Source organism: Cucumis melo, chromosome 6 (genome assembly GCF_025177605.1).
Source record: "Cucumis melo cultivar AY chromosome 6, USDA_Cmelo_AY_1.0, whole genome shotgun sequence".
Taxonomy (NCBI): domain Eukaryota; kingdom Viridiplantae; phylum Streptophyta; class Magnoliopsida; order Cucurbitales; family Cucurbitaceae; genus Cucumis; species Cucumis melo.
The window spans coordinates 31747394-31817489 of record NC_066862.1 but is presented as its reverse complement, the minus strand read 5'-3'; the positions used below and the strand labels follow the sequence as shown (position 1 = coordinate 31817489).

At 35.0% G+C, this 70096-nt stretch overlaps 7 protein-coding genes across 19 annotated transcripts; 2 read left to right on the top strand and 5 right to left on the bottom strand.

The window, feature by feature from the left end:
* The first annotated feature begins 11303 nt into the window (after nt 1–11303).
* On the top strand, nt 11304–23796 carry LOC103491052 (probable WRKY transcription factor 20). Of its 2 annotated transcripts, none has more exons than XM_051086221.1 (6): nt 11304–11861; nt 13404–13571; nt 16089–16638; nt 16730–16895; nt 22395–22553; nt 22980–23796. In XM_051086221.1, exons 1-6 carry the CDS (start codon nt 11688–11690, stop codon nt 23362–23364), a joined length of 1602 nt encoding a protein of 533 aa, XP_050942178.1. In that variant the 5' UTR covers nt 11304–11687; the 3' UTR covers nt 23365–23796. The 2 variants fall into 2 exon arrangements, with proteins under 2 accessions (XP_050942178.1, XP_050942179.1); XM_051086222.1 differs by lacking the exon at nt 11304–11861 and adding an exon at nt 12661–12683.
* LOC103491053 (scarecrow-like transcription factor PAT1) lies at nt 23786–27022 on the bottom strand. 7 transcript variants are annotated; one of them, XM_008450855.3, is made up of 2 exons: nt 26872–27022; nt 23786–25743 (listed from the first exon to the last, which is right to left on the bottom strand). In XM_008450855.3, exon 2 carries the CDS (start codon nt 25600–25602, stop codon nt 23965–23967), a length of 1638 nt encoding a protein of 545 aa, XP_008449077.1. In that variant the 5' UTR covers nt 25603–25743; nt 26872–27022; the 3' UTR covers nt 23786–23964. The 7 variants fall into 7 exon arrangements, with proteins under 7 accessions (XP_008449077.1, XP_008449075.1, XP_050942174.1 ...); XM_008450853.2 differs by having other exon boundaries at nt 26807–26948; XM_051086217.1 differs by having other exon boundaries at nt 23786–25671; nt 26872–26930.
* Nucleotides 27023–44963: 17941 nt separating this feature from the next.
* Nucleotides 44964–47526, bottom strand: LOC103491051 (uncharacterized). 3 transcript variants are annotated; one of them, XM_051086226.1, is made up of 6 exons: nt 47510–47526; nt 46497–46954; nt 46334–46383; nt 46154–46235; nt 45866–45924; nt 44964–45571 (listed from the first exon to the last, which is right to left on the bottom strand). In XM_051086226.1, exons 2-6 carry the CDS (start codon nt 46678–46680, stop codon nt 45512–45514), a joined length of 435 nt encoding a protein of 144 aa, XP_050942183.1. In that variant the 5' UTR covers nt 46681–46954; nt 47510–47526; the 3' UTR covers nt 44964–45511. The 3 variants fall into 3 exon arrangements, with proteins under 3 accessions (XP_050942183.1, XP_050942182.1, XP_008449071.1); XM_051086225.1 differs by lacking the exon at nt 47510–47526 and having other exon boundaries at nt 46497–47048; XM_008450849.3 differs by lacking the exons at nt 45866–45924; nt 47510–47526 and having other exon boundaries at nt 46497–47105.
* Nucleotides 47527–48920: 1394 nt separating this feature from the next.
* Nucleotides 48921–51980, bottom strand: LOC103491050 (zinc finger CCCH domain-containing protein 18-like). 2 transcript variants are annotated; one of them, XM_051086220.1, is made up of 7 exons: nt 51864–51980; nt 50294–51147; nt 50053–50220; nt 49783–49965; nt 49623–49702; nt 49374–49553; nt 48921–49202 (listed from the first exon to the last, which is right to left on the bottom strand). In XM_051086220.1, exons 2-7 carry the CDS (start codon nt 51139–51141, stop codon nt 49054–49056), a joined length of 1608 nt encoding a protein of 535 aa, XP_050942177.1. In that variant the 5' UTR covers nt 51142–51147; nt 51864–51980; the 3' UTR covers nt 48921–49053. The 2 variants fall into 2 exon arrangements, with proteins under 2 accessions (XP_050942177.1, XP_008449070.1); XM_008450848.3 differs by lacking the exon at nt 51864–51980 and adding an exon at nt 51684–51807.
* Nucleotides 51981–56906: 4926 nt separating this feature from the next.
* Nucleotides 56907–58406, top strand: LOC103491049 (uncharacterized). Of its 2 annotated transcripts, none has more exons than XM_008450847.3 (2): nt 56907–57637; nt 57897–58387. In XM_008450847.3, exon 1 carries the CDS (start codon nt 56970–56972, stop codon nt 57621–57623), a length of 654 nt encoding a protein of 217 aa, XP_008449069.1. In that variant the 5' UTR covers nt 56907–56969; the 3' UTR covers nt 57624–57637; nt 57897–58387. The 2 variants fall into 2 exon arrangements, with proteins under 2 accessions (XP_008449069.1, XP_008449068.1); XM_008450846.3 differs by having other exon boundaries at nt 56908–57637; nt 57900–58406.
* Nucleotides 58407–59203: 797 nt separating this feature from the next.
* On the bottom strand, nt 59204–62351 carry LOC103491048 (THO complex subunit 3). The gene is made up of 11 exons (XM_008450845.3): nt 62152–62351; nt 61953–62048; nt 61324–61453; nt 61145–61236; nt 60932–61000; nt 60430–60487; nt 60229–60328; nt 59950–60036; nt 59730–59808; nt 59460–59592; nt 59204–59372 (listed from the first exon to the last, which is right to left on the bottom strand). Exons 1-11 carry the CDS (start codon nt 62215–62217, stop codon nt 59338–59340), a joined length of 945 nt encoding a protein of 314 aa, XP_008449067.1. The 5' UTR covers nt 62218–62351; the 3' UTR covers nt 59204–59337.
* A 2270-nt stretch (nt 62352–64621) lies between these two features.
* LOC103491047 (probable calcium-binding protein CML21) lies at nt 64622–67098 on the bottom strand. Of its 2 annotated transcripts, none has more exons than XM_008450844.3 (5): nt 66571–67098; nt 65869–66087; nt 65490–65692; nt 65223–65397; nt 64622–65125 (listed from the first exon to the last, which is right to left on the bottom strand). In XM_008450844.3, exons 2-5 carry the CDS (start codon nt 66062–66064, stop codon nt 65025–65027), a joined length of 675 nt encoding a protein of 224 aa, XP_008449066.1. In that variant the 5' UTR covers nt 66065–66087; nt 66571–67098; the 3' UTR covers nt 64622–65024. The 2 variants fall into 2 exon arrangements, with proteins under 2 accessions (XP_008449066.1, XP_050942181.1); XM_051086224.1 differs by having other exon boundaries at nt 65544–65692; nt 66571–66937.
* Nucleotides 67099–70096: the final 2998 nt, after the last annotated feature.

The following is a 70096-nucleotide window of genomic DNA, read 5'->3' as shown; positions in this document are numbered from 1 at the left end:
ATGACTTGACTTCTTATTTGTCTGACAAGGATGTAGTAGATAAAGAGGAATTTGATATTATGTATTGGTGGAAAATGAATGAGTACAAATATCTCATTCTATCAACAATTGTTCATGATGTTTTGGCAGTTCCAATATCTACGGTGGCTTCTGAATCTGCATTTAGTACAAGTGGGAGAATTCTTGATTCCTTTTGTAGTTCTTTGACTCCTAAAACAGTTGAAACCTTGATATGTACGCAAAATTGGATCGAGGCGGCTCGGTGTTATTAGATCTTCATCCACAACTTGAAGAGTTAGACTTATGAGAATATTGAGATTGCTTTCTTTGTTTTCGACTAACATCTATTATGCTAAGTATATTTTTAATTTACTTTTGCATGATTTATTTTGTAGGGAACCCGTCATCCTCTATTATTTTGGACTAATGAATAGGATTTGGAAAAAGAGCATATTGATAATTAGTGTAAGTTTTTATAGCATTATATGTTTTACTTACATTATATGCAATTCTTATGTGTTTGTATTTTTTTTTTCCAGAAGAACCATCACCCAAAATCATCATCGTCGTGGCACATTGTGGAGGCCAAATTGGAATGTTTTTTTATTGAACCTCGAACATATTAATGTATTTTTAGTAGACATTATTTAATTTTGAACTTTTGAATCATTTTTCAATTTGAATGGACATTATTAGACATTATTGATATTCCTATTTTATGTGATTATTAATTTTTGTATGACTTTGAATTTTTGAATGTATTTTTAAATTTTAATGGACATTGCTATTTTGTATGATTAATTTTTTTAATGATTTTGAACTTTTGAATGAATATTATTGTAGACTTCAAATTTGAAAAGAATATGAAAATTTGGGTTGAAAGACTATGAAGATGGTGAAAATTAAATTCTTACCAATATAAAATTTTAAAATACAATATAATTGAAAAAACCAACCCGGCCCAACCCGAATTTTTAGGGTTGGGTTGGGTTGGGTTGACCCTTGAATATTGAATCGATAGGGTTCAAATTTTGCCAACCCGGTCACTTTGGGTTGGTCCACATTTTTTCTCCAACCCAGCCCAACTCGGCTTATGTACACCCCTACTAAGGCTTGTCCAATTAATTTTTTTTACCTTATATTCGTTGTCCTACATTTATTCAAACTTTTCTTACTCTTCTATTTTTCTTAACCTTATACGAGTGTACGTCGGGTTAACCAATAGTGGTATGTCATCCTTCCTTCTACTTTTGGAATATCATTAATGCGTATTGCAATTTGTTTAATGAATTTTGTCGCTAACATTTGTCTATGTGACGTTTTTTCAGGTTAGTGAAGAGCAAGAGTCCATTAGTCGAGGTTCATACACCAATATTTTAGATAGTTGGAATAGTTTTTCACCATTATTGGTTTGTAAATAGCATCTTATAATAGTAATTTTTGAGATGGCTCAATCTTGTTGGAAGACATGTAATTACAGCATAACATATTCATTATGACTGCTACTTTTCAACTTTATATTCATTTTATCTTGATATTTATTGACTTTAATTATTGAACTTATTCATTATGCATTGTAGCAATTAAATAAAATTGTATATGCACGAATGTATTAATTATTGCCCATGTTTTGCAAACATCTTAGTAAATTTTATGTAACTTTACCATGTCTCAAATATGTTTTGCAAATTTAACTATATAGAAAAGTATAATGGTAATCCAAAAAAGTGGAAGGGTCTAAAAAGGGAGGGTGATAGGAATATGATTTTTATGGTTTTTCTATGGTTTAATTTTATCCAATAATAAGGTTGAAATTAGATTTGGCATTGGTGTGTCATCTATTTTTCAGTCCCATTATTATTCCTAATTCAATGTTCATCTTTTTTAATAATTTCATAAGGTTAGCCGTTCATAAGTTTATTGACTGTTTTAGATGGGATCAAATTTTACTGTGATCCATTATTAAAAGTTGTTTCGTTTAAGAACTATGATTACACGTTTATGTGAGTTATGCATTTGACATAAAATTTTCAAATGTTGCAAAGAAAGTAAAAAAGGGAACGGATGTTATTTCTCTTTAATTACATCACTATATATATTGATGGATTTAGCCCAAAGCTAAATTTCAAATAATTTAAAATTTAAAATTAAAACACAAACTTTGTTGGTTTGTATTTTGTATTGATTTTAAAATGATTTAAATTATTTGTGTTGAATTTAAAACCATCCCTAAAATTAAACCATAGAAAAATCACTTTTTTAAAACAATTTTTTCTTTAATAATTTAATCACATTATGAATCAGTTGGAAAATTTATCCCATTTTAAATTTAACTTTATTTTCGTTATCTATTGCTTCATGTTTTGTTATTTATTTGGTTGGTAATAAATTTTTTCTCCAAATTTTAACTAAAACCTACCGTGTTTTAACTCTAAACAAACGTTGGAAATTGTTCAAGTCATCAATTGTCATCACATAATGGATCCACAAGAACTAGTTACGATACTTACAATATTTACAACTTCCCAATGTCAATTACTTCTGACACTAGAATTATTACTGAATGATCGTAAGAGGATATAACATACATCATTTGATAGTAGACATCGTATTAGAAAATTAGCATATTTTCGACTAATCCATGAGTTAGATCTTTGTTGTCGTTAAAGTACGGTAATGGATAGAAGGTGTTTTGCCATTTTATGCCATTTACTAAGAACGACTGCTAGATTAGTCGAAACAGAAGTTATAGATGTAGAGGAGATAGTTGTCATGTTTCTGCATATAGTAGTCATGAGGTGAAGAATCGAATGATACAAAGGGAATTTCTACGGTCTGGTGAGACTGTTTCTAGACATTTCAACCTCGTCTTGTTAGTCGTTTTACCATTACATGATGAGTTGTTGAAAAAACCTCAGTCAGTAACAAACTCGTGCACGGACCCGAGATGGAAATGGTTTGAGGTAAATACCAATTGTCATGATGTTAGTTGGACATGCCAAACAATATGCGTATGACTAAATGTAATTTTATTATACCGTAGAATTGTCTTGGCACGTTAGATGACACATACATTAAGGTGAATGTTAGTGCAACTGATCGTCCAAGGTATAGGACACGAAAGGGTGAAGTTGCGACAAATGTACTTGGTGTTTACGATACAAATGATGATTTCGTGTTTGTTTTATCTGGGTGGGAAGGATCAATCGCTGATTCCAGAATTCTTAGAGATGAAATATTAAGACATAACGAACTGAAGGTTCTAAAGGATAAGTAGCTAGATGTTTTATCTCTTCATACTATTTATATTCATAGGATGAGAATTCAAATAGTCGAATTATGAACAAGGTATTATTATCTCTATGATGTTGGGTGCCCAAATGCAGAGAGTTTCTTAGCCCCATATAGGGGAGAAAGATATCATCTTTCAGAGTGGTGTGGAGAAGGTAATGCACCAACAACATCTCGAGAGTTCTTCAACATGAAACATTCGTCGGTACAAAATATCATCAAAAGAGCATTTGGGTTGTTGAAGGGTCGCTGGGCAATTTTAAGAAGAAAGTCATACTACCCAGTCGATGTACAATGTTGAACAATCATGGCGTGTTGTCTGCTACACAATCTTATCAATAGAGAGGACTAACAGTAAAATAATCGACGATTTGAATGAGGGTGATTCAATGTATGCTACAACTGGAGGTGACGAGATTAATTACATTGAGGCTTCAAACGAATGGAAGGAATGGAGAGATCAATTGGCTCACACGAAGTTCAATTGGGAGTTATGTGACCAGTAGTGCCTTAATACTCTTTTAATTACTATCATCGCTTGAAATTATTTTGTTATTTGTTCTAAACTGCTAATATGTTGTGAAATGTATGCATTAGGAACACTTTTAGTTTATGTCATTCTTGTGATGTTTACTAAATATGTAATTTCGATTGTCTACGATTAATTATGTTGAACACTAACACCTCTTCTTTCACTTTATTAAATGCTACTAATATATACGATAGAATGGCAAGTTCGTCACGAGGACCGAAACACACATGGATTAAAGAGAAAGAAGCAAAACTGGTTAAGTGTTTGGTCGAATTGGTTTCAACTGGTGGATGAAGGTTCGATAATGGGACATTTCGACCTGGGTACTTGGCCCAAAATAATGAATGATGGCAGAGAAGTTGCCCGACACTAATATCCAAGGATCGCCCATGATAAATTGTCATGTGAAATCTCTTAAAGAAAACCTATCAAGCAATTGCAGAAATGAGGGGACCATCATGTAGTGGCTTTGGATGGAATGAAGAATTCCAATGCATCGTCGCATACGAGAGTTGTTTGGTAGTTGGGTAAAGGTAAATTTCACAATACAATTGTACATACTTTTTATTATCACAATCGTGAACTCATCTGCCTAAATTAAATTTCTACAGAGTCATCCTGCAACCAAAGGCCTTCTACATAAATCATTTCCATATTATGATGATCTATCTTATGTCTTTGACAAAGATCAAACAACAGGAGCACGTTCAGAGACCTTCGTTGATGCAGGATCTAATGTGCCGAACATGTTTAATGATGGTGTTCCCCTCAGTAATTCACATCATGAAGATATCCCGACGATATACAGCCAAGGAGTGCATATGTCACTAGATAAGATGTTCGGAACACGTGCAGGTCAAGTAAGTGAGAGAAAAAATTGTTCAAGTGGAAGTAAGAGGAAACGAGGTGGCCAACATTATGAAATGGTAGAGGTGATCAGGAGTGCAATGGAATTTGAAAATGATCAATTAAAGGCAATTGCAGATTGGCCAAAAGAGAAAACGTGCAACGGAGGTCGAATTGCATGCTGAAGTTGTGAAACAGCTACAAATATCCCTAAACTACGAAGCCGAGATAAGGCAAAGCTTATGCAAATCCTATTCCGTAGTGTGGAGGGCATTGATGGATTCTTGTCGATTCCAACAAAACTTAAATTAGAGTATTGCAATGTTCTCTTGGAAAATAATGTTTGACCAATTAACAATTTTATGACTGTGTACTTTTATTTTGTGAACTCATAATCTTGGTTTGTATTGATCTAAGTTTTAATTACAAATGTTATGAAACTTTATATATTTATATTTCACTAAGAACATATTGTGGAGGAATTTAATTTTGTGGGATTAATCTCTTTTGAAATTTATCGACGATTTGTAGGGATGTATCTATAACATAATTTCAAACACGATCACCTAAATAAATGAGAAAATTACATTATTGAGATTATAGTTAAATTTATTATACGAACTACATAATTAACGAGATTGAATAAAATAATTTTGAAAAAAAAAAGTATATTGCAAAAAAAGAATAGTGAAAAAAAAACACTTTCGATATTCCCCAAATTATAATAATCTATACCCCAAACACAGATTATAATAACAGAGACTATAATAATATGCACCCCAAACACAGATTATAATAACCCACAAACTATAATAACCACAAATTATAATAACCCACTCCACGCCCCATAAGAGAAGAATGGTTTTAATATGGAAAGAATAAATAGAGAACCTAGTTTCGAGTGAGCTGATCGTGCGATGAAGGTTGTAAAAATCTCTAGTTTTTCTTGTGTGGCTTTTTCTTTGTGTTGGTGTCCTCCCATGGGTGAAGAAGACGAGATTATTTATAGAAAAAAAAAAGCTTCTTCAAATAGCTAAAACATTCAAATTGCTAATTTTTTTAAGTTGAAATAGTCTAACTTTATCCTACACCTCAAAACGAATGAAGTCTTTGACAACCAAAATCAATTTTTAAAAGTTGTCACATTTATGGTGTGTTTGGATTATATTTTCAAGTGTTTGATTTTAAAAATAAGTTATTTTGAAAAATAAAATTAGAGTGTTTGGAAGCTACTCAAAACTATTTTTTTAGTGTATTTTAAACAATTTTCACAAAAATAAGTTTCTTGAAAAACATTTATTTTCTTAAGTTAGTCCAAACGGAGCTGCTGAATAAGAAATTTTGGAACCAATCATAAATTGCTACGTCATTTACTAAAATAATTGCATTTGGGATTAACAAAAAATTGATATGTGTCCAAAATTAAAATTAAAGACATATATTGGCCAATTTTGATGATGTCACATGTCTTTATTATACAATTGGATCAAATTAATTGTTTTTGTTCAATTAAATATTATTTAGTTTGGTTAAAATTCAATTGAGTACAAGCTTAATTTAGCCCAAAGATTAAATATAATTCAAACCCATATGGTTGAGTCTATGAGTTTGGTCAATTGATCAACTAGGCCTAACTCCATAAAGGCTCGAGGAGTTCTTTTCATTTGTAAGGGTTGAAATTTTTTAGTCCAGAAGGTCTAGAGAATTCTCCAAAGAGCCAAAAAGACTCCTTAACTCCAAGCTTTCAAGAACATCGCATAAACATCTGGCCGAAAGAGAATCAGATGATCAAATTCTAGAGATCGAACCACATCGTATCAAATCAACATAAATACAACATCAACATAAGTTCAACTCTACGAACCAAATTTCTCTGTTAATCTCATGTGAGTAGAACCCTTAGTATTTTTACACCTACCTTAGTTACTCTAACTAATTGGTTTTGTTCCTTTCACCAAACTACCCACAAAACTTTAAAAGAAGTTAAATAACATTTTGTTTAAGAAAAAGATGTTGATCACAAAAAAAAAAAAAAAAATTGTGTAAAAATTAATCTAGCAATTAAATTGATTTTAAATAAGATCAGACAAAATTGATAGATAAACTTGTCCAAAAAAGGTTTTATGAGATTGTGGTCTTTTAATATATTATATAACAACAATGATATTTTTTAACTTTTCTTTTTTAAGTTCAAAAATATTTTTTTAATCTTTCGATTGTTTAGGATATTTCAAAAGTTCAATGTGTTAATAATCAAATACATTTTTGTTATTTGACTTGTTATTGTTTTAGTATGTTTTACACAGAAATTTTTATTTTAGAATTTTGTGAGATTTTGTGAAACTTTATGTTTTAACTTAAAATTTTAGTTTTTTATTTTGGTCGGTAAAGAAATTGGTGTAAAGTTTAGATCAACAAGAGTATATATATTTTTTTTTCAAATTTAAGGATATTTGTGAAACTTTTCGACAGTTTTAGGTATTTTTTTAAATTGTAAAACTAAAAGAATTTTTTAAACCTTTTTTAAAGTTTAAAGAAAATCTTGAAACTTTTAAAAGCTTTATGTGTTTGTTGTGTTGCATAGAGTACAAAGTTGACAAGCCACTTTTATAATTTATATATACTTTGGTTTGTTTTTATATATAGACACTTCTTTAGATTTAAATTTATATCGACCCTACCTTTAATTATAGACGATGATTTTTTTCAAAATAATAATAATAGGCAATGATTGTATCTCAATTACTTTATGAGTGAGAGACTTGTCCTTATCAACAAGATCAAGCAAACAAGCATTTTGAATATTTTCTAATTTTAATCTTTCAATGAATATAATATGGAGTGGAGATTTAAACATTATCAAACATCATGTAAAAGTAAAGCTAATATAAGTTATAGCTTCAGGTTGCTTGCATGTGTTGAGCAAAATTGATATATAATAACTCAACATACTAGCAAATTCATTGTACTTCAACTAGAAACAAAATGTATAAGCTTCTAATTTAAACATAAGCTTGATGATGTAAGAAATAACCAAAGAAAAAAAAAACGTCAAAATCTTTGGAGATTCAAAACGTAGTTGAGACACTCTTTTGATAAATGTGCTATTTCTAAAGACAAGCATAGAGCTGCAAACCGACTATACAGATAGTCTCAGCAAAATCAATGAGTTTAATTTTGGTAGGACTGCAACTTCAAACTAGTCAAGTATTTTGCTCTCAAATTAACAAATCAAGAAGAAATAAATGAAAAAAAATTGAGAGAATTCTTCCATTTTGAATGAATACCACAAATGAAAAACCAAGTTGTTATTTATAGGTTACAATGTAGTAACTCTCCAAATTACAAAAAGAAATCAAACAAATATAAAAATTAAAACATTTATCAAATTTAACATAATTTAGTTGTTACTTGACCAAAATCAAATATGACTCATTCATACTAAATAACTACAAATTAAACTTTCATAGATGTTAAATTTGTATATGAAACATTATCGTAATTCGATGGTTTCAAATCTAGATAAAGTTTCTAACAATTATATATATATATTTCAATATTTGATTGTTTCACTTTATTTCACTATATATATTAACCATTTGGATTGTCTAAAGAGTTAGCTTTTCAAAAAAAAAAAAAAAACTCATATTTAAACATTTTTTATAAAACCAATTTTAAACAAAAATACTCATACGTCAGGTCAGTTTTTCAAAAGTATAATTATATACGAGTTTGTTTGGTTTTTCCTACGTACTCGAAGTCTCAACGTGTATCTAAAAACACTTTTATTGGTAGAATTTTTTCTTTAGCAGTATATATTGTCCGTAGATTATTCGAATTGGTCGTTATTGGAGATAATCAAAGCTATTGGTTGACGAAGTTAGTCATTGGAGGTAATCATCGTTGGACTTCACAATTGAAATTGACTTTTGGAGGTGGTCGTTGGAGTAGTTTATCAATGGTGATCATCAAAGATGGTCATTGAGGTTTATCAATGGTAAGAGAAAATCACGAAACATGAAATAAAACGAAATCATATTGATATAAGATAAATAAGATTTAAAATAGTTTATCTTATTCCATATTTTAGAAAAGAGTTTTTGTCTTGATTTTTGTATTATAACAAAATTATGATTTGACATGTTGTGAGATAGTAAATTATTTTAGGTCAGGAGAGTTCAAGTTCCATTAAAATTCCAACTATTTATGCGGAAAAACAAAAAAAAACGTTTTCATTTCCTGACTTTTGTTTTTTGTTTTCTTTTTTTTTAGTATCAAGAAAGAGAACTATAATTCATAACCATTCTCTTTATTGTTTCTTGAAAAAAAATATAGAAATTTGATTAATAATCTTTTCTTGTTTCTCGTTTCTTTTCTAACATTTTTGCTTATTTTTTAGTTTAAATATAATTTAATTATGAAAAAATAAAAATATATATAGACTTATTAAAATATATATATATATATATATAAAATAATTATCAAATATTAATATTATCAAATACATATAAATCCCAATAATTTAATCATATAGTTTTAAATTTTGATTTGAAATATTATTTCTCATTCACTTTATTTCTCTTAAATTCAACTCAATTATATTATTATACAAATGTAGCGGTCCTAAAATATTAAAGATAACCTAAATGATTATCTTACTAAAAAATTAGGGGTGTTTTTAAAAATATAAAAAAGCGGCAAAATATTTACATTTTATAGAACAATTTCGAAAATGAAAAAAGTCCAGAGGCCCACAATGTAAAATACCAAAAATGTTTGTCAACCACGTCGTGAACAACGTGCGCCTAATATATTTGTGATCGTTTAGATTTGGTTATTGTTTGATACGCAATCGTTTAGATATGACTACAACGCGATCGTTTAGATATGACTACAATTTATCTTTTCAATTTCATCGTTTAATTTAGTTACACGATCATTTAGATTTGGGGACCCAAATCTAAATAATTTTTTTTTTTAAAATTTGGTACACAATTTTTTTAATTCTTTTGGTACACGATCGTTAGATTTATTTACACAATCGTTTACTTTTTTTACACGATCGTTTACTTTTTTACACGATCGTTTACATTTGGCTACTCCAATCCAAATGAATTTTTTTCAAGGTTCTTTATACACGATCTTTTATTTTTTTTACACGGTTGTTTACTTTTTTTAAATGATAGTTTATATTTGGCAACTCCAATCTAAATGATTTTTTTTCAAGATTCTTTATACACAATTTTTAAGATTTTGCTATTTTTTTTATACATAGTCGTTCAGATTTGGTTACCCAAATGTAAACGACGTAAAAAAAAGGAAAAGAAGAAAGATGATGGAAAGAAATCGCAACAGAAAAAAGAAGAGGAAAAGTAGAAAGACGATGGAAAGAAATCGAAGCGAAAAAAAAAGAGGAGGAAAAGAATAAAAACGATGGAAAGATTAAACGACGTAAATAAAGAATTAAAAAATAAGAAAGATGATGGAATGAAATCGCAAGAAAAAAAAAAGAGGAACGAAGAAGACGGCCGGGGAAGACGAAATAGCAAGAGGAAGAGGAATCGCAAGGAGGAGAGAAAGATGAAAGAACAAACTTGAAATATTTAAAAAATAACTAACTTTATGGACTTTTGTTACACGAGCAGTAAATAGTTTAGTGTTTTTGTTATATTTACAAAAGTTTTCCAAAAAATTATATAATATAAATTCTAACTAATTCTGATGATATTGAAAATAATAAATTTAAATTTAAGATAACATAGAAACATACTTGTTGCGGAATTTGAAATTTAAAATTCATAAAACATTTAAATAAACATATTCACAATTTAAATTTGTATATATTAATGAAGAGAGTAAAAAAGACTAATTAAGAAATACTATACATATAAATATGAAAAATTAATAAAAGAAGAAAAAAATAAAACAAGTTAAGAAATGTAAACAAAAAGCATCAAAGTTGGAAATTGAACCCAAGATCTTTAGTATCCCAAATAGTGAGCCAATGAGATTTTAAAACATAGAAAATAAAGAATCAAATAAAATAAAAACATAATTGGAAAAAAACTACCTTCCTTCAATTCTGGAAGCGAGAAACAAAAATGATTATTAAACACGTTTGTTTTTTAAGAGATGAGGAAGCAGAAATAGAAAACAGAAAATATGGATCTTATCAAACATGTCCTTACATTTTAATTGAACTCGACTTAACCTAATCGATTCGATCCTGCTATTTGAAATTTTAAATGATTGCCAAATCATACCACCACATATTCCCTCACTTTTTAAGGCACACTAATTCTAAGGACCAATTTAAACTTTAAAAGGGCCGAAGTACAACAACTAGTAGAATTTAAACAAACAAAAAAAAGTGTTAACTCATCTAAAAATATAAATGTTTAACAAATTAAATATTTTAAATTTTAAATTCTTTAAAAAAGAGAGTTTTTTAAAAATAACAAAATAACAAATTATGTATACAATGAAAATGTACTGCATTTGTTTGTAAATATTTCGTCAACTTTACCATTTTTAACGATTTTTTTTAAAAAGTACACCCACATGTATTATCAAAAGATGATACTTATGAATGTTGGTAGAGAAGAAGAAAAAATAAATGTATTGAAATGAAGAAATTGAAAGTTGGGAGAGGGAAAAGATTTTAAAAGAAAAATATATGAAAAAAAAGAAAAGCAATGGCGCACTCATCCATCCATCCATCCATCCATCCGGACTTAGATCCAAAGACAAAAAAAGGTCACGAAAGTCTCTTCATAGTCTTCCACTTTCTTTCTCTTTTCCTCTGTTTTTCCTCTGTTTTCTCTCTCTATTACACAGCTTTACCCTAAAATCCTTACAAACCCCACACCTGCCGGAGCTTCCCTTCTTCTTAAAATGACCTTTCTGCCCTTACCCTCTGCCCCAATTTCCACCTTCCTCCTCCTCCTCCTCCTCCTCCTTTGACTCCCTTTCTTCTCTCTCTCTCTCTCTCTCTCTCTCTCTCTCTCTCTCTTTCTTCATGGACCCCACTGATTCCGACCTCCCCGATCCATCTAATGCCTCCTCCGGTGCTAAGTACAAGCTCTTGTCTCCGGCCAAGCTTCCGATCTCCAGGTCCCCTTGCATTACCATCCCTCCTGGCCTCAGTCCCACTTCATTTCTCGACTCTCCTGTTCTTCTTACCAACTTGAAGGTTCTTCACTTTTCTTTTCTGTCTCTCTCTGTTTTTTCTTTCTTGGATTTTGTTGTTGGGTTTTTAATTGTGGAGGTGGGAGTGTTAGTTGAAGTTCCTTTTGAATTTGGGAATGAGGGTTTCGATCGGATTTAGTTTAAATGAGTCTTTGAGCTGCTTTTTGACTTCCATTTCTTTGATGGGTTGCTGAAGTAAACTTCAGAAATGCTTGAAATTATGTTCCTTTATTAACTGAAAATTTGAAGGTTTTTCTTCTTCTTTTGCCGTTTACCGTTTTTTTTTTAAATTTAAATTATTTATTTATTTATTTATTTTGTTTCTCAGCTTCTGTTGATCAGTTTTGATTCTGTGTTGTTGTTTGAGGTGACTGACGGTTAAGGAATTCCAGATTTATGAATGATAATATATCATTTTTCTGTTGCTCTTGTTCTAACCCAGATTTTTCTTCTGATCGAACAGAGGGTAATTAGGGGGTTCTTTGACGTCATATTGCTCTTATTTCAGCATTGGGTTCATGGCATATGCTTAATTAAGGGGAATTTTCAAGGACTTGACTGATGTGATTTGACACAATTGTTGTTTAGTTGTCCTAACCAAAATTCCTTCTTGCTATTTTTGTTGGTGCGCTTGTAACTGTTGGACTTGTGAGCTAATGTTTTTAATATCATTTCATAACCATTAGATATTTTATTTGGGTGCTTGAGTTGCTGCTGGGACCTGTTGATTCTGATTCCTGCTCTTAGAGCAGTCCACTGCATTTGGGTGGCTCCTTTATGCCCGTGTGGGTTATTCCATAGAATTGCTTTAGGGAATAATGCTATTGTAAGTTTGAGGGAATACTTGTGTTTTCTTTCTAATTCTCAACCCTTCTAATTTCATTTGCGTCAGTGTGGGTTTTTCACATAATGAATCTACCTTTTCAGTGGTGCTTCAGCTTTTTCTTCATCTTTGTTTCCCTTGTCATGATGCATGTACACCCACTCAAAAACTTTTCCTATTTGTCTATATATATAGGAATGAGAAGTAAATGAATCTGCTAATAGATTGTGAGTTGCTTTTGTTCATTATGCTACAATGGTATATATTAGAGAAAGACATGGTGAAGAATACAGATGGGCATGGACATAGACAACTTGACCGATAATTATCTTTGATCATGTGGAGCTTATGGATCTATTTTATGCCGTTATCTCTATGCAGTCCACGTTGCTTTGTATTTGCTCTATTGAGATCTAAGAATGTCTTGCCTTCGCCCTAATGTTTTATTTGTTTAATGTTATATGATTAAGAAAAGTTAGATATCATACTTTCTGTAGTTTCCTTTTTGTTGTTAGATGGTTCAATTATATCGAAAGATTTCCTTGCGTACTAGATTTCATAGTAGGTAACCTTTATGGAATTGTCACTGCTTCTGCATGTTTATTAGCTTTTGAGTATCCAATGTAACTTTCTTTTATTTATAAATGAAATTATTAATGTAATTTATGCTTTCTGGTTAACTTGCTTGGGTAAATTTTTCAGTCTGAATATAACTTTGTGCAGGTAGAGCCTTCTCCGACTACTGGGTCCTTTACCAAGCTTCCAATGGCACACGACTCTTCTAGCTCAGCGATTTATCCAATGACCAGCATGGCTTTCTCAAATACTAATGCCTCAGATGAAGGAAGATCCAACTACTTTGAGTTCAAACCATATGTTGGACCAAATATGGTACTTCCATACAAACTTTTCAATCTTTTAATTATTAGGCTAAATGTAGGTTAAAATACCATTTTGGTTCCCAAACACGGGTACTTGTTCTAATTTAGCTCATGAATTTTCAAATGTCCTAATTTAGTCTATGTAGTTTGAATAACCTTAAATTTAGTCTTTAATGCTAGTTCATGGTTAACTTTTCCAAAAGCACATTAATATATATTGGTCTTCTCTATAAATTTTGGAACTATAATTAGTTAGGGTGTTTTTGGGAGTAAAAGTTAAGGTAGTGATTTTAGAAAAAGAGATTTCGGTCAATTGATTTTGTAAAATTGATTTTTAAACCATCCAATTTATGTGTGGTTTCAAACTTTTTTAAATGCTTTTCAAATATCTAAAAGTGATTTTGAATTATTATGTTTGGTTGTAAAGTGATTTTAAAATTAGCAAATTACTAAAATGGGTATTTTATATTTAAAAATTTATTTTTAATAATTTTGGACTTGAAATTTCTTCTTAAATTTGTGGCAATATGGGTGTTTCAAGATTTCAATAATATGAGAAAAATGTTGTCAATCACCAAAGAAAAATCACTTGGTTAGTGATGCTTCAAATATCAATTTTTAGTAATTTTTTATTTTTCAAAAATCAAAATTATTTTCTTGCTGAACATAATTATTTTAGAGGAAAGTGACAATGACAAAACTGATTTTAGCCATGTCAAAATCACTCCCAAATGCACCTTTAATCTCATAACCATTGTGTGTTTTCTTGAATTACAGTTTTCTATTATTATTATTTCTTCAAATTTGATGAAAGTTAGCTTCAAAGTAACTTAAACTAATCTTATGACTCGTAGAAAATCTGGATAGTTGAAAGTAAAAGGACTAAAATGAATGACTCCCAAAATACAAGGACCAAAATGGTATTTTAACCCTAAATATATCATATGGTTCCTAGGTATTTCTCAATGGTTGTTAATCTCTTGAAATTCTCAATTTCATGTATTAAAAATACTCAAACTAGGTCCTTCAAAAATTGTCAAATTTTGTTAACAGAAGGTTGATGTACCATTAAGTTATTGTCGTATTAACACGTTTAGACGTGAACATGCCAATCAAATACTACTTGACCCAATGAAACTCAACTCGCCCTTTCCCAAAATCCATCTTTTCTAAGTGGTATAGCTAAGTTGCATGACCATATGTTTGTATGTTAACATTACTATGATTTAATCAAATGACAAATTTACTTTCTGTTAACTAATTTTAAAATATATTTTATGGAAGGACTTGATTGAGAAGTGTTAATCTTAATACATTAAGGGTAAAATAAGATTTTTAAAAATTAATGACCAAATTGAGAGCTTAAAACTTGGGGACCATTTGATATATTTGGCCAAATTGTTATTAGGCAAACCAAGGGTGATTGAACCATCTTGAGTTGACCTAGTGGTAGAAAAGGAGGCATAGTCTCGATAACTGACTAAGAGGTCATGGGTTCAATCGGTGATGACCAACCTACCTAGGAATTAATTTTCTATGAGTTTTCTCGACACTCAAATGTTGGAGGGTGAGTTTAAAACAAACAAACAAATGTAAAGCATATGTTCTCCGTGCAAACTTTTACTTCATAACATATTGCAGTAAATATTAGCTCTTTGATTTGTGAGGTCCCCGTTCTTGTTTTTTTCATAATATTATCTTTAAGAAAATGTTTTGCATGATTCATTTCATTGCATAAGCACAAACTTAAAGCATCAGGATTGGTTCTCAATATTACTTTCACACAATAGTTTTCTGACCGTATGGACCAAATGTTCTATTTTAAGGGGTTTTTTTTGTCTCGACGCTAATCCAAACTTCCCGAAAAATAATGAAAGAATATAAGGACATATAGACAAAAAGTCATATTAAGAAAATTCTTTGGTAGCTTTGTCCAGCTGGGAAGCTTTTATTTCTCCTTCTTAACTCTTAAGTTCTTTGAATTGTGTATTACCTTTATTTTGATTGCTGGTTTGGCTTTCTTTGCTTGCTTATGTTGTTTTGCTTTTTCATTTCCTCAAAAAGTTTCATATCTTGTTTTAAAGAAAAGTATAACTATTTTGTAACCTTTAAATAGAATTTTTTTCCCTCCTATTTCTGTTTCTTTTTTCTTTTCTCCTTTTAATCCTTTTTGGACTACTACATCCAATCTTCAATCTGATGTTTCTCTTGGACTTCACTACTGTTATCATTTTTGTCATGTACTTCTGTTGTTTCATTTTATTTATAGTTTGAAAATCTATCAACTTAGATTCAGATTTTTACCACCGATTAGAACAGTTCAATGTTCGCATGGCACCACATAAAAGTCTACATAACCTCTATAACATAAGATAAAGTTTAAGCGTTATCATGTCAGCTTCCACATGTCATGTAAGTTCTTAGTTTCAAGACTGTACTTGTTAGAAACGAGAATTGTAGTTTAGGAATATAGTGAATATGTTCCAATTTAGGTACTTTTTTCCTAATGATTTTCATTTACTTTAAGGTTCCTGCAGATTTGAGTCATAGGAAAGGTGAACAATCTTCTGAAGTTCAAGGTCAACCCCAACCTTTTACTGCTCCACCCATGACTAAATTCGAGATCAGTGTCATGTCAAATGATTTGAGTCGATCAACCCAGATGGACACACATACAGTTACTTCAGGGGCTAGTGTTCCTGAAGCCGATGGAGACGATATCAACCATAGTTTGAACACAAATAGCAGGGTTCAGGCTCCACAATCTGATCCAAAAGGCAGTGGCATTCCAGTAGTTTCAGATAGGTTATCTGATGATGGATATAACTGGCGGAAGTATGGACAGAAGCATGTTAAAGGGAGTGAATTTCCGCGTAGCTATTATAAATGTACCCATCCTAACTGTGAAGTGAAAAAGCTCTTTGAACGCTCCCATGATGGGCAAATAACTGATATTATCTATAAAGGTACCCATGATCATCCTAAGCCTCAGCCAAGCCGGCGATATTCTGCCAGTGCTTCTATGAATGTTCAAGAAGATGGGACTGATAAGCCTTCATCTTTATCTGGCCAAGATGGTAGAGAAATAAACTTAGTATTTTTAGTTTCCATCTTTTTGGTATTTCCCAAATTAAGCACAGTTGTTTTATCTATTATATTCCATCTCAGACAGGTCTTGCAGCATGTATGCTCAGTCTATGCATACCATTGAACCAAATGGAACTACAGATCCATCCCTGCCTGCAAATGATAGCATCACCGAAGGTGCAGGAACAACTCTGTCATGCAAGAATCACGATGAGGTTGATGACGATGACATATACTTGAAACGGAGGTATACTCGTTTACATGTTAAAATGTTCGAGCATTCTGAAAAAGAAAAAGCACCACAGTGTTTTGTAGTTGTTAGAATTAGTACTTTTGGAAAGAATAAAATATACTTTTGGAAAAAATAAAATATAAGATTTTATTTCCTAAATATTTCCTAAATCTTTTCCTTTCTTATTCCTATTGTACTCTATTTATACTCCCTTTGTACCTATTGTTTTTGTTCATAAGAAAAATAATAAAAACTAAAGTATCGTGGTTTTTCTCCCGGTTCTCGGGTTTCCACGTAAGTCTCGGGTTGTTGTTAATTGCTTTCAATATGGTATCAGAGCAAAGCAATAACGAAACCCTAGAAAATAACCTAGGAGAAACCCAGATCGAAACTGAACCCGTCACCGCCGCCGCCGCCGCCGCCGCCGGAATCGCCGCCGCCGTGGACGCCGCCGTCGCCGCCGCCATGGAGAAACTGCTCCAGAACCTACAGAAACCGCCGATCTACCCAACGGGAGTGGTTCCGCAGCCGTACGCGCCGCCGCCGTCTCACGTCACCGTCCATCCCGTTCCCTTCTACGCGCCGTCGGATGTCCAGCCGTCAAACCCTTCCGGCCATCCGCATCCTCATGCGCCGTCTACGAGCTCCGGACAGCATCCCTCAACCGTAAATTTGTCAAATCAGTACAGTAAGCAGCAGCTGTACGTTGACCCTTTACAGCAACCGCTGTTTTCTGGTAACGGAATTGATCAACCCCAAAACAGATCGGACATTGAAGCGGGCGAATCTTCAACACATTCCAAACCAACCGAGTTGCCGATGTATTCCAAGAACCCGGTAACTTCGTTCCCTAATTCACAGTCAAATTATATAACTGGCTCTTTGGGTTCGTCTACAGGGAATTTTTCAGGCGAAAAATTAAATGGTCAAAATTATTTTTCTTGGTCCCAATCAATAAAGATGTTCCTCGAAGGTCGATACCAGTTCGGATTCTTAACTGGAGAGACTGTACGTCCTCCACCAGGAGACGCCTTGGAACGACTCTGGAAAGGAGAGGACTCACTTATTCGGTCCATGCTGATTAATAGTATGGAACCACAGATCGGCAAGCCTTTACTATATGCAGCCACAGCAAAAGATTTGTGGGATACAACTCAGACCCTTTACTCGAAACGACAGAATGTCTCTCGGTTATATACACTACGAAAACAGGTCCATAATTGCAAACAAGGGACCCTGGACGTAACTACCTATTTTAACAAGCTCTCTCTCCTCTGGCAAGAGATGGATTTGTGCAGAGAGACAGTTTGGGACACACCAAATGACAGTACACAATATGCTAAACTTGAAGAGGCTGACCGTGTTTATGACTTCCTTGCAGGACTTAATCCCAAATTTGATAATGTTTGTGGTCGTATACTCGGACAAAGACCTCTTCCCTCGCTAATGGAAGTTTGTTTTGAAGTCCGCCTGGAAGAGGATCGCACTAATGCCATGGGTGTATTGACTACCCCTACCATTGACTCCGCAGCCTTTAGCGCTCGGTCCTCAAATCATGACAGTGACAAGAATAATGGGAAGTCAATTCCTGTGTGTGAGCACTGCAAGAAACAATGGCACACCAAGGATCAGTGTTGGAAACTCCACGGTCGTCCCCCAGGAGGTAAGAAACGGTCCTCCAACGAGAAACAGAACTCAGGACGTGCCTACATTAGTGAGACTACACCTGCTAGCACTTCTCAATCAACTGATCCTACTGTGAGCCAGACCAAGACTCCGACTCTGGGTGCCATTGCTCAGTCAGGTATGCCTCAGTCCCTTGGGCTTATTAGCGTTGATGGGAAGAATCCCTGGATCTTAGACTCGGGGGCTACAGATCACTTGACAGGTTCTTCAGAACACTTTATCTCATATGCCCCGTGTGCCGGTAATGAAAAAATCCGAATAGCCGATGGCTCTCTAGCTCCGATCGCTGGCAAAGGACAAATAGTTCCCTTTGACGGTTTTGCTCTCCAGAATGTTTTGCATGTCCCTAAACTGTCTTACAATTTGTTATCTATAAGCAAGATCACTCGTGAGTTGCATTGTAAAGCTATCTTCTTACCTGAATCGGTTTATTTTCAGGACATGAGCTCGGGGAGGACGATTGGCACTGCCCGGCATAGCAGGGGACTTTACATCCTTGATGATGATACCTCATGTAGTAGTTTGTCTAGGGTTAGTTTACTGTCATCCTACTTTAGCACTTCTGAACAAGACTGTATGTTGTGGCATTTTCGACTGGGCCACCCAAACTTTACATATATGCAACATTTATTTCCCCACCTTTTTTCTAAAGTTGATGTCTCTTCTCTATCTTGTGATGTGTGTATCCGGGCAAAACAACATCGAGTCTCTTTTCCCTCACAACCATATAAACCTACACAACCGTTTAACCTCATCCATAGTGACGTTTGGGGTCCTTCCAAGGTCACCACCTCCTCGGGAAAGCGGTGGTTTGTAACTTTCATTGATGACCATACCCGTCTCACCTGGGTCTACCTTATCTCAGATAAATCCGAGGTTCCATCCATTTTCCAAAACTTCTATCATACTATCAAAACACAATTTCATACAAAAATTGCAATTCTTCGAAGTGATAATGGTCGGGAATTCCAAAACCATAACCTTAGTGAATTTCTAGCCTCCAAGGGGATTGTTCACCAAACCTCATGTGCCTACACTCCTCAACAAAATGGAGTGGCCGAACGAAAAAACCGACACCTTGTGGAAGTAGCCCGCTCACTTATGCTTTCCACTTCCCTTCCATCATACCTGTGGGGAGATGCTATTCTTACAGCTGCTCACTTAATCAATAGAATGCCTTCTCGTATCCTCCACCTTCAGACTCCCTTAGATTGTCTTAAGGAGTCTTACCCCTCTACTCGTCTTGTTTCTGAGGTTCCTCTTCGTGTGTTTGGGTGCACCGCCTATGTCCATAATTTCGGCCCTAATCAGACCAAATTTACCCCTCGGGCTCAGGCCTGTGTGTTTGTTGGGTATCCCCTTCACCAACACGGTTATAAATGTTTTCACCCGCCGTCTAGGAAATATTTTGTCACTATGGACGTTACTTTCTGTGAAAACCGACCCTACTTTCCTGTTAGCCATCTTCAGGGGGAGAATGTGAGTGAAGAGTCTAACAACACCTTTGAATTTGTTGAACCTACTCTTATTACCGTGTCTGACATTGATCCTCATCCCATAATCTTACCCACAAACCAAGTTCCCTGGAAAACATATTACAGGAGGAATCTCAGAAAGGAAGTTGGGTCCCCTACTAGTCAACCGCCGGCTCCAGTCCAAAATTTCGAACCTCCTCGAGACCAAGGTATGGAAAACCCTACAAAACCTTGTACTAATAATACAATGAGTGAGAATGACAAGTCTGATGTTGCTGTTCTTGAAAATATGGAAGAAAAGAACCATGATGATGAGACTGAGGTTAGAATAGAAACCAGTAACGATGAAGCTGAACAGGGTCATACAAGAAAACTTGATGAGTATGATCCCTCTCTTGACATTCCAATTGCATTGAGAAAAGGTACCAGATCATGCACTAAACATCCCATTTGCAACTATGTTTCCTATGATAATCTCTCTCCACAGTTTAGAGCGTTTACAGCAAACCTTGACTCTACCATAATACCGAAAAATATCTACACTGCTCTAGAGTGTCCTGAATGGAAGAATGCTGTTATGGAAGAGATGAAGGCTCTCGAAAAGAATAGAACTTGGGAGATCTGTGCTCTACCCAAGGGACATAAAACTGTAGGATGCAAATGGGTATTCTCTCTCAAATACAAAGCAGATGGTACGCTTGATAGACACAAGGCAAGGTTAGTTGCAAAGGGGTTCACTCAAACCTATGGTATTGACTATTCGGAAACTTTTTCTCCAGTTGCTAAATTGAATACTGTTAGAGTCCTGCTATCTGTTGCTGTGAACAAAGATTGGCCTCTATACCAGCTGGATGTTAAGAATGCTTTTTTGAATGGAGACCTTGTGGAGGAAGTCTACATGAGCCCCCCACCAGGATTTGAAGCCCAATTTGGTCAGGAGGTGTGTAAACTCCAAAAATCTCTATATGGTCTGAAACAGTCTCCGAGAGCATGGTTTGACAGATTCACTACCTTTGTCAAGTCCCAAGGGTACAGTCAAGGGCACTCTGACCATACTTTATTTACAAAGGCTTCCAAAACAGGAAAGATAGCTATTCTAATTGTTTATGTGGATGACATTGTTTTGACTGGAGATGATCAAACAGAAATCAGTCAACTAAAGCAAAGAATGGGTGATGAATTTGAAATCAAAGACTTGGGAAATCTGAAATATTTCCTTGGAATGGAGGTGGCTAGATCAAAAGAAGGTATTTCCGTGTCTCAGAGAAAATACACCCTTGATTTGCTAACCGAGACAGGTATGTTGGGATGTCGTCCTGCTGATACTCCTATTGAATTCAACTGTAAACTAGGAAACTCTGATGATCAAGTTCCAGTTGATAAAGAACAATATCAGCGCCTTGTAGGTAAATTAATTTACTTATCCCATACTCGTCCGGATATTTCCTTTGCTGTGAGTGTTGTCAGCCAGTTTATGCAGGCTCCCTATGAGAAACATATGGAAGCTGTTAACAGAATCCTGAGATACTTGAAAAATACACCTGGTAAAGGGTTGATGTTTAGAAAAACAAATAGAAAGACCATTGAGGCATATACTGACTCAGATTGGGCAGGATCTGTTATTGATAGAAAGTCTACATCCGGTTATTGTACCTTTGTTTGGGGCAATCTTGTAACTTGGAGGAGTAAGAAGCAAAGTGTTGTGGCCAGGAGCAGTGCTGAGGCTGAATACAGAGCTATGAGTCTGGGAATATGTGAGGAAATTTGGCTCCAGAAAGTCTTGTCAGATCTTCATCAGGAATGTGAGACACCATTGAAGCTTTTTTGTGATAATAAAGCCGCTATTAGTATTGCTAACAACCCAGTGCAACATGATAGAACTAAACATGTTGAGATTGATCGGCATTTCATCAAAGAAAGACTTGACAGTGGAAGCATATGCATTCCGTACATTCCTTCAAGCCAACAGATTGCTGATGTTCTTACCAAGGGGCTTCTCCGACCACACTTCGACCTTTGCGTTAGCAAGTTGGGACTCATTGATATTTACCTCCCAACTTGAGGGGGAGTGTTAGAATTAGTACTTTTGGAAAGAATAAAATATACTTTTGGAAAAAATAAAATATAAGATTTTATTTCCTAAATATTTCCTAAATCTTTTCCTTTCTTATTCCTATTGTACTCTATTTATACTCCCTTTGTACCTATTGTTTTTGTTCATAAGAAAAATAATAAAAACTAAAGTATCGTGGTTTTTCTCCCGGTTCTCGGGTTTCCACGTAAGTCTCGGGTTGTTGTTAATTGCTTTCAATAGTAGTACTGTTTATGAGTTCTGTTTGATTAATTTCATCAGGAAAATGGAACTCGGTGGTTTTGATGTCTGCCCAATGGTTAAACCAATCAGGGAACCACGTGTTGTGGTTCAGACTCTAAGTGAGGTTGATATACTGGATGATGGGTATCGCTGGCGGAAATATGGTCAGAAGGTAGTGAGAGGAAATCCCAACCCGAGGTACGTTTCTTTTCTAATGATGATTGGTTGCATTGCTAAATATTTATCACTATTGTTAATGGTAATATACCTTCAAGCCGTATCATCATCCATATTGATTGCTCAATGACATTATTTGGAAAAAATGATACATTAGTACTTAGCTCAATTATTTTGCTTTTGTATCTAAATTTTAGCTACAATTATATTGTATAAATCAGTTTCCCCTTTATTTTTTCCCAAAAAGGCGTGCATGATTGGGATCAGTACCATCCTTATCTGTTGTCTCTTTGCAACTTGAAGTTCTATGCTCCGAGTCTCTTTTATCAATATTCACCTATTAATGAGAAGATGTGCCCGCCTTTCATGTTTATGGGAAGCTCTATTACTGCTTTGTTAATAACTCATTCATAGTTGTATGCCCTATTCATAATTCCAATAATGCAGGAGTTATTACAAATGCACGAATGTTGGATGCCCTGTTCGAAAGCATGTTGAAAGAGCATCCCATGACCCAAAAGCTGTTATTACTACATATGAAGGGAAACATAATCACGATGTTCCCACTGCAAAAACTAGTAGCCATGATGTCACTGGCCCATCAACAATTCCATCATCAAGGTATAGACTCGAGGAGAGTGACACCATAAGCCTTGATCTCGGCGTTGGCATTGGCACAGGTGGTGAGAATAGACCAAATGAATACAGGCAGGCATTGCATTCACAACTTGTTGAAAACCGAGCTCCAAATGGCAATTTCAACTTCGAAGTAGTTCAAGAGAACTCGGCGCCCACCTATTTCGGTGTGCTGAATAGAGGTGTCATCAATTAGCATGGATCAAGATAGAGTTCGAATGAAACCCTCAATAGGGAGATTGATCCTCTAAATCATTCGTCTCATCCACGGGCAAATTATTCTTCTCACCCGTATCCGACTAGCATTGGAAGAATACTAACAGGGCCTTAAGTTTCAATGCAGTGAAGCCATGTGACAAGTTGCCACCATTTTTCATCAACCCTATATTGCTTTCTTTTTCATTTGGATGGCTTAGGACGAGAGTGAATATGTGGAATATTAGAGTTCTTTAATGTTTGCCCTTTGTTGTTTATGAGCTTATGCTGAGGTTAACTGCCTTAGTTCTAACTTCTAAGTCAATACATGTACAAATATAGTATGAACCACCTCGTATTATTTGTTACACAGAAGATGTGTCTTTACAATGTAATTCAAATACTGGAAATATAAGTACTAGTTAGCGTAGAACTCTTCCTATTTAGCACTCATAATATGCATATAGTAACTACAACAAGTTCCCAGAGAAATCAATAAAAGAAATCCTAATTAGAAACATATTTTCATAAGTTTGAAGTGGAAAAATGCATTTTACAACTATATGGGTGTCAAGTCCAAGCACTAGAAACTATGTGGGTGTCAAATCCAAGCACTAGAGGTAACCAAATTTTGGTTCAACCACCCAAGATACAGAACTCCATCCCTTTCTTCAAGTGTATACTTGTCACAGTAGTTCTTTAGCAGTGCCTCAATAGTAGCATTGACAAAAGGACTTAAAGGGTGTGGCTTAAACCCAGCCATGAATAACCGTGATCTCCACTTCCTGAAAAGTTCATGTCGTTCGATTCTTTCAGTTCCCTCACATGCTACTAAATTTACGATGTCTCGAGCTAAACAGTGTTGCTCCACGTTGATTCGCTCCTTGTGATCTCTTGGGAGTGTCACATCTATGGATTCAAAAACAGCAGTATAATACTTTAATGTCTGGAGGAAACGAGATAAAAAGGGTGCTGTATTGTTGTTTGACTCGAGCTCGACAACCGTCACGACTTTTGGAGACAAGCTCTTGACCAGCTGCAGAATTCGATCCCGGTGATTCTGACTGCCAACACTTTCATCTGGCATATGGTGCAGCACCAAGGAAAAACTCACAGCAATCGCTTCACCAGGTTGAACTTTAAGATCTTCACGTTGAATCTCAGAAGCAGAGCCTGCAATTCCATGGAACTCAAAGGGTATCTTTAATGACTCTGCTAAAATCAACAACCTTTTTCTGACAATCTCAAGTCCCCCTCCTCGAGCGAAAGCTGAAGTGGAATCATCTATGCCTGTAATAGTAACCTTTGGGGGTCCTCCAGGCCGATTGGCGAGAGCTTGCATCAACGTGATCCATTGATTCCCCTGAGCTATCTGAAAATCAATTATGTGAACTCTATTTTCACCTTTTATAGCTTCAGCAATTGCCCCATTTGCTGAAAGGTACCCAAACTTGAAATAAGGGCAAATTTCATATAGAACATGCATGTATGAGAGCAGTTCAGCACCTATAGGCTCTTTACATTTTAGGGCTTTGTAGATAGAACTACCTGAAGATGCTGTCCTTGCAACAAGTGCCTCTAACAAGTAAGCCCCTAATCGTTGGATCGGCTCACCAGAAACTGAGACCATTCCTCGTAACTCTGATACCAACCATTCTCCAGTCAACATATCATTCTCATCTATTGCTCGTGCACAAGCACAAAGCATCTCTTTCAAATCCCTTCTAGAGATTATGTCAGCCACATCCTTCCAACCTGCATCTTGCACGGGTAATAGAGGATGAATTGGTTCAGTGATAGAATAGACGTCAAGCCCATCTGCATCAGGTCCAAGCATTGCAGTTTCCAATTCCCTGATCTTGTGCCTTAAGTCATCAGCAGCATCATCCGTTAAACAAGATCTACTGATAGGTGAGCCACAGTTATTGTCAGGAGAATGATACAGGTCTATAGGGTATGAATGGCACTCTTGATGTGAGGAAGGGCTACCATTTGATGTGAAGCTAGCAGTAGAGGACGAATTTTGATGAGGGTAACTATTAGTTCCTGAGGACGACTCAAGGTTGCAATACTGTTTGAAAGCCTCAGAGGGTAAGTGATTTTGATCGAATGCATCGTCTGAATACAGACCATCTACATGGTTGATAGGAGGCCAGTAACAGGACCCGGGTTCTTGCTGTGGTTGTTCATAGAACCCATAAGATTGATTTGGAACTTTCTTTCGTGAAGGTTCCTTCATTGGAAAATTATATTTCTAGCACAAGATTGACCCCGGAGCAACTGCAGGACACTTATTGCAGACTCTCCCCTTCCGTCAGCAAAATAACCCGTGTTAGTTTCAAGATTCCGAGAAAATGCAAACTAGGATGCCTGATGTAACCTAACAAACAAAATCAGAGGTAAAATATTATAGAAGAAGAAATTACAAGATTGGCTTTCTGTGCTAACACGTAAGACATTGAAGCATTAAAGAGTCTTAAGATAGATACTGTGATCAGAAAGATTCAAGAACAGGATTGTTTGAGCTTAATTCGCCTATGAAAGTTCAAGTTATATATACCCAAATCAAACTTCGATTGCGAATGAATATAAACAAAAACCAACATTTCAAACAGCTTAAACCTAAATTACGTCACAAATATGATAATTATTCATAGAATTCCATGGTTCTCTCTTTTCCATCTCTTTGAGAATTACCATGAAAGAATCATACAATTCCCGAGGTATAAGCTCTATCCTAGAGAAAACTACCAACATATATTTTGTTCTAAGAAACAAAACAAAAAATAATCAAACATTACAATGAAAAACCCTCTTTTTAGGTTCCAATGCCAAATCTCAGCACACGTGAAAGTTTTTCCTCATTAATTTCACCCGAAGATTCGAACATGAAAAAACTCTACATAACCAACAGAGCAAGAAATACCCTTTCCCTTTTTCTCTCTCATACACAGAATCCTGAACAGACAAACTACAATTGAAGTAGAAATACCTTTGCCCTCTGTCACATACACAAAATCTTAAACATACAAACTCTAATTGAAGTAGAGAAACATGGAAAAGGGGGAAAATCTTGCCCTCACCATCTAAGAACATGAAAAGGCATAAAAACAGTAAAGAAAAAGCTTGTGGAGTTCAAAGAAAGGGCAAGATCCGCATATTCCCAAGCAAAATCAACAAAAAAGAAAAAGGGAGGAAGGGTTGAAACAGCTCAAAATTAAACAATCAAGAGACAAAAACCGCAATCTGAGATTAAAAACCAAAAAGAAATCAAGCCCAGACTAAGATTCAAGCTAAGAAACAAGAGAAACAGTTGAGAATTAGCATCAAGGATAGAGTAAATAAAATCATACACAGATGCAAAGAACACCAACCTTAAAGGAAGCAACTTGAAAAGAAAAAAAAAAAGTAAAAAGTAGATATTTAAGAAGAAAAAAGAATACCCAGAAGGCATAATTGAAGAGAAAGGTAAATGAGTTCATAAATTGAGGTAGAGCTTCACACTTACTATTATCAACGATCAACGACGGCGATGGATGATTGAAACCATTTATTGGAAAAGGGTATAGTTTTGGGCCATTTGCCTAAAAATTATTAGGACAAAAGATTTATGTTTTAAGGAAAAGTATTCAACAGGTGCCCCTTCACCTATTAACCCTTATTCTTCGACATTATTACATTCTTGTCACATTGTTACATTATACATACCCACATCCATTCATTCTAAAAGTAAAGCCAATGTTTTTTTCTTCTTCTTTTGATAGAACATTGCATTTTTTTATTTAGCTAAATAATATTCTTTCTAAAGACAGACATAACAGAAGAAACAAACAATAACCAAACCAACTTCCTTCCTTGTCTCTCGACGTGATTTCAAAGATAGATTAAATAACATCAGCCCATTCATTCATTACTCATTTTAGGAATGTAATAAAAACACCTTTTGAAAAATGCCAAAACAATAAATAACAATAATTTATATCTGAAAATTGTTATTTCTACTGCATTTTTTGAAAAATACAATGACTACAATAAAAATGCTTTAATCTAAACGATTTGTACCAATATCTCAATGTCCAATGACTTTATCTCAAAACCTTTTATATTTGTTTGCTTTTTTCAAGATTTTTTATATTTGTTTGTAGCGAAATTTTGAACGATCGTGTATCAATATCAACACGACTTTTATTCAAAATCGTTTACCAATATATTTGACACATAACCTTAAACCAAATAACACTTAAAAAAAAATAATACAACATTCATGATGGATTGAAAACAAACACCATGATCTCAAAAAATATAAAAGAAAAATTAGAGAAGAAGAAGAAAAATGATGGAAACGAAGGACTATTCGATTTTATGAACTTTTTTATTTTGTTTTCTGGATTGTAAATATTTTGATATTTTGTTATATTTATGAAAATTAATCTATTCTTTTATATCGTAAAAAAGAAAATAATTTAAAAAATAACTAAAATTAAAATGGGTAAAGTTAAAATAGAAGTGTATGAGAAACAAAATTGGATTTTTTATTTTTTACTTGAATTAAAATCTAAAAAATAAGAAAAATGTTTTTAAAATAGTTTTTAGAAAAATAGTAATTTTAAGTATTGAAGTAAAAACATGATAAATAATAATATGTGAACCCAACATTTTGGGAAATTGGTCCACACGTTTTATTATATCTCTCTTTACTATAAGTTTTAACCTTTTACCAACCCATCTTTTTTTTCTTTTTGTTTTTTTCCATATTTCTACGCTATAGGCAACCTTTGTGGCCTATCATCACCAATTTCAAATCAATTTGTGAAAAAAATATACTTTACTCATTTGACATTTTCTCCTTGATTTTCATATCATTTATATGGCCGACTTATCTTGGGTGTGTCTAATAGGAAGATTTTAATGGAATCTCTCGTCACCACGAGTTTTGAATTTTTTAAATCATAACTACTTTGAAAAGATTATCGAATGTTCAATCGTTAATGAAGGGACATATCATTGTGGAGTATTTTTTTTAGTACAAGTGAAGATATTGAATTATCAATATTTGAGATAGTAACTAATGTACTTATTCGTTAAACTATCTCAAATTGGTCAAAGCGAGTTTAGCTTAGGGAAAATTGACATATAATTCTTCTTATTCTTTTAGGTTAGAGCTTCGAATCCTCGTATCATTCCTTCCTGTACTGAAAATTATTTTGTTTGTTAACTATCTTGTATTTTGTTTTTTAAAAATTAAACTTACTTTCTTCTCATTTCATATCATGATTTGTATTTTTCTTAAAGCACAAAGATTGCTTCTTTTTATTAAATTCTAAAAATAAAAACAATGTTTCAAATCTACTTTTTTTTTCTTAATCAAAATTTGACTTGATTTTTTAAATCATAATTAAAAGAAATAGATAACAACGGAAGAAAAATAAATCTAAAAGTAGTATAAAAAAAAGTGCTTTTATACATGTTAATACCAAATGTTCCCACGCTTTTTATGGTTCAGATAGATAAATTTTTACCGTATTATACTTTAGACTTAATAATATATAATTTGTACCTAATACATCCAAATTCAATAAAAAGAAAGAAAAAAGAAAGAAAGAAAACCTAAAGTCATAAGGAATGGATGCATTTAGAACAAATTTTAGAAAAACTATGCTCCAAAGATTGGGCATTGAATAATATAAAACTCTCTCCCATTAATATCCCAATGAAAATTATTTATTAGTCCAAAGTGTTCTCATGTTGTCAAAAAGAGTTGAATGCCAAAAGTAGATTTGTCTCCAAAACCTTATCCCTATTTGATTCTACATCTAATTAATTAATGATCTATCATATGCAACAAACATTTATTATTATTATTATTATTATTATTATTATTATTATAACTTTACTCCAATTTCTTTCTAAGTTTATGTTAAATAATAACTTTTATAATTTTAAGAATCGTCTAATATTTTCTTGAATTATTTAACTTTTACATTATTTATTTATTGAATTTTTTAAACTTTGAAACAATGGAATGAATTCATACACATTTGTTCAATTTTTAGGTATATATTTTATCCCTTATGTCTAATAACTCATAAAAGAATTTTTAGAAAATGTTATAAGTTTATTATTTACCAAAATATACGAAATATTTAATGCCTTATAAAAAAAATGGTGTTTAGTGTTTGGCTAAGATATTATCTTTTTGACGATTTCCTTTAAAGATTTGATTTTTCTTTTTACTTGGGATTGACTAAATCTTGGTTTTATTTATATCCCTGATTTGGTGTATTCGTGAATGTGTGAAAAATATTTAGAAAAAGATTGTTGCTATAAAGGAGTCTAAGATCAAGATTCTGGGAGTGCTTATGTAGTTTGTTTTCGAACCAATTTCGGGTGAGTTCTCAGCATGAAGAAAGCTCTTCTGTTAAAGAATGAAGATTGAGAGTCACTCTGATGAAGATCAAAAGCCCCTTAATCAGTTGATTAATGAGATAAATGATTAAGGGAAGATTTTTATTTTAAGTTACATATGATAAATATTAGTGATTAATTTACTGTTTAGTAAGATAGAATCACATACTAAAGTACAAAATGTTGAAAATAAGGTATAAATTCTGTATTGGTGATCATAACTTTGTAATTAATTATGATTCATATATCAAAGTAATACAAAATGTAACGACCCAACTCCTTATACTGAATCGAAGTCATTACTAAATATAGAACAAGTGGTTTAAGTCATAAAATTTATTAAAAACGCGTAACGTTTAAGAAATTTTATTTATGAAAATTCAAACAAGGTAGTTATGCAAAAGGTGTAATGCGTTCTAAAGTCCTACTCGGGCCTTATCTACATAAAAAGATGTTAAGTAATGAAAAGTACTCAAACTCAATTACGAAAGTCTAAAATAAGAATAAGCGGAAGCAGTAGTCCCTATGGCCCTCCACGGTCACTTCGGATCGCTCGCCAGCTTGCCCTTGCCCTTGCCTCGTCCTCTACCTGAAAACATGAAATGAAGAGAGTGAGTATAAAATACTCAGTAAGGGACCCACTACTAGTCCCACTAGGTGCCTGTTAACTTCCTGTCAGAGTCCTGTAACTGGTACCCAATTTCTGGCACGTTCCCGAACACGTGCAACATGCGCTCCCGTAGGAACGTAACTCTGGTCTTCGGTGCCCCGGGGGACACCTAGGACAGTCGGGATGCGAGGACCCCGTCGAGTCACTCGAGTCATATCTATATCCATGCTAGACTGGCGTCCCGTCGGACCACACAGTCCTCAATAGGTGGTGATCCCGAAGGACACCCATGCAGGTACGACTCTAACAGATTAAGCTAACAGGTACCCTAATTGCAGTATACATACACATGGCATCAGCATATAACATATCACATAAATCGTCTCTACACTCTCCGTCTCGACATTCGTCGTATAGCCATAACAGCTCTCGCCACACATAACAGGCTATAGCATAACCATATCGTCATTTACATCATACTAACATTGATTTCAGGCATCGTACCGTCTAATCCTCAACATGCAAAATTGGAGCATACATAGTCTCATAATTCTAAGCATGGAGCTAGTAGTAGAATCTCTTACCTGGAGATTTACTTGTCGAGTCCTAACCGCGAGGCAGTACGCTTTCCAAGCGACGAGGTCCTAACTGTTTAATATGCCAAAATTCGTAATTAGGTCGCCAACGACTAACGGTTCAAGACTCATTTGAAATAACTTACCGTAGAAGGAGGTTGCAGTGCTCGAGCCCCTACTGAAGAAATCCCGCGCTGCCGCAATTACTTGGTCCAAGACGTCCCTTAAGGAAAATAACTTAATTTAGTCCCAAATTAATTTAATTAACGTCCGAAGCATGGAGTCTTACTGGAAAATGCCACAATAATTAATTAAATTACCAAAATTTAGGTGGATGGAGCCAAATTAGTCTTGGCGGCTCGGCTGGAAGAGGACAGGGACCGGCTCGGCTTGGCGCAGGCGCGGCTCGGCTCGGTACAGGAATTTACGCGTGCGGCTCGGCTTGCAACAGGAATTTACGCGTGCGGCTCGGCTTCGCAGAAGCGCGCGGCGCGGCTTCACACGCGGACGCGGCTCACACGCGGATGCACGCGGGCGCGGGTCGGGTTCCGGAAGATGGCGCGCGCCGGTTCGGGTCGCGGAGCGGGTTTTCGGACGGATCTTTGCGCGCGGGGCGTCGGCTTCCGGATTTCGGGTGGCGCGGCGGCTGCTGGTGGTCCGGCTACCGCGGCTTCGCTCGGCGACGGCTGCAGACGAGCGTTTCGGCTGCGCTGCGTCGAATCGAAGCGGCGCGACTCGGCTGGCTGTCGGGTTGGCTGCGGACGCGCGAAGGTGGCTTCGACTCGGCTTCGGGCGTGCGAGAGACGGCTGCTCCGACGGACGCTCGGCTGCTGGATCGGCTTGGACGATTCTTCCGACGCGGCTGGAAGCTCGGCGACGGCTCGGTTTCGACTGTAGGCTCGGCTGCGCTGCTGAATAGAGAGGGGAGATGCTTGGCGGCTCGGGTTCGCGGCGGCGGCGGCGGCGGCGTGCGGCGGCTAGGGTTTCAAATAAAAAATTTTCCTTTTTTCTTTTTTTTTTCTTTTCCCCTCTTTCTTTCTTTGATTGATTTTTTTTTCTCTTCCTCTTTACGCACGAGTCCCAAGGCCTTTTTTATAAGAGAAAGAACTCTTTTCTTTTCCTTTTAAAAGCCCAAAACAACCCCTCCTCTCTCTCCCCAAATCTCACCAAAAATAACCAACTTTAGTTTAATAAGGCTTCCCTAATTATTTCCAATAAAAATAAAATAATAAAATAAAAGTAATACTTATTATCCTGAACAAATAAGGATTCCCAACCTTAATTACTCGAGAAAATCAAAATGGTAAGGTTCTTCCAATAAATTTAAAAATTCCCATAACCACACTTAATAGTGATGACAATGGCCAAAACAAAAAGAAATATCGAATTTGTTGGGCGTTACAATCTTCCCTCCTAACAAAAACTTTCGTCCTCGAAAGTTCTAATCCTCGAACAGCTCGGGGTACTGGGCTCTCATGTCCTCTTCTTTCTCCCACGTGGCCTCTTCCACTCCATGGTTCTGCCAAAGGATTTTGACCAGTGGAATTTCTCGACTGCGAAGCTTCTTGACCTCCCTCACCAGGACCTCGACAGGCTGCTCCTCGTAGCTCAAGTTCTCGCTAATCTGTAGTGGCTCGAAGTCCACCACATGTGTTGGGTCTGCGACATATTTCCTCAGCATGGAGATATGGAATACGTCATGCACTACCGCAAAAGATGGGGGTAGCGCCAAGCGATAAGCCACGGGGCCAATCCGCTCCAGTATTTCGAACGGCCCTACGAAGCGTGGACTCAGCTTCCCCTTCTTCGCGAACCTCAGAACACCCTTCATGGGTGCTACCTTTAGAAAGACCATATCTCCCACTTCAAACTCGAGGTCCTTACGTCGTACATCAGCATAACTCTTCTGTCTGCTCTGTGCTGTCAGCATACGAGCTCGGATCTTCTGTATGGCTGCGTTGGTAGTCTGCACTAACTCGGGGCCTAGCATCCTCTGCTCTCCAACCTCGCCCCAACAGACAGGGGATCTACAGCACTTGCCATACAGAGCCTCGAACGGTGCCATACCGATAGTAGCCTGGTAGCTGTTGTTATAGGTAAACTCCATCAGATGCAGATGGGAGTCCCAACTTCCTGAAAACTCTAGTACGCAGGCTCGCAGCATGTCTTCCAAAATCTGGTTCAATCTCTCTGTCTGACCATCGGTCTGAGGGTGGAATGCTGTGCTGAAGTCCAACCTCGTACCTAAAGCAAGTTGAAGTCCTTTCCAGAACTTCGATGTGAAGCGAGCGTCTCTGTCTGAAATGATGGATACGGGTACTCCATGTAGTCTCACAATCTCTGTCATATATAACTGCCCCCACTTACTGGCAGTGTAAGTGGATTTCCCTGGCACGAAATGGGCCGACTTCGTGAGTCTGTCGACCACAACCCAGATCACCGTGTAGCCCTTTAGGGTCTTGGGCAGTCCCGTAATAAAATCCATCGACACACTCTCCCACTTCCACCCTGGCACACTCAAGGGTTGCAACAACCCTGCTGGATGCTGCCTAGGTGCCTTCACCTGCTGGCACACCAAACACCTACTGACAAAGTCTGCCACTTCCCTCTTCATGCCCCTCCACCAATAGACACTCCTTAAGTCCTGGTACATCTTCGTACTCCCAGGGTGCATGGTAAACGGAGAACTGTGAGCCTCAGTCAAAAGCTCCGTCTTAATTGCGGTGTCTTCCGGCACACACAGGCGTCCCTCAAACATAAGGCCATCGTCAGCGGATATGGAGAAGTCTTCGCCTTGCCCTGTCTCCACCATACGACGCTTCTCGGCCAAGTAAGGATCATTCCACTGAGCAGCGATAATCTTTTGCCTTAAGGTTGGCTGAACTGACAACTGAGCCAACTGTGCGGTAACCTCACCCACTGAGACTGCAATCTCGGCTCTCTCAAAATCCCTGAGTAAGGGGGTCTGCTTGGTGATTAGCGCTGCTGAATGTGCAACCTTCCTACTCAGCGCGTCAGCCACTACATTTGCTTTACCTGGGTGGTATAGGATCTCGCAGTCGTAGTCTTTCACCAACTCGAGCCACCTCCTCTGCCTCATGTTCAACTCCTTCTGAGTGAAGAAGTACTTCAGGCTCTTGTGGTCGGTGTAAATCTGAATCTTCTCGTCGTACAGATAGTGCCTCCATATCTTCAGTGCAAAGACTACAGCTGCCAACTCCAAGTCGTGGGTAGGGTAGTTCTGCTCATGAATCTTCAACGGCGGGAGGCATAAGCAACTACCTTACCTTGCTGCATCAGGACACAGCCCAGTCCCTTCTTGGAGGCATCACTATAGATCACAAAGTTTCCCGAACCATCGGGCACTGTCAGGACCGGTGCAGTTACTAGCTTCTGTTTAAGCTCCTGAAAGCTACGTTCGCATGCTGGGCTCCATACAAAAGGGGTTCCCTTCCTGGTCAACTGGGTCAACGGGCTGGCTATACGTGAGAAGTCTTCCACGAACCTCCTGTAGTAACCTGCCAAGCCCAGAAAACTTCGAATTTCACTAACCGTGGACGGTCGAGGCCAATTGGTCACCGCTTCAATCTTTGCGGGATCCACTGAAACTCCCTCACTGGAAACCACGTGGCCAAGAAACGTCACCTTCCTTAACCAGAATTCACACTTGGAGAACTTAGCATACAGCTTGTTGGCTCGAAGAGTCTCCAAAACCTGGTGCAAGTGCTCCTCGTGCTCAGCCTCAGTTTTTGAGTAAATCAGGATGTCATCAATGAAGACTATGACGAACGAGTCTAGAAGGTCCTTAAACACCCTGTTCATCAAATCCATGAACACTGCAGGAGCGTTAGTCAAGCCGAAAGACATCACCACGAACTCGTAATGTCCGTACCTCGAACGAAAGGCCGGCTTGGGAATGTCACCGTCCCTAATCCTCAACTGGTGATAGCCTGATCGCAGGTCGATCTTGGAAAAGACAGTGGCTCCCTGCAACTGATCGAACAGGTCATCAATCCTGGGCAAGGGGTAGCGGTTTTTGACCGTCACCTTGTTCAGCTCTCGGTAGTCAATACAAAGGCGCATCGACCCATCCTTCTTCTTCACGAACAATACTGGGGCTCCCCAAGGCGACACACTGGGCCGGATGAAGCCTTTGTCCAGCAACTCCTGTAACTGGACCTTTAACTCCTTTAGCTCGGCTGGAGCCATTCTGTAAGGGGCCCTCGAGATAGGGGCAGTGCCTGGCTCTAACTCGATGGCGAAGTCTACCTCTCTGGGAGGCGGAAGTCCTGGGAGTTCGTCTGGGAAAACGTCGGGGTACTCCCTTACCACTGGTTCGGAAGATAGGGAAACTTCTGGCTCTCTAATATCCACTACGCTTGCCAAGATGCCCCAAGTACCCTGGCTGAGTAGTTTACTAGCCTTCATGGCTGAGATGACCTTGGGTATACATACCATGCCTGCCCCCTTGAATTTGAAACTAGCCCCGGAGGGAGGGTTAAAGACAACTTCCTTGCCAAAACAGTCTATATTTGCATGGTTGGCTGACAGCCAATCCATGCCTAGTATCACCTCAAAATCCTGTATGTCTAACACTAGCAAGGTCACGTCTAACATACGATTCGCTATCTCTACCCGACATGCCTTTATTTGTTCTTTGGACAACAGAACCTCCCCAGATGGAGTAGAAACCGACAAAACACTACCCAAGGGTTCTACCTCCAAACCCACATGCTGAACGAAAACGGAGGATATAAACGAGTGGGATGACCCAGAGTCAAATAGCACGAAAGCATAATGCCCCAAAATTGGGAGCGTACCTGTCACCACTGTGCCAGCTCGCTCGGCCTCCTGCCGGGTAGTGGCGAAAACTCTCCCCTGCTGGGACGCAGAAGGCTGGGGCGGTGTCGTCTCAAAGGGTTTCCGAGGACACACATCAGCAGTGTGCCCCGGCTGTCTACATCTGAAGCAAACTCCAATTCCAGCCAAGCAACGACCTCCGTGGACTCTCCCACAGGTAGTACAAGTGGGTAGCTCTCTCAGAGTCCTCCCGGCTGCTGCAAGCTCCCGTCGGTGTCTCTGAAAGACACCTCCTGACCTCAGTGTTCGCTGCGGTACTACGTCAGGCTGCGTCTCCACCTTTCTCTTCTGCCCCTAGGCTGACCCTCTGCCGGCAGCCTTAGACGAATCGGCTCTCTCAGGTAGGCTCAAATCCAGTGCTATACGTAGTGCATCAGCATGCGTGGCTGGCCGGAGAGCTCTGACAATGCCCTGAAGGTCTAGCCTGAGTCCTCTAACGAATTTCTCCGTCCTGGCAGCCTCATCCCTTACCATATCGGAAGCAAAGCGGGACAGCATATCGAACTCGGCGTCGTACTGCTCCACCGTCATGTCGCCTTGCTCCAAGTTTAGGAACTCTTGCAGCTTGGCGTGCTTCACATTGGCAGAGAAGAACTTAGCATAGAAGTTCTCCTTGAACTGCTCCCAAGTTATCTTGCTGACATTGCCCCCCAGCATTCTCTCAGCGGTCTCCCACCAGGCGGTGCCCCTGTCCTCCAAAAAGAAGACTGCACACTGCACCTTCTGGTCTTCTGGGCACTTCATGTACCGAAAAATAGTCTCTATGGACGTTAACCACATTTGGGCCTTTGTGGGATTGTCCATGGATCCGTCAAAGGTCTTAGGATTATACTTCCTAAAGTCCCGTAAGTGTTTCGCCTCGGCCGACAGTTGAACTGGTACTGGTGGAGCTTCCTCAGGGGCTGGAGGAGCGACGGCCTGGGCCTGAACAGGGGCGGCCTGGTTCTGCTGGGCGGCAAGGAAAGGCGCCAAAGCAGCTTGTAGCATGTCCTGATAACGCTGCTCCATCGCGGCGAGATCCGCCTGGGTGACCGGTGCGTTTGGGTCGACTGCCGGTGGAGCAGGTGGCGCCTCCGGCTGGCCACGACCGGCTCCTCTGCCTCCCCTACCACCTCCTCGGCGTGCACCTCTACGTGGCGGCATTCTCCCTAAAATTCACCAACAAAACTTTTCACCACAAGAACTTAACACCCTATCTCTAGGTCTTAGACTATTCAGGCAAAATCGTAATCTTAACATTAGCAAGGCTTTAGACATACCTGGCGAGTGCCGAAGGACCGTATAGCCATAGGGTGAAGTAAAACCAAAACAAAAATGACTTACATCGTAGGTCAGTCTACAGAACCTAAAACACTGTGCTCTGATACCAACTGTAACGACCCAACTCCTTATACTGAATCGAAGTCATTACTAAATATAGAACAAGTGGTTTAAGTCATAAAATTTATTAAAAACGCGTAACGTTTAAGAAATTTTATTTATGAAAATTCAAACAAGGTAGTTATGCAAAAGGTGTAATGCGTTCTAAAGTCCTACTCGGGCCTTATCTACATAAAAAGATGTTAAGTAATGAAAAGTACTCAAACTCAATTACGAAAGTCTAAAATAAGAATAAGCGGAAGCAGTAGTCCCTATGGCCCTCCACGGTCACTTCGGGTCGCTCGCCAGCTTGCCCTTGCCCTTGCCTCGTCCTCTACCTGAAAACATGAAATGAAGAGAGTGAGTATAAAATACTCAGTAAGGGACCCACTACTAGTCCCACTAGGTGCCTGTTAACTTCCTGTCAGAGTCCTGTAACTGGTACCCAATTTCTGGCACGTTCCCGAACACGTGCAACATGCGCTCCCGTAGGAACGTAACTCTGGTCTTTGGTGCCCCGGGGGACACCTAGGACAGTCGGGATGCGAGGACCCCGTCGAGTCACTCGAGTCATATCTATATCCATGCTAGACTAGCGTCCCGTCGGACCACACAGTCCTCAATAGGTGGTGATCCCGAAGGACACCCATGCAGGTACGACTCTAACAGATTAAGCTAACAGGTACCCTAATTGCAGTATACATACACATGGCATCAGCATATAACATATCACATAAATCGTCTCTACACTCTCCGTCTCGACATTCGTCGTATAGCCATAACAGCTCTCGCCACACATAACAGGCTATAGCATAACCATATCGTCATTTACATCATACTAACATTGATTTCAGGCATCGTACCGTCTAATCCTCAACATGCAAAATTGGAGCATACATAGTCTCATAATTCTAAGCATGGAGCTAGTAGTAGAATCTCTTACCTGGAGATTTACTTGTCGAGTCCTAACCGCGAGGCAGTACGCTTTCCAAGCGACGAGGTCCTAACTGTTTAATATGCCAAAATTCGTAATTAGGTCGCCAACGACTAACGGTTCAAGACTCATTTGAAATAACTTACCCTAGAAGGAGGTTGCAGTGCTCGAGCCCCTACTGAAGAAATCCCGCGCTGCCGCAATTACTTGGTCCAAGACGTCCCTTAAGGAAAATAACTTAATTTAGTCCCAAATTAATTTAATTAACGTCCGAAGCATGGAGTCTTACTGGAAAATGCCACAATAATTAATTAAATTACCAAAATTTAGGTGGATGGAGCCAAATTAGTCTTGGCGGCTCGGCTGGAAGAGGACAGGGACCGGCTCGGCTTGGCGCAGGCGCGACTCGGCTCGGTACAGGAATTTACGCGTGCGGCTCGGCTTGCAACAGGAATTTACGCGTGCGGCTCGGCTTCGCAGAAGCGCGCGGCGCGGCTTCACACGCGGATGCACGCGGGCGCGGGTCGGGTTCCGGAAGATGGCGAGCGCCGGTTCGGGTCGTGGAGCGGGTTTTCGGACGGATCTTTGCGCGCGGGGCGTCGGCTTCCGGATTTCGGGTGGCGCGGCGGCTGCTGGTGGTCCGGCTACCGCGGCTTCGCTCGGCGACGGCTGCAGACGAGCGTTTCGGCTGCGCTGCGTCGAATCGAAGCGGCGCGACTCGGCTGGCTGTCGGGTTGGCTGCGGACGCGCGAAGGTGGCTTCGACTCGGCTTCGGGCGTGCGAGAGACGGCTGCTCCGACGGACGCTCGGCTGCTGGATCGGCTTGGACGATTCTTCCGACGCGGCTGGAAGCTCGGCGACGGCTCGGTTTCGACTGTAGGCTCGGCTGCGCTGCTGAACAGAGAGGGGAGATGCTTGGCGGCTCGGGTTCGCGGCGGCGGCGGCGGCGGCGGCGTGCGGCGGCTAGGGTTTCAAATAAAAAATTTTCCTTTTTTCTTTTTTTTTTTTCTTTTCCCCTCTTTCTTTCTTTGATTGATTTTTTTTTTCTCTTCCTCTTTACGCACGAGTCCCAAGGCCTTTTTTATAAGAGAAATGACTCTTTTCTTTTCCTTTTAAAAGCCCAAAACAACCCCTCCTCTCTCTCCCCAAATCTCACCAAAAATAACCAACTTTAGTTTAATAAGGCTTCCCTAATTATTTCCAATAAAAATAAAATAATAAAATAAAAGTAATACTTATTATCCTGAACAAATAAGGATTCCCAACCTTAATTACTCGAGAAAATCAAAATGGTAAGGTTCTTCCAATAAATTTAAAAATTCCCATAACCACACTTAATAGTGATGACAATGGCCAAAACAAAAAGAAATATCGAATTTGTTGGGCGTTACACAAAATCTCTGATCTTGGGTCAAGGATCCTCTAGATGTAGATGATGCGTCATCGAATTATTATCACTGCTACTACTTTTAATTACTATTCTTTTGGTTGTATCTTCAGTTTTTTAACTGAAGTAACTACTCAAGAAGTTTTATGTTTAATATTTCACCTTAAACACAAGAAATGTATAATATTACGAAGATACATCAAATGATTCGAAAGAAAAAACTCATTTGTCGACCTCGTAGAAATTGAAAAATGTACTGGATTAGAAAAACACAAATTCTTTGCATCAAAAGTACTAAAGGACAAGTATATATAAAATTTTCGTTAATTATTTTTAAAAATACAATAAGTGAAATATGAACATCTGAATTGATTAGTGAAATTGATTTTAACTCATTTAATTATTTGTATAACGTTATTCTTTAGTAAGTATAAAAAATTATAATTTGTAGCAATAAAACAAACAACTAGAACAAAATAAAAAAAAAAAAAAGGAGACATTATATGACTCTAAAAATCAGAAAGGAAAATAAACAAAGCACTTTTGTTATTATTATTATCATTATGAGAATGAAAAGAAAGCACTTTATGACAAACATTTTGGTTCACAAATGAGAATTTATATTGCATTATTTTGACCATACACCTGTGTATTTTTAATTTATATATCGATAATTACCATAAATAACAAACCTACAAAAAAACATATTTATCAAATACAATAAAGTTCCATACACTTATTTTGTTATATAAATTTTATATCTCAACGAAAACACGTAGGTCATCTACTAATTTGAACAAAGTTTCGTAGGTATAATAATAATAATAAAAATATTTACACTGTATGACAAAAATCTATTAAAAAACAAAAATTCAATTTTGACATAGTTTTGTAAGCTTAAATATTTTTGTCAATTTTACTATTTTTAATAATCTAAAAAAAAATTATAAACAAACTAAGTTTTCTAAATAAAAATTTTGCACAAAAATAAATTTGGTAATGAAAATTTAATCGAAAAGTTAAAATGTAAAAATTTTGTATTTAAAGTAATTTCAGTTTCCATAGTACAAAAAAGAAAAAATAACTTCAATGGAAAATTAATTTGATGGTTAGTAAGAAAGAGTTTAAAAATTTGTATATTAAAAAATAATGTTTGACAGAATCTGACTGTGCACCTGGAGCCACTAGTATGTCCCCACGTGGCATGAAGTTCTGTTATTTGGTCAAAGTCAAAAGTGTTTTGCATTTGTTAGTCCACAAAATTATGGTTTGCTGTGTTGTAAATTCACACCAACATTATTATTATTTCGTTTTTTAGGACTATGGTCGGTTCATTATTGTCGTAAGCATTTATGTCATTCTCTTGTAATTAATATTTTTTTGTTTCTTTTTTTCTTTTTTCTTTCAATTCAAGCATTTAAATATCAACCTTTATATAAATGTCAATTGTATTAATTATATAAAAATGTTGATGAAATTTAAGTATAAATAATTCCCTATGTTTCAATTATATCGTGGTTAGTTTATGTTCGGTCGAACGAAAAATTTAACTAATCACAAGTCGTCACGTTATTGTAAACAAAGCTCAAGTTCTTTATAGATATTATAAAAATGTGGATGCAAAACTTTTATTTGTATCGTAAACGTTGGAATAATTAACAATAAAGTATTGAAGTTTTGGAGACCTAAGAATTAAAGTTCTAAAGCCTCCCAAAAACTTCGGAAGTTCGATCTCGAAATTACAACCTTTTGAAGATTGAAGACTTGGAAGATCGAAACTACGTTGAGTTTTAGAATATAAAACCTTTGATCTATATCAAGTTTATAACTTCTTGAAGATTATTGAAGACCCAAAAATTTAGATTTCATTCAATGTTTTGAGAGAAAGCATCAAATGCATATATACTAAACATTGTACCCATTATACTTAAATCAACACAAACATCGGTTCATTCAACGAATTAAGTTTCTTTGAAAATTTTTACAAATAGGATCATGGCAACTCGTTGATTTTCATGGATCTATTTGTGGACTAAAATTTTCATATTTTGTGAAATTATGAGATATATAGGTGGAGGACTTTTTTTTTTTTTTTTGTTAAATGAAATTTAAATTTTAACAACAAAAACCAAGAAAATAAAACTTTGTAGAAAAATTCCAGTGTGAATTTTGAAAGAAAAGTAGGCAAAATTTTGGGTAGTACGAGCGGTTTTCATACTCCTTCATTTAATGTATGTCATGTTCTCATGCTTTTAAGAATGAGGTACCACCTATTAGCATTCATTTGAAATTCATTAGCATTTAGAATATCAAATTTATAGTGTGAATATAGAGAGTATGATATTTACTAAAAAGTTTTTGTTCTAATAGCATAATACTCAAATTAAAATGGAAAAGTATATACGAATTTCAAGAATATAAGTAGTAATTATGTGTGTAAGCTTTTTTTTCTTTTTTCTTTTTTTTTTTTTTTTTTTTTTTTTTTTGCTATTCCATTAAAATTTAAAAGACCCATTAACTAAATATTTTAAAATTTTGAACTTATTGACCCAATCATAAACCAACAAAAAGATAATTAACATTTAGCTCAATGGTAAGTTTTCTTTCGCTCTCAATATTAAGTTTTTTTTTTTTAAAAACACCATATAATTAATAAACCTAAATCTTCGTTAAGGATAGAGGACATCCAACTTGAGAAATTAGAGTTCCAACAAATCTCATGAGTATCTAAATTAGAAAAAGGTTGGATAAGAACAACTTGCACACAAAAGTGAGCAACAAATTTACAAGAGTGATTACAGTTAACAAAATTGAATAACACCCGCACAACTTACGAGATCCAACACACCCTTAATCACATTCTTCGTCTTGAAAATGTCGGATGACGACTTGTTAGGAGCGGAATGCTCTTATAAGCTTGCATTCCAATTTTAGTTCTATAACATAATCAATCATATATTTAATCACCATTGACTTCAAATATAAATTGGGAATCTAATTAAGAGGAAGAAAGTGAATTTTGGTATTTCTCTCAAAGGTCAAGAAATTCTGCATAATTTAGTTTAGACAATGAATAATCATTCACATCTTGTCATTGTCAATTAAAGAAAAACTCGTAGCATAAAAGAACAAAAGGGGAATTTGAATGAGACTGTCCAGAGACTTTTAATCAAACAATAAAGCCATTAGTCAAGCCAAATGTAAATTACAAGCTTTTGTGATACTGAATAAGACACTTTGAGTGATGAGATGAACAAATAATTCAGAGGAAAATTATTCATTTGGTAGAGAATACATCATTCCTTTTTTTTTTTTTTTTCCATTTTTTGGGTAAATTAAATTATTAAAAGTTAAGTCAATGGTAGAATTTCATCTTTTTTGATGCTTGATGGGAGTTTTGACTACGCGGGAGAGGCAGCAAGAACAAAAGCAGGTAGAGAGTGACTAATTTAGTAATTTCCTAGTTTTGGTTCTCGATAGTTCGTATGAATTAGATAGATGTTGAAAATATATTAGTTAATTAACTTAATTTTCATAAACATTGATAGACGTAACATTGATGATCAATAGAAGTTTAACATCATCTATTGATGTCTTATGTTTATTAATATTTATCAATGATAGAATTTAAAATTTTGTTATATTTGTAAATATGTTCAACAATTTTATCATTTAAAATAATTTTTCTTAACAAGTACGTGAACATTAAAAGAGTTTAGGATGTTTTTATTTTAAATTAATTAAATCTTGTTAGATGTGGAAATGTGAACCTTCCTTCAAATTGGGGGAGATCAATTATAGTATAAAGATAATTAAAATCTCATATCAATAGTTTCATATTGATTTAAACTCTAAATTTTTATCAATAAATGAATTAAGAGGTTTGATTTGAATTTTGTTTTACAATCATTATTAACCTATTACATCAATTGGTACTTGTTACCGACGAAAAGAAATTGCAGTAATTCTTTTCCTTCTTTGGTAAGAATAATAATTTTGTCTTGGCTTACGTTGGGATGAAATAAAGCAAAGAGAACTATAAATCATTTGTAAAAATTTATAATTTAAATTGATACCATTACTGGTTAGTATGGAGTTTTAATTGTTACGACAGAAAAATTTATGAGCATACATGTTAGGGCTTGTTTGAAGCAACAAGTTATACTATTGAATGTGTTTGCCTTCTAAAAAAAAGACACAATTAAGTATCTTTCATTCTCTAGAGTAAGTGCAAGAAGTTTTAGTAGAAAATGGAGTTTAAAAAAAATCCTCAAGTTAATGCCTTTTCTTTCATTGTAAGGGAAGAAAATCATCTCAACCGATAAGCTCACTCAAGCTAAAGAAGAAAGGGAATATAGAAAATCCATAGTTTTGGGCAGGTAAAGAAAACCTTGTTAGGAAGAAGATGATGTCAACTTGTTCCCAGACAAAGTATTGCAAACTACGTAACAAACAAACATGAGTTTAGCTCTAAAAAATTGCTCACTCGACCTAAGTTCTCCAGATCAAAGGCATCAGGCTGATTGATGAGTGATCCCAACTAAAATTGAGAACCCTAGCTCCAGCTTGCACTAACATACGCAGGACAAAGGGTGCTACTTCATTTGTACCAATTGCATTCAATAGTTTTAGCCTGATAGTGAGCTTAAGCATTAGGATATTCATGCCTGTTTGTGTAAGATAGTTTTATTACTGTGTTAAAACACCGATTGATGAAAAATAATAAGTAGATGGGTGAAGGAAAATATCGACATTTCACCTCATTTGAGGGCTTTAAATATCTAGAAGACCTAACAAATGGAAATCAATATTAATTGGGGAGGAAATGACATTGTAGGGGTACAAACACAAGTCCTCCTACTCTAATACCACGTTAAACCATCGGTTAACACAAGTGAAGGTAAAGTTTAAAATAATATCACTACCCTCACATATTGGGTTGTGTGTCACTTAAGTCCCCAGCAAAGTAGCGACTTGTTTGGTTGCATACACATCAACCTAGTCAGAGGCAAAATAACAATGCTAAAGGTTGGTGACAAAGCCAATGGTTTCACAGGAGAGTTAGACTAGGGATGTAAACCAATGACTGAACTGAACTACTTGGTCCTTAGCCCCTTTAAACCGAGAAAACTGAAGTTTAAACTAAAAGAGATTTGATTCGATTTTAATCAATGTCTTTGAGAGGGACGAGATAGTATCAACACTCTTTCTGCAGATTTTTCTCTCCAGGTCAGGCCTTCATCAAGCCTAAGTTGGGATTATCTAATGGCTAAGTTAACGCCCATTTGATTCCAATTGTGAGGTTAGGTTTGAATTAGGTGCTTCTAGAATACCGAATCATAATTCATGAAAAATTCCATCTATACCAAGACATAAATTCAGTTTAAGGCAGAACCTGGAGCTAATATGTATACAAGTATCCAGCTAATTGCTGGGTCAAAATCCAATAAAAAGAAAAGGATTTAAAAAATAACACAAAAACAAAGAATCGCATATAGTTGCTTACAGACTCCGTGAGTTATATACAAATGCATAAACACCAAAATGGACGTGCGTAATTTGTTTCGCAATATCCCACTTAATACAAATTAATGGAGTTTCTAATTCAACATGCTTGGCTCTGCACATCTCAAGCACTGGGGAAGAAATGCCTAGCTTTATTGTATAAATAAACCAGTACCAGACTTAAAAACTAAAGTTGATAGGTTAAAAAATATTAAATCTTTTATACATGTTATTAACTATGTGAGAGAAAATGACATTTCAAGAACGACATGCTAGAAATGTAACCTCGTAAACAATCATTTAGCAACATTTGAATACTTGATTGAGCTTGTAATTTGATGAGAAACGTGGTGAACTTGTAATTAGCTCTAACCTCAAATGCATACACTTAATGAACGGATAAGATCAGATCCTTTGTTCCTCGTCTTGCTTGGAAATCAACGAAGAAAATCCTGAACCACTTTCTTTGAAATATGAGTGTAATTAATACAGCTTCAAAAGAGACATATCTTGTTAAGTGTCTTCTTTATCCCCAAAAGAATCGCCTCCATGACTGCCATGGCAAAAAACCACCTGTCCAACCGATAAATGTCAAGAACAAGGAGCTCACAGTCATATTCTACCTGGAATAATTTTTCTTTTTCCTTTTTGAACTATACCGTTGGAACATTACGGCTAAATATTTATATGCTTTTTATTAGAGCTTGTTTCTAATTTTATAATTATTGGTTAAGAATTCTCAGTTTAATGCTTTACCAAAATGATTGATTAATAACAAGCTTACAAGCCATGAAACTATTGCTTAAAATTAAAAAGTCAAGTTTTTACAAATATTTTAAAATTTTTGGGAAGGAATCAGCATCTTGCCTCAATATAAAAGCAAGGTATAGTTTCCACCGTCATGCTGAAATTTCTGTATGAACATACTATTACATAATATAGAAAATATGACATACTATTAGTAACAAAACTTATTTAAAAGGGAAAGAAAAACAAATAACTTATTTGTTCATTTGAATATTGTCTATGAATTTCATAATTGTTATGATTTTGTTCCACAAATATTCATTGACCTTTTTCAGTTCAAACATAATGATTCAGTTTAGATGCTCAACAACCACAAGAAGAAGAACAATAAAAAAGAACTATAATTACCACAGTCCGGGCAACGAAAGTAGTCATCATCTCTAAGAACAAGCCCAGAACCACCGCATTCTTTACATCTCTTTTGCGCCATCTACGATTTTACATTCCAATAATGATAAGAAAACACAAACAGAACAAACAACAAATCACTTGAAAAAGTCCAAAAAAAAAAAAAAAAAAAAAACTCACAATTCTCTTGCTGAATTCGATTCCGGCCACCACAAATGGCGTCACTCCAGCTACAACCAACATCAAAACCGATCAGATATAGATGATACAAAACATATCAAAAGAAACTACAGAAATAATAAAAAAAAAATATATATATATATATATATATCATTCCCGTTACCAATCGCTCCAACGAAAATTTGCCATGTGATTTCAACCTGAGTGGAGTCAGCTGCAAGCGAAGAAGCACCGTCAATGGCGGCAAACGCGGGTGTTCGTCTTCGATTATGCATCGAATTCGAGCGCGGTTTGGAACGACGAAGAGTGGGATGGGTAATAAGAGGGTTGGAAATTAATGCTTCCATGATTGGATTGGAGAAGGATGAAGGAAGAGAGAATGAGGGAAATAGAGAAGGTAGTGATTCGAGTGGATGGGTTTTCAATCCAGTTCGCGACAACCACAAACTTACTTGTGGGTATTGATTAGTTTATTGAAATGTAAATATCCCAAAGATTAGGATGTTGTTGTAAAGATGTATTTATGAAATATTTGAATGGAGGATTTGGTTAAATCTGGCCAGAGAATGAATTCATGTCTGGAAACAGTTGAATGGAGAATCCATAGCCTTAGTACCGAAGCTGAAGAACTTGGAAATAGAAGAAGTTAAAAAAAAAAATACATTTTTGTAGATTATCAAAATTGAAAATTGAACTTCTATAATTTGCAATACTCCATAATATCATTATCTCTTCGTCTTTTAAATTGTATGTGAATATTCACTCTTAAATTGAATTAAAATATCATTTGCAAAATACTTTTATTAGAAGAATTTTGAAAATAGAAAAATTCATAAAAAAAAATGCCTCTGTCGTTAATTGATATTAAATTATATATCCGTTTAAATTTAGTTTTTTTTTTTTATTTGGTTAAACGGCACATTTAAATATTTTAAATTTATTTTTTTAAAATCCTTTTTATTAATAATTTAAAATCTCAACAATTTTTTCTTTGATTTGTTGTACACATCATTCATATCTTTTTAAAGTTCGGGTATGTGTATAATTAGTCGGTTTATGAAGTCAAAAAATTTCATAATTAAAATTTATTGATGAAAAATGAAAAGATATGGTTATAGAATTATTGGTAAAGGAAAAAAAATTAAGATATGACATTCATTTTGATGTAGTGCTAACCTGGCCCTTCCTTGATCACCACTGTTATGGAGAAGTAAAAAACCAATGATTTTCATGAGAAGTAAAAGTCCAATAAAGATTTTCAGCAGCAATTTGATAGATTCGATTTGAAGGAATGTGTGAGCAGAAAACTCTATGCTATTTGATATTTTCTAATGCGACCAAACATATGACATAGGAAGTCTTCTCATATATTAACAAAGATTTTTCAATTATAAACAATTACTAAAAATATAATTATATAATTTTATAAGAAATGATATTAATGTCTGCACTCCACCAAAGAGAGATAAAAACAATGCAGAAGAAGAACCAAATCAAATTCAATTATACCTAAATATATTTAAATAGTTATAAAGTAAATGACAATCCTACTTAACTAAATAACATGTATATTATAATTTATATTCCAAAATTAATATTAAAATACAAAAACTAGTAATAATACGAGGGTATATTTACTCTAATAAATCAGCACCCGCTCTTATTTATAGAAGGACAAAAAGAAAGAAAAGATTTTTCAAATTGTTTTTTTTTTCACACTGAAAAATCAATAGTTTTTTAAGGAAAAAATTATGGAATGTGAGAATAAAATTTCCCATTTTTTATTCAATTTGTTATTCTGTGACTTCCATTTCAATTTATATATAAATGTAAAATTTTATGTGCATCATCTTCATTTTTATCTGGTAAGATTCTCTTAATTGGTATAGATATTGAAATTTTGATTTTTAACTTAAAAAACTAATACTTATCGAATCAAATATAAAAAAAATTACATAAAAAAACCCTAAAACTATGTGGCAGTGTTTTTATTAGTTTTAATCTATAGTATATATAAAAGTTGAGAAATTTTTTTAGTCCATTTTACCCTTTTGATTATAAATATTTGTTCATTTGATGACAATTTTGCCGGTGGAAGAATTTGTATAGGCATGATACTAAATTCAAATAAGTGTTTTAGAATTCTCTAACTCACATTTTCACCAATTTATTCAATATAAATATATGGTATCCCAGTTGAAAATGGGGAGAGAAGTGCAATAAGACAAAAAATACTGATAAAAAGATTGAATCTAGAAAATCGACAATTTTTATTTGTTGAGATTGGAGATCTATATAAATATTTTTTTTCTTTTTTTTTTTTTTATCTTTTAGTTATATAGATGAGTAAATGAGAATTTTTATTTTATATTATTTTCTATTTTATTTTTTCTTTTATTTTTTCAGCTAAAATGAGAAAGTAAGAGAAAGTAAAATCACATAACAAATTATAATATATATTAAATAATACTTTTTATTTAGTTAAGTAATTGTCATTTATCTCTCTTTGGTGGAGTGCAGACATTAATATCATTTCTTATAAAATTCTATAATTATATTTTCAGTAATTATTTATAATTGAAAAATATTTAAACACTGTAAATTAAATTTCTTTTATTAATTCTAAAACATATTATTTACAAAACAAAACAAAATTCTTAACTCTTTCACCATCAAAACACATAAAAAAAAAATATATATATATATATATGTCTTTGTTTTCACCCCTGGAGGTTGAGTTCGATGTGATTCCAATCTGTCATGTTTTGGGGTTGGGGTTGCTTATTATCATCAGTGGAGCTCGAGCTAGAGTTAGTGCCACTATTCAGAACGTTGAGAATATCCATCAAATGGTCAAAACTTTCTGTATCTGTAATAAAGTCAAAATTGAAAAACTTATGAAAGGGCCTTTCTTTTGTTCAAATAGATAGCGATGAAATTATTAATTTAATTTGAAAACGGTTTTTTTTTTTTTAAATAGAAACAGAATTAGAAGTCTTTATGATCTTTTTATAAGAAAAAGGCTATCATCATCATCAACCTTCAGGGACAGGAAGTTTCAGTTCGTTCATCTGATAGCTAAAGTAGGGCTGATTCACGACCGATTTCTGAACTAAGGTCATCTCAGAAAGGCTCCTCTCGAGTGCACGTTGTTGTTGTTGTTGCTGCTCTTCCATCCTTAGTCTCAGCATTGTGGGGGGAAAATCATAGCCTCTAGCAACTAAATGATTTGTGAGTTATAAATGGATGTGATGAAATAAACTTAGACAATAAACAAGTAAATCCTTACTCGAGTGAAGCTGCTCGGATTCAAGGTTGTTGTAGTGTGAAAAGTAATCTTGCTGTTGTTCAATTCTTTCTTGGTATTTCCTAAATACAAATTTTAAGAAGTTGAAGGAATAGGGGAGAAGGAATAGGCAGAGGAATGGAATTTAGGTGAAAAGTAAAACCTTTCCAATAGCTTAGACTTTTCTCTATAAGGCTTCACGAGAACCCGAGCCCCGCAAATTAAATGCTCACTATCATCAGACAAGATTAGTTTCACAGTCTCGATACTGTGAAATGTAACAAACCCGAACATCCTTCTTTGTTGGCAGGGTATCCTTACATCTTCAACCATTCCATAGTGGACACTACAATCACACATAATCAAAATAAGATCGATATGTGCAAATTGAAACATTAACAAGCCAAGACAAATACAAGCATTTAGCATTTGCCTGAAGTAATCAGAAACATCATCTTCTGTGAAGGTACTGTCAGCTGGAAATGTCATATATATCTGTCGGGCGCTGCTAACAATCGAACCGGGATCATTCCTATCCTTCCTATGGTCCATGAATTTCGGAGCATCTTCTGCCAAAATGACTGCATGCTGTCCATGAGGCCTGACACATACAAACCAAAAATAAGTATTGACAGACAGCTTAAAGTCGAAACCGAAACTGCGAAATAACCAACCTGTCGATCACTTGGATGCTGCTTTTCAATCGAGTGAGGAGCTTTGTCAAGCTAAAACCTGATTTACCATGCCTTTGGCTCTCAGTTAAGTAACCTTCAGCTTGGAGAACTTTTCCATACTTCTCATAGTAAATCATTGGCAGTGAAGCAATTGAAATAGGACTGCCTCTTCTTGATTTAAGAAGCTCGACAATTTCAAACTCCAACCTCTCCAGCGAACCAGGTCGGAAAACATGATCATCATTGACATTAGAATTGCTATTATACAGATGAGAAAGGCTCCCAGGCAGGAGGTTATTGCTATGGAGATACCTACAGCTATTTCCATGCTTGCAAAATCCTTTGTTGTAGTAGTGACATGTCCTAGGCTGAAAATCAGGCACATTCGAGTAATGGCGGGTGTTCCTAGTACTAAAGCTATTGATCACATTTTCAGCATAGCTACAATCAAAGCTAGAGAGAGACTGTTCCAAATGGTCCTCTAAACAAAATAAGTTAACTGAATTTTGTATGTCATACATAGAATCATGGTAGCCTAATGGTATGTAATCAGGAGTATGCTTGTTAGTAAGCTGTTGTTGCTCCCAACCTGGAGGGGAAGTTGAAGACTGCCTGTTTCTAATGGCTAATGGTGATACCGGGACTGGCATCGATCGTCGTTGATGCAGCTCAGTCTTGGCTAGCATAACAACTTTTTCTATATGGCTTTCATGTGCTAGTGCTAATCTAGCCATTTCTTGATCTCCATCGTCATGGAGAAGTAAAAAACCAATGATCTTCATGACGTTGTCGGGATCGATTTGACGGATTCGATGGAATACAGTTTTGGTGTGACCAGAAAACTCCATTCAACACTACATTCAAGCATATTAATGAAATGTAATCAATTTTCAATACGTATACAAATTAAGAGAATCTTAATAAAAATGAAATATGCACATAAAAACATATATAGAAATTGAGAAAAAATGGGAAACATTCATTCTCATATTCCATGATACTTTCCTTAAGGAATTTATGTTCTTTCCATCCGGAAGAGAAAAAAAAAACCATTTGGAAAAAAAGAGATAAAACCAATGTTCTTCGATGGTTTCCCTATAAATTTTTCTAAGAAATTTTCAACTAAAAACCAAAAAAGAGCAAACTTTTGAAAACCCCATCTCGAAAAACATTATGATAATTGAACTAAACCAAACAAAAACTTCAAAAAGTGAACTTTGAATTCAAACAAAGAAACAAACTTTTAAAAACCCCATTTGAAAAAACTTCATAATAATTGAATTAAACCCCAAAAGAATGTTGAAACAAGGAAGTACTAAATCTGGGAAATTCATATGAACACAAAAGAAAAGAAAAAAGAAATTAAGAGTAGAGAAAGAAAGCTTCAAACCAGGCATTATGGGCAAAAGGAACCATTTTTCTCTGTTGTTCTTGAGAGGAAGAAATGCAGAGAAAGCCAAACTAATAATTTATAATTTATAATTTAATTAATTAAATGGAAAATTTAAACAAACTACAAAGTTTTTTAAAAAAAAAAACAATAAGATGAAAATAAAGAATCAACTTACACCTTTTCTTTTTTTCTTTTATGTTTCTTTTTTGCTTTGGAATTGACTAATTTGAATTTGAAAACTTTATGGTGCTTTCATTTCCTTTTATACCTAAAATCTACACTCATTTTTTCCCAAATTCAGTGAATTGAGGCATTAATTTTTGCTTGAATATCGAACTACACTTAACTGAATTTAGATTTTTTTTCATAAAAACAAATAGAATTTACAAATAGACCCTTGTAGCCAAAAATTGTTTTTTAAAAAAAAAAACAAAATTCGGAAAAACCAATGTTGTAAAAAAAAAAAGAAAAAAGAGGAAATTCATAACAAAATCATTCATGTCGGCAACTTGCAAATGTTCCCAAGTGACAGAACAAACTTATTTGTTTTTTGTCTTTTTAATATTAATTATCTTCATTATTATTATGATGATGATGAAATGTTAGCCGTCGGATTATTTGTTGTGATTCACAAATTAAGAGAGAACATACTTTATAAACATTTTATCCATTTGACCAATGTTATGCGACAAAAATCCACTTGTTCCTATGAGGTCCCATGTTGTATTAATTTTTATTTTTGGATTTTGTATAATAATTAATTAACAATTTTAATTGGTTCAATTTGGTTAATTATTTTTAACTCTTTTTTTTTTTTTTTTTTATGGTTAGTGATAATATTAGTGAGGGGTAAAATGGGGAGAGTGAGAGTTAGAGAGAGAGAGAGAGAGGGAGGGTTTAGTCAGATAGTGGCCTATTCAAAAGGCTTGATGGGAGGGAATTTTGAAGTATTTTTTAGTAAGAAAAATATCTTAAATAGAGACCTCTATGATTTTTATTTTTATTTTTATTTTTATTTTTTTAGATTTGATGTTTGCTTTTTTAATATCCAATGCATTGATTCAACATAAAAGAGAGTCAAGTTAGGAATTCTGTTTTGAATCTCTTTTTTTTTTAGTACAAATCTGTTTTTTTTTTTTTCAATTAAAAAAGAGAATGGAATTTGATATTATAATTAGTCTTTACGAAGAAAAAAAAAAGTTGAACCGTTCAAGCATCACTTAGGTAAAGATTTTAAAATAAGTATGTATTTTTTCGAGCATGAGATTTACTGCATGTGTTAATTAAATAGTGACTTGCTAGGCTTTTAGTTCACTTTTTCAAAATCTTTTCCACTTTTCAAATAGGGATCGGTAATTCTTGAGTTTGACCTACTATTGCTATTGTTAGTTCTGTGTTTCTTTTGTTTTCATGTGTCTTAAACATCCAACTAGAGTTATATTGAGCATTTAAAGGTTTGGAGAGGATGGTTATGTCTATGTCTTTTGTTGTGCTAAACTTTGGTTATGAGCGTTTGTTATATTCTATACGTTTTTCTCAATTTTATTATACTTGTGAGTTAGCAGCTTAGTAAGTTGTCACTAAGCGTCGTATGAGTAATGTAGGACTTGCTGGCTTTACATCTTTTCTTGGACTTAGAGGAGGGAGTTTGGTAGGGGATTACACTTTTAGCCTCACTCATCATTATTAATGTTCTTATTTCAATTTGGCTTTTGGGGCATTTTCAAATATAGGATAATGAACCAAAATATTTACAAAATATAGTAAAGTTTCAAATTTTATCAATGAATGTCTAGATATCAGTGTCTAATAGAATATGAAATTTTATTATGCCCTTATAAATATATTTTTTTTAACTTTATCGTTTGCAATAATTTCCATTGACTTTTCACATTTAATTTATATTTCACATTATTCTTTAACCATTTAACTAAATTTCTATAACTATTGTTTAGTATATACACATTATATTAATCCAATTACATTTAAAACAACTTAGCACGAGTTGAGATGTTTGGGTTTCTAACTTTGAAGGATGGATTCGCTATGAAATATAGAGATAATGACCTAAATAAAATATAGTCTTAGGTTAAAAAGTTTTCAATGATATTATCATCACATGAAATTACATTTTTAATCTTTTTTCTTTATCATTATTCTTTCTTCTTCTTTTTTTTTTTTTTTTGCTGGTTTTCTTCTTTCTTCTTTGGTTTATTATTTTCCTTTTTTTTTTTTTTTTTGTGTGTGTGTTTTTCTTGGGTCGCTATCTTTTTCTTTCTTCCTCCATTTTTATGTTTTATTTCTTCTTCTCTCATATGCTTTTCTTCTTTTTAGTTTTCCAATTTTTTCTCTCTTCCTTCTTTGTTTTGCAGTTTTTTTCTGATGAAAAATTGTGCATATGATGAAAAAAAGAAAAGGAAATGCAAAGCTAGGAAAAACTAGAACAAGAGTGTGCACAGATACATATATAAATTGACTGAAAAGGACCTAGAAAAAGGAGTTAGTAGTTAGAACGAGAAGCAAGAATTTGTTTTAGCTACAGGCACTCGTGCATAATTTGAGAACAAGATAGTACTTTCTCACACGGTTGACATAAGCAAAATGCCATTTTCCATTCAAATTTGAATCTTTGGCCAAATTTCATATGGGACCCTAAATATAGGTCATTCATACAAAATCCCCGTGGGCTATGAATCTCATTCTATATTTGGGGTTCCAATATTAATAATTGGTGTCTCCAACTATTATATCCCGCAACTAATTATACTATTACTAGTTTAAAGCCTTTTTTGTTACTGTATTTAGTATTTCTTACTCATTGACTCACTCCATTTTTGTTATAGTTTTAACTATTGCTTGCTTAGATTAAATTATTTATGAACGCACTCCTAACATAAACTATTATAACATACCAATTACTATAATTCACCAAATATAATAACAAATGACTATATTAATCAATTCAGTATCTCAAACATCGCAAAATATTTCTATTGAATGAATAAAAAATGTTGAAACATTTAAATAAAATCATTTTGAAATGGTACATAGATTTACTTTAAATGTCTTCCTCTTGGAACGTTGACATTTGAAGAAGTGTATGCACGTTTGAAAATCAATAGTAGTTTTGAGATATTTTATAAAAGATAAGGTGGTATTTAAATTCTAAACCTTCCTTGTTAACAATCATGACAACAAATTGATTCATTATTAACATTAAACCTTAATTGTGAATTTAGAAAATTATAAAAAGGTTGTTAGGATGTGCTAAGGACAAATATACTCTTTCCTTGTTGGGTCATTTTCAAAACCAAACTTACCCTTTTCATGTCGACTTGCACTCATCATTTTAATTCTTTTTTTTTTCTTTTAAATCTTTGTTAAAGTTTGTATTTTTAAAAGATTATTCTTAAATATAGTAAAATGAGTCAATTTATTTATTAATATACCAAAATATCTCGATCTTCAATAGGTAGATTTCTAGTGTTTATTAGATAGTGTCATTGTTTTAATACATTTGAAAAGTTTTCCACTCGTTTTACTATTTAAAACCACTTACGTACTCTATTTTAGATTTGAGGAACATTCTCCCTCATTTACTTTATTTAAAAGTCAAAAGAGAAAAATCATTCAATAGAAATTTTATTCTATCGTTGGAGAAATAGTACATTAAAGTATCTTATCTTTAAATACTAGCACGTTTTTTGAAAATATGTTGATTTGGTACTTTTTCTTGCCCATCTTGAACAAGATCGACCACTAAGATTTAGTTTAAAATTAAATATCGATTATTTTTTTAGTCTTATTGGTACAAGCAGATTAAACACCGAGACCCTATTAATTTTTTCAAATATTATATAGTCTTTCCAATCTTATACCAAATCTTATATTATTCTCAAATTTCTCCATATTCAACTATTTACCAAATATTATATCCAATTTTTACGTAACTTTTCAATATTTTTTTGACAATTACATGAATATGAACTTACCAATTAGATTTTGAGATGAATAATTACATTATTCATATTCATAATAATACTAGAATCACAAATAATCACTATATAATATATATCAGAAGAAATTTATATCTTGGTATCACGTAAGGTTGGTGTTCACACGAGATTTTCGGAGAAATTTGATTCGTGGATTTGAACTTGTGTTGATGTTGTATTTACATTGATTCGATGCGATGTGGTCCAATCTCTAGAATTTGATCATTTCATTCTCTGGATGCAAGCTTGATTTGAGGAAGCGAAGCACGTGTCCTTGAAGTTGGAGTCTTGAAAGAAAGCTTAGATAGCTTCAATCTTTGAGGGTGTTCTTTTGGAGTCTTCGAAAAAAGCTTGTATCTTCAAAGGAGCTCCAATCTTCGAGGGTGTTTTTGAAGATGGAGTCTTGGAAGAAAGTTTGTATCTTCAAAGAAGTTTCAATCTTTGATGGTGTTCTTTCAATCTTTGAGGATGTTCTTGAAGTTGTTTGTGTCTTCAATCTTCGATGATGTTTTTGAAGTTGGAGTCTTGGAAATCTTGGAAGATAAAAGGTGTTCAAAGGTATTCGATTTCAAGAGTGAATAGTTTTCTATTTCTTGGGAGAATTCTCTCTAGATCTGAAGTTTAAAATTTTCAACTCCTCTATTTATGGACTTGGTCTGGTCCATAACCATGAGCTCAATCACGTGGATTTGGGTCGTATTTTTTAATTTTAGAGTAAGTAAATAATATTTAATTGAACCAAAATAATTAATTTGATCCAATTGCTAAAATAAAGACACGTCACAATTATAAAATGGTCATTCTCTAAAATCCATATTTTTAATTCTTTAAAATTAATTTTTGATGCTTTGGAGGTTGTAATTAAATGTCCTAAAATTTAATATTAAATTAATTTTGAATGTTTCGTTATTTTTTAAATATGATATTTTTCAAATATGATTTTAAAAGTGAAATTGATTAAAAGAAAAACTCGTTTGGTAATGGTTGTGTTAATTATAATTGACTTTTTTTTTTAAATGATAAAGGAGACTTTTTCTTTTAAAACAATTAATGGGCCGAGAAAAATTAAAGGCCCAAAAGAAAATACCGTTTCAACAGAATTAATAAATATAAATATTAAAAAAAAAATCCAACAATTCGACCGTTAGAGTCGAAAAGAAATATATCCGTTGGAAAATCACATTCATTATTCGCATCAGGCGTTATTCAACAAACAACCCTTTAAGTATCTTCTAAACCCAACAAAATTCCAATTCCAAACTCACAATCATCAAAGTTCAAATCTCCAATGGCCCAAACCAAAGATTCTACCGCTGCCCACATAGTTGAAATCCCAGTAGAACAAGAAAACCACACGCAAAACCTCATGATCTCTGTAATTCAACACCACCCATTGCGACAAATTTCCGAAAGCTCCGGCCATTTATTACTCTTAAAGCTTTGGCAAAGAGACGAGCATCTCTTCGGTCTCAGAATCGGACGTCGAGAGACAAAAATGGAGTCTTTAAAGCAACAAATCTTTCAACTCTGTTGCTTCTTCTTCCTCTTCCATGCCCTCTCTCTCACTCTCTTGTACACTTCCTCTGATCCCATTGTGTGTAAGAAATGGTGGGTTCCGGCTGTGGTGATAGGGGCGACGTCCGGGGTGTTCGTGATCGTGGTGCAGCTGAAATTGTGGATGTATTGGAAAGCAAGAGGGCAGTTACAGAGGGAGAAGAGTGAAAACAGAGCACTTACAAGATGTGCTCAAGAACTTAGAATGAAAGGATCTTGCTTTAATTTGTCTAAAGAACCACAAATTGGGAATAGAATGAAGAGTTCTAGTGTGGAGATTAAATGGGGGCCTCTCACTTGGTTTTCAAGGAATTTCATTGCCATTTCTCTTCTTGGCTTTTCTGCCATTGTTTTCGCTGCTTCCAAGTTCATTCTTTGCGGCTTTTAATTGCCATTTCTCAGGTAAAAGCTCCTTATCATGCGATCCTTATCATGTGATTCTACAACATTTGTAGAAGTTTGAAGTTGAAGGAGTGAATTTTTATCATTGAAAGTTCAAGGGGTGTAAGTTCTTACAATTTGCTCTTATATTTTTTAGGTTTTTTGGTGGCAGCTTAGTTGAATAATTCTTCTTGGATTTCTTTTTGTTCACTATGACTAATATCAAAATGGGTTGTTGATACTTTTGTTTCTAACAATTTGGGTTTTGCTGTAAATGAAGCAGGTGGTTGAAGAATTAATATGTAGTGGAGGATGAAGCAAGATGGGTCCGACATAAAAACTATCATTAGGGAAGGCAAGGGAGGCTCCATTTTTGTAGAATCTTTACAAATTATGAAGAGAAAGATGGTGAAGAAAGGATTGAAGTACACAAGAAGATTAAGTGTTGGTTTGAAGAGAACTAAAAATCAGTGTTAATTAAGCAACACTGCTTGTGTCCAAATTTTTGTTTTGGCTTTCTAGGCATAGTTAATGAACTTGCCAATTTTGAAATTGGCCATATGTAACTTTGTGGCTAATTTTGTTTATTTATTTATTTATTTATTTATACACCCCCGTTCCTTATTATTATCTATATAAAAGTTCCTATTTATACATTCAGATTAGTTGTATTTGTATTTACTTTCTTGGCTGTGGGTACAAATAAGTATGTAACACAAGAGAAAGTAATAAATGACTAACAAAATGTTTGAGTGGATAATTTAGGTCCCAACCGGGGTTGCACTGGAAACGAATGATGATTTAGCAAAGTACTCATTCTATCGCTAGAAACGACTTCACTTCAAGGGTCGTCATACGGTCTCTCATGTTCTAATGTCACTCGTTTCAAGAGTCATCCATACCTATCTAATTAAATGAGGATAAATGAATATTATTTAAGTCAAGTGGACAGATGTTAAGAAACAGAAAAACAACTGCACGTGAGAGTTAGGGTATGTTCAAATTATCTTTTAAAGTATTTAAATTATAAAAAAAAAACCATTTTGGAAAAATTTAAGGTGATTAGTAATTTTTCAAAAACCATTTTTTAAAAAATAAGATTAAAAAATAATCAATTAGAGAAAACACGAACCAAATTTAGAAAAAATAAGATTTTAAGTATAAATCGTTTAAATTTTAAATTCATTTAAAAAAATGTTTTAAACAAAATTATGTATATAAAACATTAAAATTTTGAACTCATTTTAAAAAAAGTATTCTTGAAAAACATTTTTTGTGGACAAAAATCCCAATGCACTCTTAGATTCTAAACTTATTTGAGGGACATACTGGAAAAATAGATTTAAGGAACTTCAAAGTTTAATGTAAATAAAAATGTATCTTCAAATACTCTGTTGAAAGAAACCTGCTTTAGTTTTAGAGCATACAACTTTCTTAAGAACTTAAACCATCACAAACAGCTTTTGAAACTAAAATCTCCAACCTCGTGTTAAAAAGATGGAATTTCTCGGTTGTTTCAAATTAAGATTTGATCAGAAGCCCTAAGCTTGTCATGGTGAACTTTTCAAGAGGTAAGACAACCACAGATTGTCGTTTCAAGGGGAAATATGATTAACTTTATGGTAAAAGCCACTAACTGAAATTCAATACATTTTGCCAGAAATGAAGGAACATAATAAAGTATCACAGAATTGGAAAATTCTCCATAGTTGATCCATTTCTCATGGACTTTCAAACCCAAAGATCCTAAAAATACCTGCAACGAGAAAATGATAACACTTTTTGTGAAGTGACTTCAAGTTAAAAAAGATAAGTAGGAAAGACCAATGCACAGATAACTTGCCTTCATCAGCCTGATACTTGTTCTTGTCATCCCCAGCATATGCAAGTAAATTATGTTTTGGATTCCACTCCACACTGTTCATTGCAGCCCGACAAGGAATTTGATGAACCGTTCGTCCCGTTTGAACATTTGACTGTAAGCAAAAGAAAAAACACCATCCATGAACCAGTTTTGGCAGGAATCCTCTTCAGCATGACAGAGGGGAGACTGTAGCATGATCAGACATTAAAGTAGTAATGTCTAAGGAGAGAGACTGGAATGAATGCTTACTATATCAATGAACAAGTCCTCACTGGCAGAAGCAATGTATTCTCCTGTGTGGTTGAAACTTATTGTTCTAACAGGCCATCTAAGGAAGTTAAATAAGTGACAAGAACGTATTATCCTTCAGTGTACAAACAAGTCAAGTCGCTGCGTATTGCAGTGTTGCAAATCTAGAAAAGAGGAAAGAAGAAAACAAAATTGTCGTATAAATCAAATAGAAGCTTACTCAAGTTTTGTAAATGTTCGCACACAAAGCATCTGCGATATATCCCATAAGCTAACTAATGAATCAGCACTTCCAACTGCAAAATACCTATGATTGTAACAAGTCATTTATCTTTCTCTAAGGCTAATTGCAGAAGAAGTTTTCACAATAAATGAAGCAAGCAATTGAAAGTTCGAAACCACGAGTTTTTAAATAAAAGAAATACTGAGTGCATATTCCATGGAAGAGTTCTACATAGTTAAGAAGCTTCACTCAATTTAAGTCAACTTTCAAACTCACCCTCCAACAGGGTCAATTGCAATGCAGTAACAACCCGCTGTATGAGCCATAAGAGTTTCAATTGGTCGAAGAGATGGGTATGCTAGTACTTCAACAGTACCTGAGCACAAGAAATTGACATGAATTTTTATTTGAAAGAGAGTTCAACAATATGTCCTCAGTTATTGCATTTAAAGAAATGTCACTGACGCATATCATTACCATTTCCAGTTGTCAGGAAAAACATCTCCCCAGTCATGTTCCAAGCTATTTCATTCACCTGGAAAAAGATAATGAAAAACTCCTGTCAATCTAGACAATCGAGGTAAAACAAAAGATTATCACAGTCTAAGCATGCCTTTCTCTGTTCACAAAAGACTTAGTACTATAAATTAATGCCCGCACCAGTTACAAATCAAACCACTAAAGGGTCCGTATTACTATTACATCACCCTATTTACAAGATACGTTTAGTCCCTCTCCTTCACATGTTTCCTCCTATATACATTAATAATGAGGGCCTGTCAAGAGCTTTCAAGAACAGAGCAAAGACAGCCTCTACTAAAATTGGACTTCTAATTTTTAAAGACCAACATCAACATGTCAAAGCAGTCATCTTTAATGTCCTGTATCAAATTTCTCAACATTTAACACAATCCTCTCTTATGCTTCCATAAATGACTAATGGTCAAGGTTACCGTAGTTTATCTTAGATAAACATTACCTCATAGTTGAACTTGCGCTTGTGAACTGGTTTAAACTTCCTAACATCCAGAATTGTAAGTTCATCATCCTGCAAAATGATATGAGAAAACAGTGAGTACTGAAATGGTCAACATTTCCAAGGGATATAATTTATAAACTTATTGAGATGTACATTCAACCAATAACAAATAAAAATTGGTTTTACAATGCACAAATTCACCCTAGAACATACCCTATTTCCAACAGCGATGTGTGTCCCATCAGGTTTGTAGGTGATGTTGATATTTTCGCCACTGAGCTCAGCTTGCTGTGAGCATTTCCCATCTATAGTACAAAATAAAAAATGAACCATATTCTAAACTACAGTTGGATCGGTTACTTACTTTTAAAATTTCAGTTTCAAACACTTACTGCGAGCATCCCATAGTCGAACGGTCTTGTCCCCAGATGCAGTCGCTATAAGATCAGAATGTTTAGGGTCCCAGCATAGCTGATCTACACTATCAGTGTGCCCTTTCAACTCAACATCCTTAACCTTACCCTGAAGCAAACATCATCTGACATGATTGAAATGATTTGTTCAGGGTGGTAAGTAAAGACAAACAAACAATACAACACTAAATATTGTGGTAAAACCATAGCAATCATTCAAAACAAGTCTCAGGAGGAATCAAGCGTAACACACTATCACATATATACACAACTAAAGAACTCTGTAATTCGTACTCCCATTTTCCAGAACATAAAAGAAAGGAAAACACAAGAGCAAGAGCTTATGGAACATTATGTAAAAAGTGGAAGTAGGAAAACTCAAAAGTTGAAGCTTTCCCTAACCCTTTTATTTCATAACTTCACTCATGTATTCAACTATAGTAAATCCTATCAAATCGGTCGGATGAAGAGACAAGGATTAAAAGAAGATTTAGGCTCAAATTCGACCATTTACAGCACCCCAAAAAACAAAAACAAAAAATAAAGAAAACCCTAATCGAGCAATTTGAGGACGATTCCACGGGAGAATCAAAGAACAGAAAGCATACATGTCCGTGAGGCTCAATATGCCAAACTCGAGCAGTTTGATCAACAGAACCGGAAGCAAGCTTCATGCCCGTGCAATTCCATGCCACGGAATGTACCTGAAGAAAAGATGAAGTCAAAAATATTAAAAGGGTGAATAAAATCGTCTTAGAAAACAGCACGAAAGAGGGAATAAGATAAGAGAAAAGAAAAAAAGAAGACCTTCTTCTTGTGACCTTGATACTCTCTGCTGTGAAGATTCTTGAAAGCTTGGGCTGATTCCTCCATGTCCTGCTGCAATGGAACGATTTCAAATCCTGTGATTAGAGGGATTTTCCATGCGAACACCAAAATGGATTTTTGAGTGAAGTAATGGTGAAATAATTTTACAATACATCGAATCCTTTTCTACGAAACGATTCCTCCCTCCACTAACAAAAAGTTTAATAAATACCCTAAATTTTAAATTTTTTAAAAAAACTCTAATTAATCTAATTTTTACCCCAAATTTCTAAACTCCCAAAGCAAAAACTAAAATTTTTAGGTTTAAATCTACGTCCATATATCAATATTTCTATAATATTTTGTACATTTCCATGTATTCGATATAAAAATCGATATTTTTATTACATCATATGAAAATCTAGGAATCACACATAAATAAAACATCAAAATGGCACTAATATAAATATAACATAAATAATATAATATATATATATATATATAATTAAATTTATTTTTTACTTTTTTGTTTTTATAATCTTTTAGAAATATCCATCAAAATGAATTTGGTTTATCCATTAACATTGATATTTTAAAGGTTAAATTACAAAAAAAATAGCTATGTATATCACTTAAAACAAAAAGTTATAAGATAAAATCTTTTCCTTAAAATGTAGTAAAACAATAATTAGTCAAATAAAAAAAAATTAAACCAATAGATCTATTTGATTATCATTGTCTATTTATAGTCAAATACATTTTTTATTTGATAATTAGTTCTATGTTAATTACAACAATGACGGTTCAAATTTGTCGTGTGTGTGATTTATTTCTATATGTTAATCATAAAATAAATTTTAAAAATATAGTTTTAACTTTAAATTCCGATTGGTGAAAAGATTTATGTAAGTTTTGGATGAATGAGAGCGTTATTTTAACTTTTTTCAAGCTCCAAGATTTTTATAAAACTTTTGTTCAGCTGTATTTTTTAGACAAAATTTTAATAACTTCCATCCAAAACCAACGGTAAAAGTATTTTTGGTTCATTTATTTAAAGTTTAAAGATATTTTTAAAACGTTTTGAAAATTTTAGACTATAAGTTTCATATGCATATTTTGTAATTTAACCTTTTAAAGCATTCTTAAAAGTTACAAAATTATCCTTAATTTACTTTTTCTTTTTTCAATTTTTTCTATCTATGTTTTATTCCTCCCTTCAAGTCCATCGTTTTCTATTTTTTGTTTTCCATTTATCTCGTGACCATTAAAATGTTGCCGAGTACATTTAAAATGTTGCCAAGTACATTTATTCCTGTTAGTTATCAAAATGTTGCTCGAAAAGTGGAGCATGGGAGAAGAACCCAAACGAGAGTGAAGGAGAGAGAAGAACAAGAAAAAGAGGAGGTTGAAAGGGTGGATGAGAGCAAAAGCATGAGACAATTTGTGTATGCAAAGTTTCATTTGGTAAATTCACGTTAGTATAAGTAAATAAAACGTAAAAAATCTGAATTTTGAAGTAGAACACATTTTATTTTTCCTTCAATTTTAGTACATTTATCCCAAGGATGACCGTCTCTGTACCTTGCAACATTTCATATTCTTCGATTACTACTTTTTTCATGGTTCTTATTGAGGCTTGTTTAATCCCCTTTTTTAGGGTAAATTTGATGGGTAATATAAAAATTAAAATTAAAAAAGAAAAGACGATTACACTTTAGTCCCTAAAATGGACTAAAGTTTAATGTTGATATTCTTTTGATTGATTAAGACTTTACTAAGACTTTTGCTAACATCTTATGTTTGTATATGTCCTCTTTTACTTTTGATCTTCAACTTCATATCTTATTACTTTATAGGTGAATCCCCACACTAAACATAGTTAAGATAACTAACATTATAACGATCGGAACAAACTTGGATACCGATATAGATTTTTTTTTTTTTTTTTTGATAAACTCAAATAAATTTAATTCCTTAATCAATAAATAGAACGAAGTTATAAATATTAAATCTAACTAGTTTGCATATGGGCTCAACTACCAAATCTTCAACCCACAAATCTTCAACCCATGTATTGTTCAAGTCTAGGAGGGTTAAGGGAATATAAATGCAAGTCAGTTTGATTTTCCTTTGGAAGATTGAGAAAAGCAAATCGATTTTGTTCGCTTCGGTTTGGTTCGAGTAATTTGGTTCCTCCATTTATCTTTCGTTCCTTCTTTCACATTGCTTCTCCCTCTTAAAATCTTCAGTCAAATGGATAAAAAGGTGTGTATCCGACCATAGTCCCACATTAGTTAGATAAGGGGATGATCTTGGGTATATAAGCGATGACAACTATCTCTATTGGTGTGAGACTTTTAGAATTATACCAAAAGCAAAGCCATGAGGGTATATAGTCCTAACAAAAGGAAAAAAACAAAAGATGCAAAGAACCAAACAAACAAAAGAGGAAATATCAATCAACTCATAGTTGATGAAGTGAAGTTTCCCTTTGAATAAGAAGAAAAGGAGTCCATAATGTTGAGGGCAAGTCAGAGAAGTTCAAAGAAAATAAACTATTTTCCAACCCATCCAGTGAAAATCAGTCAAGATGCCATGGAGGATAATAATAAACAAAAACAATGCCCACTTGATAGAAAAAGGCATTTCAAATTATATGATTTCTACTCTTCGCAAGTTCACACAATTATTTACTACCAACGCCTTGAAACCATTGTTATCTTCTAGTTCACTTTTTGTGTGAGAAAGGCCAACATAGTGCACAGATGAAACACCATCCTTTACTTTCATTATTGTGCACAACGGTTTCGCCATCATCGAACAAAGAATTGGGAAAAGAAGTTTCGTACTCAATATGACATGATTTTCATCTTTCATTCCTCCTCCTCATTCTCGTCGATTCCAACCCAACGGGTGAATGCAAAGAGAAATTCTTTGAAGTTTACCATTCCATTTTTGTCCCAGTCCATCTCCTCTGCCAAGATCAAACGAGTGAAACAAGCTCAACCATTAATTCATTGGTGCAGCAATCAGTATACAAATGGAAAGACCAAAGCGTCAACGAGTATTACCGAATCTCCTCATTGCTATCCGCCCTGATGAACGTTCTCCTGACGTGGTTTCGTTTATTGCAGAGATCATCTCGCTCTTGCTTACATATCCATCCTTATTCTTGTCCAAGAACACGAATGCATCAACCAATGATTCGAATGTCTCCTCCAATTTCGGCATTCCAAATTGAGATTTCTGTTGAAGTCAGGGAATAGAAAAGGAAAAGCATAGAGAAAAAGAATGAAGGAACAAGCAGCTTGAAAAGCGAAAACAAAACATTCGGATACAGAAAATACAGCATCGGGATCATCCTTGAGAAGATAGACAAGGCAGAGAAGTACAATGAATTCATTGAACTTGATTCCCATAGCAGCACTAATATCACAAGCCTCAAAGAGATCATCGATTTCCTCCTCTGTAAGCAAAATCTCCAGCCCGTCAAAGCATTTCTTAAGCTCCCGACGATCAATTATCCCGTTCAAATCCTCATCTACAAAGAAGGCATAACTTCTAAGTATCACTATCAAGATCATCACTATTTTGTGGGGGTACTAGTAGAGTAATAGTAAATTCAAGGCTTGGAAACTTGAAGTTTTAAACTGTCGCAGTAAGTAACCATAAAGTTAAATAGGCATTCTAAAGAACAGAACCAAACAAAGTACTCACCGAACTGTTGGAAAATAGTTTTGCAGTTTCTAAGGCTATCATCAATTTTGGGGAATTTCAAGAGTATGCAATCAAATGACCTAATGATGCTTCCTTTTGTTGCTCTTCGTCTCATTGTCTCAACCATTTTGGCTTCAAGTTTTGTTTCAGGTACACACTCTCTAGGAGATTCCAACTTCCCCACCACACTCCCCATTGCCAACTAATTAAGAAATGTCTCTGTTCATAGCCAATAAAACAAACAATCAAAATCACTTACTCTATCAAAATCAGTCTACTCTACACCATATAAAAACAAGTGTTAAAAGAAATATTTAATAAAGAAAAAGGTCTGTTATATTCTACTTTAGTACTCAACTTTTAAAATTTTGAAATATTGCTATCTTAGCTTCATATTTATCATGGATGAAGCTTGCAAGTTATCAATTAAAAAGAAGAAAAGGGTTAACACAAAAAGATGTAAACTGGTTCAAAATCTTGAGAAAACACAAAAGGGTTCAAGATTAAGATAAAATCCAAGAAAAGGGTCTATAAACACATGAACCAACAAACAAAAAGAAGATGACAAAACCACCAAACAAGCCCATATTCATTTCAACACTTGAAGAACAGAACTAGAAATCAAAAACCTAAGAGAACCAATCACTGAAACCATAATCAATGAAACAAAAAGGCAAAAGAAAGGAAGGAAGAAGGTTTAACCTGTTAGAGATTACGGCAAAGCTTGATTCCAAAATGGGTTCTTCTTATTCTTCTTCCTGTTGTTCTTCAGGAAACAGAGAAGGTGAACAACAAGAAAAAAGGAGAAATTGGAGGGTGTTTTAGGAGATTTTATTTAGGGGGGGTGTTTTGTTGTTGATGAAAGAAGAGAAAAGGGAAAAGTTTGGTAGAGATTAGTTGTTGATGAGATGATGATGGAAATGGAGATTGATGATGATTCTTTGCTGATGCTTCATTGGATTCTTGAACCGATCTTTGTGGACGACCCACCACGTTTGTGTATCGGCTCCAAACTCGACAATCTCCCTAAAAGATAGGAACAACGAAAATTTAAAATTATTATTACATAAAACACTCCAAAAAGGCTTTTCTTTTGACTCTTCTCGTTCTAATATATTATTCTCTAAATCTCATCATCTTCATTGTGATTTGTCCACATTGTGGAGTGCACTACGTATCTCGTTTACTTTTGGAATCGTTTAATTAATTCTGTGAATGAAAAATTCTTTTTGAAAAATGTTGGATTTCTTTTTTCTTTTGAACAAATTAGTTTATGAAGTAAATATTAGTTAGTGTTTAGTGGCTAATATCTTCTTTTGACTTTCAACAATTATTTGTGACGCCCAACTTCTGACAACTACAATTGGTAGACACTTTCGACTAACTTCAATGACCACCATTTATTACTATTTCCAACATTCATGTCACTGATGGTCAACTCCAGCAACTATTGTTGTTTGTCATCTCTTGCCACTACAACTTCCACCAACTACAACGACCATTGTTTTAAATTATTAGTTCATAGTATTTTATAGTTGTATTTTATTGGAATTTGACATTAATAAGAGATACTTATAGTTTATAACAAACCAAACAAATTGTACTAAAAGAAGCAAACAAAAAAAAAGTTATATTTGAAATACTTTTACACAAACACATGAATGTTTTTTATTCTAAGCAGTTTTTATTAAAAATGTTTAAATGAAACTGAAGTAGCCTAAGCAATCTCAAGGAGTAATTCTCGAAGAAGAAACCAAGTGGACAAATAATCTTATTTATAGAGTTCTCTTACAAATGGGGTAAAAAGAGAATTAGCTTAGAGTATTACCCAATTGAAATTTATTCTTCTTACCTCATTCTATCCCTAAAAAAACTTGTCAGTTTTAAAAAGAAAAAAAATATACGAAACAAACGGTGATGAAATAAGTTTGTTCAACATAGTGTGACTAAACCAACCTCCTACATTTTGAACAAATATATTATAATTAAAAAGATAAGTTCGAGAAAAAAAAATCCAAAATTGCTAATGCTACCAAAAGTTGAACATCTCCATCAACGTCAACCATAAACCCAAAAACATCTTTTCCTTTGAGCTCATTCAAAATCATATTCAAAGGACCAATAACTAACAAAAAAACACAATCGAAAAAGAATCCTTCAAGGATCCCATCTTTTTTATCATTTTCTTCAAGTTCTTTGACGTTTTGGTGATCCATTCTCTCCGCAATTAGTGTGTTGTTCTTGTTCAATTCTTGCTCTGTGTTTGACACTTCTTTTCCATCTTCTTTGTTGAATTTTTCTTCCACTTGAGACTATTTTCAAATTAACATCTTCAAATTATTTTTGTTGCTCAATTTTATCTTCAAAATTTTTAATTGAAAAATTTTCAACCTTGATTTCTTTGCTTTTTCTTCAGTAAACGAAACACAATCCGTCTTTGAACCTTTTCAAATTACTTGATAATTGATCAACATGTTGAGTCATTTTCTCCAATGAACACTGGAATCTCTTTTGTTGTTTTCTTTATTTCCTCCAATGCTACGAGATCAAAGTAGTAATTTTGTTGGGTTCTTGAATATGTTTCAATCACATAGTGCCTATAAAATTCATCCATTAGTTATCTTGAACAACCTTCTTGATTGTGCTTCGTAACCCAAAGAGTGATTTCATGTAGCGACCCAACTCCTTATACTGAATCGAAGTCATTACTAAATATAGAACAAGTGGTTTAAGTCATAAAATTTAGTAAAACGCATAAGGTTTGAGAAATTTTATTTATGAGAATCCAAACAAGGTAGTTATGCAAAAAATGAAATGCGTTCTAAAGTCCTACTCGGGCCCTATCTACATAAAAGATAGTAAATAATGAAGAATACTCAAACTAAGGTACTAAAGTCAAAAACAAGAATAAGCGGAAGCAGGAGTCCCTATGGCTCGCCACGGTCACTTCGGGTCGCTCGCCAGCTTGCCTTTGCCCTTGCCTCGTCCTCTACCTGAAAACATGACATGAAGAGAGTGAGTATAAAATACTCAGTAAGGGACCCACTACTAGTCCCACTAGGTGCCTGTTAACTTCCTGTCAGAGTCCTGTAACTGGTACCCAATCTCTGGCACGTTCCCGAACACGTGCAACATGCGCTCCCGTAGGAACGTAACTCTGGTCTTCGGTGCCCCGGGGGACACCTAGGACAATCGGGATGCGAGGACCCCGTCGAGTCACTCGAGTCATATCTATATCCATGCTAGACTGGTGTCCCGTCGGACCGCACAGTCCTAAATAGGTGGAGATCCCGAAGGACACCCATGCAGGTACGACTCTAACAGGTTAAGCTAACAGGTACCCTAATCGCAGTATACATACACATGGCGTCATCATATAACATAACAGATAAATCATCATTACACTCTCCATCTCGACACCCGTCGTACAACCATAACAGTTCTCGTCATCACAACAACATGCTATAATATAACCATATCATCATTTGCATCATACTATCATTGATTTCATGCATCGTACAGTCTAGTCCTCAACATGCACATTTGAAGGTATACGTGACCTCATAATTCTAAACATGGAGCTAGTAGTAGAATCTCTTACCTGGAGATTTGGTTGTCGAGTCCTAAAAGTAAGAGAAGGTGTGCTTCCCAAGCAGCAGGACCCTAAATGGTTAAAGACAACAATTAAACCTAACCTTCAAGGAACAAAGATCCAAGAGTCGTTTGAAGCAACTTACCCCAAAATCAAGGTTGCGCTAACTCCCTTTAAGCCGAGGGAGAATCCCACGCTGCAGCAGTTACTTGGTCCAAGACGTCCCTTAAGGAAAATAATCTAATTTAATTTCGAATTAATTTATTTAGTGCCCAAACCATTGAATCTTACTGGGTAATGCCAAAATAATTAATATAATTACCAAAATTGGATGGGAGGAACCAAATTAGGCTTGGCGGCTCGGCTGGAAAAAGGGCAGGGACCGGCTCGGCTTGGAGGTTGAAGATCGGCTCGGCTCGCGGCGCAGACAGGCGCGGCTCGGCTTGGTACAGCGGCTACGCACGTGCGGCTCGCACGCAGGCGCTGCTCGGCTCGCGGGTGCACGCGGCTCGGGTTCCGGGTCGGAGGCACGCGGCACGGGCCGGGCCTCGGGTTACGGAGCGGGCTTCGGCCGAGTCGGGTCCTCACGCGACGAGGCGCTGGTTTTCGGATCCGGGTGGCGCGACGGTTGCGGGT

Excerpts from the sequence above, each read along its gene's own strand:
- LOC103491047 (XM_008450844.3), bottom strand. The coding sequence starts at position 66,064 with ATGGGGAGTGTGGTGGGGAAGTTGGAATCTCCTAGAGAGTGTGTACCT. Across the intron at positions 65,398-65,489 it reads ATCCCGATGCTGTATTTTCT|AAATCTCAATTTGGAATGCC; the intron begins GTATCCGAATGT and ends TGACTTCAACAG. Across the intron at positions 65,126-65,222 it reads GATAGCAATGAGGAGATTCG|AGGAGATGGACTGGGACAAA; the intron begins GTAATACTCGTT and ends TGATCTTGGCAG.
- LOC103491048 (XM_008450845.3), bottom strand. The coding sequence starts at position 62,217 with ATGGAGGAATCAGCCCAAGCTTTCAAGAATCTTCACAGCAGAGAGTAT. Across the intron at positions 61,001-61,144 it reads ACATCGCTGTTGGAAATAGG|GATGATGAACTTACAATTCT; the intron begins GTATGTTCTAGG and ends ATCATTTTGCAG. Across the intron at positions 60,488-60,931 it reads AGCGCAAGTTCAACTATGAG|GTGAATGAAATAGCTTGGAA; the intron begins GTAATGTTTATC and ends ATCTTTTTCCAG.
- LOC103491052 (XM_051086221.1), top strand. The coding sequence starts at position 11,688 with ATGGACCCCACTGATTCCGACCTCCCCGATCCATCTAATGCCTCCTCC. Across the intron at positions 13,572-16,088 it reads CATATGTTGGACCAAATATG|GTTCCTGCAGATTTGAGTCA; the intron begins GTACTTCCATAC and ends ATTTACTTTAAG. Across the intron at positions 16,639-16,729 it reads ATCTTTATCTGGCCAAGATG|ACAGGTCTTGCAGCATGTAT; the intron begins GTAGAGAAATAA and ends ATTCCATCTCAG.
- LOC103491053 (XM_008450855.3), bottom strand. The coding sequence starts at position 25,602 with ATGAAGGAACCTTCACGAAAGAAAGTTCCAAATCAATCTTATGGGTTC.
- LOC103491050 (XM_051086220.1), bottom strand. The coding sequence starts at position 51,141 with ATGGAGTTTTCTGGTCACACCAAAACTGTATTCCATCGAATCCGTCAA. Across the intron at positions 50,221-50,293 it reads AGCATCCAAGTGATCGACAG|GCCTCATGGACAGCATGCAG; the intron begins GTTGGTTATTTC and ends TGTATGTGTCAG. Across the intron at positions 49,554-49,622 it reads ATCCGAGCAGCTTCACTCGA|TTGCTAGAGGCTATGATTTT; the intron begins GTAAGGATTTAC and ends CAAATCATTTAG.
- LOC103491049 (XM_008450846.3), top strand. The coding sequence starts at position 56,970 with ATGGCCCAAACCAAAGATTCTACCGCTGCCCACATAGTTGAAATCCCA.
- LOC103491051 (XM_051086226.1), bottom strand. The coding sequence starts at position 46,680 with ATGGAAGCATTAATTTCCAACCCTCTTATTACCCATCCCACTCTTCGT. Across the intron at positions 46,236-46,333 it reads TCGAATTCAGCAAGAGAATT|ATGGCGCAAAAGAGATGTAA; the intron begins GTGAGTTTTTTT and ends GTAAAATCGTAG. Across the intron at positions 45,925-46,153 it reads CTTTCGTTGCCCGGACTGTG|TATGTTCATACAGAAATTTC; the intron begins GTAATTATAGTT and ends ATTATGTAATAG.